Consider the following 71,669-nt stretch of genomic DNA (forward strand, 5'->3'; position numbering starts at 1 on the left):
CCAGTTTATATAATATACCTCACTAACCTTATTAAGATGAAGGACTGACTGACCGCTCTCTGTCCTTTTACCTTCCCTCAGCAATGCTTCTGTTTCACCACTACATTACTGACGTTAAGAAAATATTTTATTCAACTCCTTCCCTCTCAAACTTAGGGGTTTGACCCAATGCCCCCTATCTCTTAAGCATGATGCATCTCTCCCAATATTTTGGATGAAGTGTTTTGTATTTGATAAAATAACGGATTAGGTTTCATCGTTAATCTCGACTGTAATTTTAATTTTGATGTAATGTGTGAGGTCCAACCTAGCCAGTCCTGTTCGGGCACCACATTAGGAGATTGGAAACCACCGATGCCTGTTTGTTTTTAATTAAGAATTGATTCACCTATTCATTGGCTAGTAATTTGTCCTGAAATGTGAGACGCTACGAGCTTGTGGCCTTCCTGAACTCCTGTCACTGTTTATACTTTTAGCAAGATTAATTTCCTTCCCACGCTCAACTATTTTTTTTATAGCCAGGCATTCTGATCTGTTTTGTGCGGTCTTGCCAAACGTGACAATGACCCTTTTTTTTATACATACGGTCTACGCAATGACCATAGGAGCTGGCAGGACAGCGCAAACCGATGTGTGACCAGGCTAGACAAGGCAGTCTGTTGAGTTATGGCTGCGTGAGAGAAATGCAACCATTTCACACAATCGTCCTAAAATCTCATAAGAAGTTAGGGCGTTTGTCTTCCAGTAACGTTTTACTGTGCTATTGGGTTCTGTAGAATACTATCATTATGATCTTGCGGACATTGATTCAGCTTTGATCTAACGTTATTAAACGATTTATAAACCATTCATCAGAGTAGCCTGCTGAGACTGTGGACGTAGAGAACACCCACGCGTGCAGAATCTTCCGGAACCCCTTCAGCACCCGGGGAAGAAAGGTCCAGTGAAAGTCGGATCCGCAGCCACTGTTGTTTTTTAAGAATAATAATAATGGCCAATAATATACATCTTGAATGGCATTAACATGTTGTACACAGTCGAATGAACACTAGTCTGATGTTGAGTCATATTTTCAAACACTTCCCCCTTCATTTTCAACTGCGTTGCCTCTGAATCTGTGATCAGCCAATTAGGCCTTGTCATCATTCATCCTCACACAGGTGAGAGAATGTTACATGGGAACTGAAACTCTTTGTCCGTCAATAAAAACGATCTCTAAAATCTGCCTGTTTTTGGTAATGTCTTTATCAAGCAAAGGGTTTGTGTGAGGATTAAATAAGACTGTGTACGATACACAGGGGGTACTTGGGAAGACTCGAGACCATAGACTTCCTGGAGAATGCACTAGACAATCCCTGAGTTGTAACCTCTGCCTCTCTTACCAGCGCCCCACAGTGGCAGGTCATCTTTCCCCAGTCCCTTTAACACCCCTTAACCGCTTTATTGGTCCTAAGAGCCAGATGCTCCACCGATGCGCCATCTTTCTCTCAAGTATTACAACACACAAACAATTCACTTTTACATGTTTATAAAGGGGCAGGCATGTACCCTGCGTGTGTGAGGATACAATGCTCTGTGTTTCACTTCACATGGCCAATACATGGTTTGTGGAACTGACAATACACGGTGCTAAAAAGGTGGTTCCGAGTCTTGGAATAATGATCTGTATTATACAGAGGTGGATCTCACTAACAGAGAGGCAAGCGGTAGTGGGTCAGCTGGCCCATTTTCTCCAACCCAGAGATGTTTTTCAACCTATGTGGATGGCTGCATTGCACTTCAATTATACAGTTACACAATTATGTTTTAAACTCAAGGCAGTCAATGCCCTGCTTGCTTTGCCATCTGCAGGACAGGGTGTACATTTCATTTGACTGGACCAGCCCAAAGCACAGTTAAGGGAGGCCAGAAACAGGAGAGAGAAAAGCAGTAAGTTTTAAATATCTGTTCCGTTAGTCTTTATACACATTCAAACAACATTTCATTCACCACCACAGTTCTCTCCAAATGAATGGATAAACTGGCAGAATTTGTCTAATAAGAAACCTTGTTTTCTTTTTCCGTTGCAAAACGTTTTGCTACGGTTTTGCAGTAATGAATACAACCCTGACGCTGCTCAGTCTTTCTTCAGAGCCGTGGCGAACACGCCGAAGATGATAGCGACGACGGTGAAGCCTTGTGCGAAGATACGCCCTCTCATCAGGAGCTGGGACTGACGGGTCTTGCCTTGTTTGAAGGCTCGGAGACCGTACATCAACGCTCCAGCTGTACCGAGACAACCTGGGGAGAGACGCAGAATATCGATTTTATTTAAACCAAAACAATTAGGTTTTCCATAACCAGTCTGAAAACAGCGGGTGTGAAAAGAGGTGCATTCAGTAGCTTCCATTTGGTTTCACAGTGGTCCCAATGCTTCTCTGTTCTGTTTTGGAGGACGGAGGGTCTATGAAGGTGTACAATCAAAGTACTGTAAAAGGTCAAGCACCCTGACCACTGTAAATCTTAAGATATTTTAGGCCTGATTGTGTATGCAATTCATCCTGTAACCACAGGGGAAATTACAGCTACAGAGAGAGCATGCCCAATGTGGAGCAGTTCCCGATGTTATATTCACATAAATGTTCAATACCTAACTATGTTATACAGACAGTTTGTCCGCTGGTCTACCAGTGTAGCCTAGCACCCAGGGTATGACCCATTGATTGCACTAGTTTACCATTATAATACATGTTTATTATGAAACTCCTTGACAAGGGCATTATGCCCCCTGTAATGTTTCATAATGGGACTTGGAACACTAGTCTATGTTCCAATAAAAATAATCAATGCTGAGGCCTTTTAGTGTACCTTATTAGGTCCACAAGGTCACTGCGCATGACACATCTTATTAAAAACTGTAGCTGGCTGTACCAAATTAAAGTTGATGGTATGCTGTTCCCTGCTGTAGCTAGCAAACGAGTTAAACATAGTTAGCTAACTAGCTACAACACGGTTGTCTCTTGGTCGTAAGCCGCCACATGAATGACCAAATGACAGTCTATTCAACGAATGAATCATCTAACGTATTAATAGTATACATTGAAGCCGACTAGGTACAGCTGTGGACAATTTTAACTTGAGTTACTCATTACGCAACTCACCTATAGGGACGAAGGGGTTCTCCTTCGACTTCCTCATAAACTTCTCCTGGAACGTCTCTTCTCTGGGTCGCGACAGCGGTGTAAATCCTTCTATAACGGGGGGTTTGGATATGTCGAACATTGGTAAATGGGTCGTTGTTGTCGCCGACTGTTCAGGGACAACCGGGGTAGCGGCAGCAGCCATGCTTGCAGACGGTCTGTTCCCAAAGCTATGGTTGCTAGCTACAGAGGAAGGGTGAATGGTTTGGAACAAAGATGTTGAAAATATGAGAGATGACCTAATTAGAGGGCTTCCGTAAATATCACATGCTATAACGCAAAGGATTCCGTTGGGCCACCTTTGACCACAATTATCAATGCAAAGAAAGGTGTTTGAAACTTGATTGAAACGTGTTTGAAACTTGAAAAGCGTAGTAAAATAAAAATAAAACATGATCTTATTAATCATAAGTTATGACAAGGCCTCCCTTGGCCATTTTTCAGATAACAGAATGATACCTAAACTAAAGAAAACTTCACCACACTAAGTTACCGGTGTTTAGCCTGAATGACAGGTCGCCACTGATTCTGACTTACAATAATACCTTTCAGAGTTTTGGCAGTTTCATCTCACCATCAAAAAAAAAAACGTACACCAAACGGCCTGTGAGGAGTGCTACGAGAACAAGCACAACACAGTATAAAAACCGGAAGTCAGGGAAACCGGAAAGAGGTATCCTGCACGTTTTCAAGTTAAAAGTCTCCATTCTCTTTTACTCAGTTGAGTTTACTTCACATTTAGGTACAGTGCATTCGGAAAGTATTCAGACCCTACTATTCTAGATGACTGTTGGGAATATACTAGTAGACAAGGCAGTGGTTTTGGTTGGACAGTTGGAAAGCTTGCTGATGAGAGTGGTTTGAGGGAGTTGAAGGTTGGCCCTTCTGTGGTGATAGGGGATGTTCCTCCGTGGTTACTCCCAGATCCTGTTGTTGATCTAACCTTGGTAGAGAAAAGGAAAGATTGGTCAGAAGTCAGAGATACAGTGCCTTCGGAAAGAATTCAGACCCCTTGACTTTTTCCACGTTTTTTGTTACGTTACAGCCTTGTTCTAAAATTGATTAAATTGTTTTTCCCCCTCATCAATCCACACACAATACCCCATAATGACAAAGCAAAAACAGGTTTTTAGAATGTTTTGCTAATTTATAAAAAATAAAAAACGGAAATATTACATTTACATAAGTATTCAGACCCTTTACTCAGTACTTTGTTGAAGCACCTTTTGCAGCGATTACAGCCTCGAGTCTTCTTGGGTATGATGCTACAAGCTTGGCACGCCTGTATTTGGGGAGTTTCTCCCATTCTACTCTGCAGATCCTCTCAAGCTCTTTCAGGTTAGATGGGGAGCGTCGCTGCACAGCTATTTTCAGGTCTCTCCAGAGATGTTAGATCGGGTTCAAGTCCGGGCTCTGGCTGGGCGACTCAAGGACATTCCGAGACTTGTCCAGAAGCCACTGCTGCATTGTCTTGGCTGTGTGCTTAGGGTCGTTGTCCTGTTGGAAGGTGAACCTTCGCCCCAGTCTGAAGTCCTGAGCGCTCTGGAGCAGGGTTTCATCAAGGATCTCACTGTACTTTGCTCCATTCATCTTTGCCTCGATCCTGACTAGTCTCCCAGTCCCTGCCGCTGAAAAACATTCCCACAGCATGATGCTGCCACCGCCATGCTTCACCGTAGGGATGGTGCCAAGTTTCCTCCAGACGTGACACTTGGCATTCAGGCCAAAGAGTTCAATCTTGGTTTCATCAGACCAGAGAATCTTGTTTCTCATGGTCTGAGAGTCTTTAGGTGCCTTTTTGGTGAACTCCAAGCGGGCTGTCATGTGCCTTTTACTGAGGAGTGGCTTCCGTCTGGTCACTCTACCATAAAGGCCTGATTGGTGGAGTGCCGCAGAGATGGTTGTCCTTCTGGAAGGTTCTCCTGTCTCCACAGAGGAACTCTAGAGCTCTGTCAGAGTGACCATTGGGTTCTGGGTTCTTGGTCACCTCCCTGACCAAGGCCCTTCTCCCCGATTGCTCAGTTTGGCCGAGCGGCCAGCTCTAGGAAGAGTCTTGGTGGTTTCAAACTTCTTCCATTTAAGAAAGATGGAGGCCACTGAGCTTCAATGTTGCAGAAATGTTTTGGTACCGTTCCCCAGATCTGTGCCTCGACACAATCCTGTCTCAGAGCTCTACAGACAATTCCTTCGACATCATGACTTGGTTTTTGCTCTGACATGCACTGTCAACTTTGGGACCTTATGTAGACAGGTGTGTGCCTTTCCAAATCATGTCCAATCAATTGAATTTACCACAGGTGGAATCCAATGAAGTTGTAGAAACATCCCAAGGATGATCAATGGAAACAGGATGCGAAGACAGACATGGCAGCTCTGCTTCTAGCTCCTCAGCAACAGACATGGCAGCTCTGCTTCTAGCTCCTCAGCAACAGACATGGCAGCTCTGCTTCTAGCTCCTCAGCAACAGACATGGCAGCTCTGCTTCTAGCTCCTAAGCAACGTTGCAGTATTATTTGTTATTTTTTTGTGTGTGTTATTTCTTACATTATTAGCCCAGGAAATGTTTTGTGTTATTACATACAGCCGGAAATAACTTTTGGATATCAGAGCGGCGGTAACTCACCAGCAGGGCAATTGAACTGATTCCAGAGGCTGATGCAAAACACCGCCGGGGGAGAAGAGGAATTCGGAGTGGACTTGGAATGCACACCATCCACCGCTTTCCGAGTATATTACTCGCTAATGTTCAGTCTCTGGATAATAAAGTACACGAGCTCAGGGCGAGGATCTCCTTCCAGAGAGACATCAGGGACTGTAACATACTCTGTTTCACAGAAACATGGGTCTCTCGGGATATACTGTCCCCGTCCATGCAGCCAGCTGGTTTCTCAGTACAGACAGGACTAAAGAACTCTCTGGGAAGAAGAAAGGCGCGACATTGCTCATCCTAATATTTATAATATTTATATATTCCTTAAGTCCATTATTTTACTTTTTGGTTGTGTGTATTGTTGTGAATTGTTAGATATTACTGCACTGTTGGAGCTAGAAACACAAGCATTTCGCTACACCCACAATAACATCTGCTAAACATGTGTATGTGACAAATAAAATGTGATTTGATTTGATTTGACCTAAGCTCAATTTCGAGTCTCATAGCATGTACGTTTGCCCACTGACAAAGACATGATCAGTCTATAATTTTAATGGTAGGTTTATTTGAACAGTGAGAGACAGAATAACAACAAAAAAATCCAGAAAAACGCATGTCAAAAATGTTATGAATTGATTTGCATTTTAATGAGGGAAATAAGTATTTGACCCCTCTGCAAAACATGACTTAGTACTTGGTTGCAAAACCCTTGTTGGCAATAACAGAGGTCAGACGTTTCTTGTAGCTGGCCACCAGGTTTGCACACATCTCAGGAGGCATTTTGTCCCACTCCTCTTTGCAGATATTCTCCAAGTCATTAAGGTTTCGAGCCTGACGTTTGGCAACTCGAACCTTCAGCTCCCTCCACAGATTTTCTATGGGATTAAGGTCTGGAGACTGGCTAGGCCACTCCAGGACCTTAATGTGCTTCTTCTTGAACCACTCCTTTGTTGCCTTGGCCGTGTGTTTTGGGTCATTGTCATGCTGGAGTACCCAACCACGACCCATTTTCAATGCCCTGGCTGAGGGAAGGAGGTTCTCACCCAAGATTTGACGGTACAAATCGTCCCTTTGATGCAGTGAAGTTGTCCTGTCCCCTTAGCAGAAAAACACCCCCAAAGCATAATGTTTCCACCTCCATGTTTGAGGGTGGGGATGGTGTTCTTGGGGTCATAGGCAGCATTCCTCCTCCTCCAAACACGGCGAGTTGAGTTGATGCCAAAGAGCTCGATTTTGGTCTCATCTGACCACAACACCTCTGAATCATTCAGATGTTCATTGGCAAACTTCAGACGGCCCTGTATATGTGCTTTCATGAGCAGGGGGACCTTGCGGGCGCTGCAGGATTTCAGTCCTTCACGGCATGGTGTGTTACCAATTGTTTTCTTGGTGACTATGGTCCCAGCTGTCTTGAGATCATTGACAAGATCCTCCCGTGTAGTTCTGGGCTGATTCCTCACCGTTCTCATGATCATTGCAACTCCACGAGGTGAGATCTTGCATGGAGCCCCAGGCCGAGGGAGATTGACAGTACTTTTGTGTTTCTTCCATTTGCGAATAATCGCACCAACTGTTGTCACCTTCTCACCAAGCTGCTTGACGATGGTCTTGTAGCCCATTCCAGCCTTGTGTAGGTCTACAATCTTGTCCCTGACATCCTTGGAGAGCTCTTTGGTCTTGGCCATGGTGGAGAGTTTGGAATCTGATTGATTGATTGCTTCTGTGGACAGGTGTCTTTTATACAGGTAACAAACTGAGATTAGGAGCACTCCCTTTTAAGAGTGTGCTCCTAATCTCAGCTCGTTACCTGTATAAAAGACACCTGGGAGCCAGAAATCTTTCTGATTGAGAGGGGGTCAAATACTACTTATTTCCCTCATTAAAATGCAAATCAATTTATAACATTTTTGACATGCGTTTTTATGGAGTTTTGTTGTTGTTATTCTGTCTCTCACTGTTCAAATAAACCTACCATTAAAATTATAGACTGATCATTTCTTTGTCAGTGGGCAAACGTACAAAATCAAATACTTTTTTTCCCTCACTGTATGTACCAGTACAGAGGGATAGGCCAAGAAGTGATATTTATTTCAGTAAGATTGGATTTTTAGCGTTTATAGCAATGGTTATTCATTGTACTGCAGGGATGGAACGTACGTCGAAGAAAATTGAGGTTGTGGTGGCAGCTGGAGAGAGGTATTTGTGTGTGCTAGACTTCACATCAGAAGAGTTACAGGGAGTGTTAAGTGGCGATGTCCCATCATTTCAGGTTGAGGGCATGAGGTAGGAATTAATATATTTAAATAGTGGAGAAGGGTGGTGTTAATTATTAATAATAATTTTGAATTCGTGAGTGTTGTGTTAGATGGTAGGGTATTTCTTTATTTTATTATATATTTCAAGCAAAATATAAGGGAGTTGTACTCCAGTCTAGTAGGTGGCGGTAATGCAACAAATTGGATGCCGACCGCCGTTAAACCTCATTGAAGAAGAAGAAGAAGAATCGTTAGCGAGGTAAGATGGCGGCGCCAGAGGTGCAGGAATTATCTCAGGCGCAGACCGAAAAACTCCTTCAATTTCAGGTAGTCAGCCTTTCTTCAGCTTACAGTAATTTATATATAACTACATATTAATGTATGTTTAGATATATGAAGGAAATAGTTTAAAATAAAGCACGTTATGGTTATAAAAACGCTTTTTTACAAGATAATTTTGATACCCCTAGCGCCACTGTTAACGTTAGCTAACAAGCCAGGTAGCTACCGTTAACGTTATTTCTAGCAACACACCAATTATTTTCAATACAAACTATTGTCTTGAATTGCTTGTCCGTTCCCGACAATTCCCCCCAAAGAAACACATCAGCAAACTTCAATCAGTGTATGGTGAATTAGAAAATATATTTTGAACTTAAGTTATCTGCAGGACTTGGTTTACTTACGACAACTAGCTAGCTAGGCTAACGACAGTTGGCTAGCTAGCAGTTTGTTTGGTCAGCAACGCTAACGTTACTTAGTTTGTTAACTGTTAGTTGGAAGATGGTTTGAGAGTGATCATCAGACACAACTGTTACGGTGGTTAGTTCCTAGTAAGGCCCCCCTCTGTTTCATCCAGACCCAAGATGTGGAAATGGCTTGTAGGAATTATTGGAATAAATTCGTTTGTCCCGAACGACTGTAAGTCGCTTTGGATAAAAGCGTCTGCTAAATGGCATATTATTATTTTATCTTCACATCCTCGCCTATCAATTGGAGATGTGTCCAGTCTCGTGTACACCAGTGTTAGATCTGAGAATTATGATTTTTGCATTTGATTTCCAGGACTTGACAGGCTTGGAGTCTATGGACCAATGTCGTCACACATTAGAACAACACAATTGGAACATTGAGGTAAGAACTGTCACCCAAAAAAAAACCCAGAATGCAACTTTTTGAAGTGGGCCTTTGAAGACTACATAATCCACAAGTCATGATGCACCCAGTGAATACAATCATTTCTCAGTGGTTGCACTGTTATGAATGAATTACGTACCTCGTGACAAATGTTGCCTTCAATGTTCATGATCTCTGCTCTTTGAAATGGTCATGGTTGAGTCTTCCTGTGCTGTCCAGGGTGAGATCAAATGGATAATGTGATGTGTGCGTTCCCAGGCTGCGGTGCAGGACAGACTGAACGAGCAGGAAGGAGTTCCCAGTGTGTTTAACCCTCCGCCCTCCAGACCCTTACAGGTCAACACAGCAGACCACAGAGTGTATAGCTATATCGTCTCCAGGCCACAACCCAGAGTACGTACACAGATTCTCTCTCTCTCTCTTTCTCTCATATTCTTCTTTTTGATCATGTGTCACTGGGAAACTGCGGTAAATTGTTCTTGCATCTCAACTTAAAAGGTAGACTCTGCCATATGACATTAAAATACACAGTGGGGCAACATTCTGCTTACAGAAATCAACTCTGTAACTGAAATCATCCAGCTGTGGTATTCTCATTGAATCTTTCCCCTGTTCCCACCATCATGTCTCATCTGGTCTTTTTCTTACATTTTCAGGGATTAATAGGATGGAGTTACTACATGATAATGCTACCTTTCAGATTGACATATTACACACTTATGGACATATTCAGGTAATACAAAGAAACTGCATTTGTCCATCAGTTCCCGTTATTAACATGAGCTGCCTGACGTTTCTGTATGAAGGTGACTGATTGGTTCCTCCTCCTCTCCTAGGTTTGCCCTGCGGTGGGTCAGGCCAGACCCTCGTGGACGCGTCACAGACCCTGTGGGTGACGTTGTCTCTTTCATCCATAGTTTTGAAGAGAAGTACGGTCGATCGCATCCAGTGTTTTACCAGGGAACATATAGCCAGGTGTGTTACTCAGGTTCCCCAGTCCAGTTTCAATCTCAATTTGGGTTACTAGTATCTGACCATAAACAAGAAGTATATTGGAAGGCATAAGAACATTACCCAAAAAGTTGAGACACCAAGTTTTATTTTATTGAACAACCGACTAAATGGTTTTAAGGAAGCAGATGTTCCAGAATCCAGATTGATTCAATCCATTTAGAACCTACACTACATGACCAAAAGTATGTGGACACCTGCTCGTCGAACATCTCATTCCGAAATCATGGACATTAATATGGAGTTGGTCCCCCCCCCCCCCCCCTTTGCTGCTATAACAGCCTCCACTCTTCTGGGAAGGCTTTCCACTAGATGTTTGAACATTGCTGCTGGGACTGGCCTCCATTCAGCCACAAGAGCATTAGTGAGGTCGGGCGCTGATGTTGGGCGATTAGGCCTGGCTCGCAGTCGGCGTTCCAATTCATCCCAAAGGTGTTTGATGGGGTTGAGGTCAGGGCTCACCGATCTCGACAAACCATTTCTGTTTGGACCTCGCTTTGTGCACGGGGACATTGTCATACTGAAACAGGAAAGGACCATCCCCAAACTGTTGCCACAAAGTTGGAAGCACAGAATCGTCTAGAATGTCATTGTATGCTGTAGCGTTAAGATTTCCCTTCACTGGAACTAAGGGGCCTATCCCGAACCATGAAAAACAGCCCCAGACCATTATTCCTCCTCCACCAAACTTTACAGTTAGTACTATGCATTTGGGCAGGTAGCGTTCTCCTGGCATCCGCCAATCCCAGATGGTGAAGCTGGATTCATCACTTCAGAGAACGCGTTTCCACTGCTCCAGAGTCCAATGGCGGCGAGCTTTAAACCACTCCAGCTGACGCTTGGCATTGCACATGGTGATCGTAGGCTTGTGTGCGGCTGCTCGGCCATGGAAACCCACTTAATGAAGCTCCCGACGAACAGTTATTGTGCTGACGTTGCTTCCAGAGGCAGTTTGGAACTCGGTAGTGAGTGTTGCAACCGAGGACAGATGATTTTTACGCGCTTCAGCACTTGGCGGTCCCGTTCTGTGAGCTTGTGTGGCCTACCACTTCGCAGCTGAGCCATTGTTGATCTTAGACGTTTCCACTTCACAATAACAGCACTTGACCGGGGCAGCTCTAGCCGGGCAGAAATGTGATGAAATGACTTGTTGGAAAGGTGGCATCCTGTGACGGTGCCACGTTGAAAGTCACTGAACTCTTCAGTAAGGACATTCTACTGCCAATGTTTGTCTATGGAGATTGCATGGCTGTGTGCTCGATTTTATACACCTGTCAGCAACGGGGTGTGGCTGAAATAACCGAATCCACTCATTTGAAGGGGTGTCCACATACTTTTGTATATACATTACCAGTCAAAAGTTTGGACACCTACTCATTGCAGGGTTTTTCTTTATTTTTACTATTTTCTACACTGTATAATAATAGTGAAGACATCAAAACTATGAAAGAACACAGTAACCCAAAAAGTGTTAAACAAATCAAAATATATTTTATATTTTTCAAAGTAGCCACCCTTTGCCTTGATGACAGCTTTGGACACACTTGGCATTCTCTCAACCAGCTTCATGAGGTAGTCACCTGGAATGCATTTAAATTAATAGGTGTGCCTTGTTAAAAGTCCATTTGTGGAATTTCTTTCCTTCTTAATGCGTTTCAGCCAATCAGTTGTGTTGTGACAAGGTAGGGGGGGTATACAGAAGATAGCCCTATTTGGTAAAAGACCAAGTCCATATTATGGCAAGAACAGCTCAAATAAGCAAAGAGAAACGACAGTCCATCATTACTTTAAGACATGAAGGTCAGTCAATATGGAAAACTTCAAGAACTTTGAACGTTTCTTCAAGTGCAGTTGCAAAAACCATCAAGCGCTATGATGAAACTGGCTCTCATGAGGACCGCCACAGGAATGGAAGACCCAGAGTTACCTCTTCTGAAGAAGATACGTTTATTAGAGTTACCAGCCTCAGAAATTGCAGCCCAAATAAATGCTTCACAGAGTTCAAGTAACAGACACATCTCAACATCAACTGTTCAGAGGGGACTGTGTGAATCAGACCTTCATGGTCGAATTGCTGCAAAAAAACCACTACTAAAGGACACCAACAAGAAGAAGAGACTTGCTTGGGCCAAGAAACACGAGCAATGGACATTAGACCGGTGGAAATGTGTCCTTTGGTCTGGAGTCCAAATTTGAGATTTTTGGTTCCAACCGCCGTGTCTTTGTGAGACGCAGAGTAGGTGAACAGATGATCTCTGCATGTGTGGTTCCCACCGTGAAGCATGGAGAAGGGGGTGTGATGGTGTGGGGGTGCTTTGCTGGTGACACTGTCTGTGATTTATTTAGAATTCAAGGCACACTTAACCAGCATGGCTACCACAGCTTTCTGCAGCGATACGCCATCCCATCTGGTTTGGGCTTAGTGGGACTATCATTTGTTTTTCAACAGGACAATGACCCAACACACCTCCAGGCTGTGTAAGGGCTATTTGACCAAGGAGAGTGATGGAGTGCTGCATCAGATGACCTGGCCTCCACAATCACCCGACTTCAACTCAATTGAGATGGTTTGGACCTTAGAGTGAAGGAAAAGCAGCCAACAAGTGCTCAGCATATGTGGGAACTCTTTCAAGACTGTTGGAAAAACATTCCTCATGAAGCTGGTTGAGAGAATGCCAAGAGTGTGCAAAGCTGTCATCAAGGCAAATGGTGGCTATTTGAAGAATCTCTCATATAAAATATATTTTGATTTGTTTAACACTTTTTTGGTTACTACATGATTCCATATGTTTTATTTCATAGTTTTGATATCTTCACTATTATTCTACAATGTAGAAAATAGTAAAAATAAAGAAAAACCCTTGAATGAGTAGGTGTGTCCAAACTTTTGACTGGTACTGTATAGTGTGTGTAACTTGGGTGATTAGCTGGTAGTGTTATTCAGTGATCTGTGTTTGTTTTCCCCCTGAAGGCATTGAATGATGCCAAACGTGAGCTTCGCTACTTGTTAGTTTACCTCCATGGAGAGGACCACCAGGATACAGACCAGTTCTGCCGGTAGGTCCCATTTTATGATCACTTTATGATCCATTTACATGAGGTCTAGTTATAATTTAGGTTCTGGTGGTTTGGGATATTTAGTCAGTTGATTGAATGGAGGTATTCCTTGCATGTTTTCTTATTTGTGTCATGCTTGGTATTCTTCATAATTAGTATAAATGATTATAGACATTTTGTTGATTTGGACTTCTTTCCTCTCACAGTTGATATTAACGATGTGCCTCTTTCTGTTACCATCTTCCTTCCAGCTCCACGTTATGTACAGAAGAGGTCCAGACCTTCCTCAACACCAGAACGCTGTTCTGGGCCTGCTCCACCAGCAAGCCTGAGGGATACAGAGGTAATGGTCTACTCCTGCACGTGTCTTCACTACCTGGGTCTGCTGGAGCTGGACAGGAACAGGCCTCATCCTGTATACTCTTTTATTGTTGCTGTAAATTGAGGACGTGTTCTCAGTCAGTTTCATCTGGTCAAAAAGGGTTAAAGATAAAAGTCAATCATCTGTGCTGGAACTTTGGATGATTTTTGTCAGTGTCCTCTCTAAGATATGAGGAGGGGGGGGGGTCTCTTCATCCAGGATCTCTAAGATATGAGGAGGGGGGGATCTCTTCATCCAGGATCTCTAAGATATGAGGGGAGGGGGGGGGGATCTCTTCATCCAGGATCTCTAAGATATGAGGGGGGGGGGGGGATCTCTTCATCCAGGATCTCTAAGATATGAGGGGGGGATCTCTTCATCCAGGATCTCTAAGATATGAGGGGGGGATCTCTTCATCCAGGATCTCTAAGATATGAAGGGGGGGGGGGGGGGGGGTCTCTTCATCCAGGATCTCTAAGATATGAGGGGGGGGGGATCTCTTCATCCAGGATCTCTAAGATATGGGGGGGGGGGGGGATCTCTTCATCCAGGATCTCTAAGATATGGGGGGGGGGGGAATCTCTTCATCCAGGATCTCTAAGATATGAGGGGGGGGGGGATCTCTTCATCCAGGATCTCTAAGATATGAGGGGGGGGATCTCTTCATCCAGGATCTCTTCATCCATCACTTTATATCAGCGTTTTAATCTGTGTTTGGTGTGTTTTTGACTGGCTGGGTTTGTGTGTCTGTGTGTGTGTGTGTCTCTGTGTGTGTCTCTGTGTGTCTCTGTGTGTGTCTCTGTGTGTCTCTGTGTGTGTCTGTGCCTCAGTGTCCCAGGCGCTGCGTGAGAACACCTACCCGTTCCTGGCCGTGATCATGCTGAAGGACCGTAAGATGACCGTGGTGGGACGTCTGGAGGGGCTCATCCAATCAGAGGACCTCCTCAACCAGCTGACCTTCATCATGGAGGCCAATCAGACCCACCTGATGTCTGAACGCATGGAGCGGTAAGGAACGGAGCTGGGTTTATTCCAACCTGATGTCTGAACGCATGGAGCGGTAAGGAACGGAGCTGGGTTTATTCCAACCTGATGTCTGAACGCATGGAGCGGTAAGGAACGGAGCTGGGTTTATTCCAACCTGATGTCTGAACGCATGGAGCGGTAAGGAACGGAGCTGGGTTTATTCCAATAGCAAGTCCAGGCCATCTGGCACTCCAGACAAACTCAAACAAAAGTATGTGAATAGTTTTTTTAATGTATTTGAAACCCAGGTCTGAATTGATTGCTTATTTTACTATAATGAAAAATACAAATGTGGAGATGGTCTCTGGTCCTGGAGGGATGTGGTGTGCCTGGAATTTGAATTAGACCTCAGCAACTATGTTAATAGAACGTGTGTGTGCCTGCGTATCACTTTGTGTGTCCGTGTCCATTCGTGTGTTTATTTATTTATTTAACCTTTATGTAACTAGGCAAGTCAGTTAAGAACAAATTCTTATTTACAACAACGGCCTACACCGGCCAAACCCGGACGACGCTGGGCCAATTGTGCGCCGCCTTATGGGACGGCGTGTGTGTGTGTGTTCCAGGGAGGAGAGGAACCAGACGCAGGTGTTGCGGGCGCAGCAGGACGATGCCTACCTGGAGTCGCTGAGAGCCGACCAGGAGAAGGACCGGAGGAAGAGGGAGGAGCAGGAGAAGGTCCAGGCGGAGGAGGAGATGGTCCGGCAGACCGTTCTGGCCGAGGAGAGGAGGAGGAGGGTGAGGAGTCTTTTACACTATCTGCCTCCTCGCTCACTCTCTCTGTCTCCTCGCTCGCTCTCGGACGGACTCTCTCACGCTCTGACTCCTCTTTGCCTACAGTAAAACTGTTTCTTGTCTTGGTCCTATGTTTTTTAATACTTTGTTGTTGCCAGTTTGACACAAATTCTGTGTTTTTAGACGCTGGAGGAAGAGAAGGAGCGCAAGTCAGAATGTCTTCCCCCCGAGCCCACGGCAGACGACCCTGACAGCGTCAAGATAGTTTTCAAACTGCCTAACGACACCAGAGTAGAGAGGCGCTTCCTCTTCCAGCAGTCTCTGACGGTAAGAACACAGCTCTGCTCAAGTCAGCTTACAGGTGGTGGCATTTTAACTGTCCCGGTGCATACCAGTGGGGGGCTTGACTCCCAATTCTACACAGCAAACTCCTAGTCACTCTTACATGTGTTATTTTAACGTTTTGATTTAACTCCCCTGGCGTATACCAATGAAACTTATGGTTTTGACAAAAAAAATAAAAGCATGCATCTCACCCATTTCTCCCTCTGTGTTTCCAGGTAATATACGACTTCCTGTTCTCATTGAAGGAGACCCCGGAGAAATTCCAGATAGTAACAAACTTCCCTCGCCGGGTTCTGCCCTGCCTTCCCACGGAGGAGCAGCCCAATCCTCCCAGCCTGAAAGAGGCCGGCCTCAGCCGTTCTGAGGTCCTCTTTGTTCAGGATCTCACGGACGATTGACACCTAGCTAACCTTCTCCTCCACCTCCAACATGGGAAAACAACTGTTCTGTTTTTTGTTTTTTTTTGTTGTATCTTCACAATTTTATTTTTATGGCCGTTGTGCACAAGGGATCACTGTCTGAAAGAATGAAACAAAAACTCTAACCCAAAATAATTTACCCCTGGCAGAGCTGATACCACCACCTCTCTCCAGTTCAATTTGGTTCTGTTTAAAAGGAGAGCAATGTGAACGTTACATATACGTTACATATTTAAAGAACAAGGCTGAAAAAGCACGACTTTTTATTATTATTATTATTTTTTTTTTCAATCAAAGTTGACGCTATAATGTGATTGTCATGAGACGACCAAACAGGCGAGGTTTGAGTTCCGTACCACCAGAGTTCAGTTTAGAACTACAACACAGTTCAGTTTAGAACTACAACACAGTTCAGTTTAGAACTACAACACAGTTCAGTTTAGAACTACAACACAGTTCAACAACCAGAAGAAGCCACAGCTTTGACATGTGGCTTTACCCATCTATAGTAAAACAGTCAGCCCATAGTCTGGGCTGGTCATGTAAAGATGTCATTTTCCAACAACTATAAATTAAACATTTTTAAAATGTTGTGGTGGTTTTGATAATATTCCTGTCAGTCAGTCCTCTTTTCCTGTGCTCAGGTCTCTTGGTCTAATAAATCACAGGCTTCCTACCAGCCCACAGAAACTCTGCTAACCTTGAAGCCATGTCAGTTTTAATATTTTTGTTAGGTATGTAGAAAACAAACGTATTATGCTAACCCATGAGTAAAAACACATGACCAAAAGTATGTGGACACCCCTTCAAATTAGTGGATTCGGCTATTTCAGCCACACCCGTTGCTGACAGGTGTATAAAATCAAGCACACAGCCATGCAATCTCCATAGACAAACATTGGCTGTAGAATGGCCTTACTGAAGAGCTCAGTGACTTTCAACGTGGCACAGTCATAGGATGCCACCTTTCCAACAAGTCAGTTTGTCAAAATGTCTGTCCTGATAGAGCTGCCCCGGTCAACTGTTAGTGCTGTTATTGTGAAGTGGAAACGTCTAGGAGCAACAACAGCTCAGCAGCAAAGTGGTATGCCACGCAAGCTCACAGAACGGGACTGCCGAGTGCTGAAGCACGTAAATTGTCTGTCCTCGGTTGAAACACTTACTACCGAGTTCCAAACTGCCTCTGGAAGCAACGTCAGCATAAGAACTGTTCGTCGGGAGCTTTCTGAAATGGGTTCCCATGGCCGAGCAGCCGCACACAAGCCTAAGATCACCATGCACAATGCCAAGCATCGGCTGGAGTGGTGTAAAGCTCACCGCCATTGGACTCGCTTCACCATCTCACCGCGATTAATCACGCTTCACCATCTGGCAGTCCGACGGACAAATCTGAGTTTGGCGGATGCCAGGAGAACGCTACTTGCATGAATGCATAGTGCTAACCGTAAAGTTTGGTGGAGGAGGAATAATGGTCTGGGGCGGTTTTTCAAGTTCCAGTGAAGGGAAATCTTAACGCTACAGTATGCAATGACATTCTGGACGATTCTGTGCTTCAACTTTGTGGCAACAGTTTGGGAAAGGCCCTTTCCTGTTTCAGCATGACAATGCCCCCGTGCACAAAGCGAGGTCCAGACAGAAATGATTTGTAGAGGTCAGTGTGGAAGAACTTGACTGGCCTGCACAGAGCCCTGACCTCAACCCCATCAAACACTTTTGGGATGAATTGGAACGCCGACTGCGAGCCAGGCCTAATCACCCAACATCAGAGCCCCGACCTCACAAATGCTCTTGTGGCTGAATGGGAAGCAAGTCCCCGCAGCAATGTTCCAACATCTAGTGGAAAGCCTTCCCAGAAGAGTGGAGGCTGTTATAGCAGCAAAGGGGGGGACCAACTCCATAGTAATGCCCATGATTTCAGAATGAGAGGTTTAATGAGCAGATGTCCACATACTTTTGGTAATGTAGTGTATGAGTCATAAAATGCTACAGAGCTGAATGTGAAGAAAATATAGTTTATTTTGGCCGTCATCCTGATCTCACGAGATCACGTTCCTTTTCTCTGCACAGTATGAGAACCTAGGGCTTTGGTCAAATATAATGCACTTATAGGGTGCTATTTGGGACACAATCCTGGCATTCATGACAACTCTGGTGATTACAGTGAAAACAGGCAAAGAAGCGCTTGGTAATATTGGTATACATTTATTAGTGAACAACTCAAATCAGCCACAACTATTTAAAAAAAAAATAAGATCACACGACTCGGTAAAGCAGAACTAGCAACTTTCATTTAAAAAAAGTACAAATCTGAAAAATGTCAATCAGTATACAGATGTGTATATATAATACACTTTAACTAGTTAAATGCTACAAACAATGATTCCAATGGAATGAAAAAATTATAGCATTAAGAAACATTTTTATATATATATATATATTAGCTTTTTTATTTTTTCAAATCCAAACATGGAAAAAATGAGGTAACCGTAAATGTGCAAGTACCAAAACAAACATCCTGTTTCTATTGCCAAACATGCCCCTCGCGTGTTGGGTGGAGCCCCCTAGAGGCTGGAGGTGAGTAGTAGAATCAGTAAACAGACCACTATCCCGCCACAGCAACAGATAATTGGAAAAACAGTGGAAATCTACGGCGCAACAACAAAAAAATCTAATCCTAAAGAAATGATTTTAGCTGCTTATTATTGGAACTCCATTCTCTGTCTCTATTTGTTCCTTGTGCACCACAAGCTGTGAGATTAAATGGATCACAGAAAGACTACAAGATTTGTCATGTTTTGATTTGAAGTTACATGAGGTTTTCTGGTATTTGGGACAGAAGAAAATCACAATATGGTTAAAACCTGCCAATTATATGTTTACCCCCCCCCCCCCCCCAAACCAAACCATGGTGCTAATGTTTCAATAAGTGAATAAAAGGTATCTAGCGCAGGGTGGAGGACAGGCTCGTTGTAATGGCTGGAGCGGAGTCAGTGGAATGGTACCAAACATGGTTTCCATGTGTTTGATTCCATTCCATGTTTATTTTATTTTTATTTCACCTTTATTTAACCAGGTAAGCCAGTTGAGAACAAGTTCTCATTTACAACTGCGACCTGGCCAAGATAAAGCAAAGCAGTGCGATTAAAAACAACAACAACACAGAGTTACATATGGGGTAAAACAAAACATAAAGTCAAAAAATACAACAGAAAATATATATACAGTGTGTGCAAATGTAGTAAGTTATGGAGGTAAGGCAATAAATAGGCTATAGTGCAAAATAATTACAATTTAGTATTAACACTGGAGTGATAGATGTGCAGAAGATGATGTGCAAATAGAGATACTGGGGTGCAAATTAGCAAAAATAAATAACAATGTAAATAACAATATGGGGATGAGGTAGTTGGATGGGCTAATTACAGATGGGCTGTGTACAGGTGCAGTGATCGGTAAGCTGCTCTGACAACTGATGCTTAAAGTTAGTGAGGGAGATAAGAGTCTCCAGCTTCAGAGATTTTTGCAGTTCGTTCCAGTCATTGGCAGCAGAGAACTGGAAGGAATGGCGGCCAAAGGAGGTGTTGGCTTTGGGGATGACCAGTGAGATATACCTGCTGGAGCGCAGACTACGGGTGGGTGTTGCTATGGTGACCAATGAGCTAAGATAAGGCGGGGATTTGCCTAGAAGTGATTTATAGATGACCTGGAGCCAGTGGGTTTGGCGACGAACATGTAGTGAGGGCCAGCCAACGAGAGCGTACAGGTCACAATGGTGGGTAGTATATGGGGCTTTGGTGACAAAACGGATGGCACTGTGATACATCCAATTCGCTGAGTAGAGTGTTGGAAGCTATTTTGTAAATGACATCGCCGAAGTCAAGGATCGGTAGGATAGTCCGTTTTACGAGGGCATGTTTGGCAGCATGAGTGAAGGAGGCTTTGTTGCGAAATAGGAAGCCGATTCTAGATCTAACTTTTGATTGGAGATGCTTAATGTGAGTCTGGAAGGAGAGTTTACAGTCTAACCAGACACCTAGGTATTTGTAGTTGTCCACATACTCTAGGTCAGACCCGCCGAGAGTAGTGATTCTAGTCGGGCGGGCGGGTGCAAGCAGCGTTCGATTGAAGAGCATGCATTTAGTTTTACTAGTGTTTAAGAGCAGTTGGAGGCTACGGAAGGAGTGCTGTATGGCATTGAAGCTCGTTTGGAGGTTTGTTAACACAGTGTCCAATGAAGGGCCAGATGTATACAAAATGGTGTCGTCTGCGTAGAGGTGGATCTGAGAGTCACCAGCAGCAAGAGCGACATCATTGATATACACAGAGAATAGAGTCGGCCTGAGAATTGAACCCTGTGGCACCCCCATAGAGACTGCCAGAGGTCCAGACAACAGGCCCTCCGATTTGACACATTGAACTCTATCTGAGAAGTAGTCGGTGAACCAGGCGAGGCAGTCATTTTGAGAAACCAAGGCTATTTAGTCTGCCAATAAGAATGCGGTGATTGACAAGAGTCGAAAGCCTTGGCCAGGTCGATGAAGACGACTGTGCAGTACTATCTATTATCGATCACGGTTATATTATCGTCTAGGACCTTGAGCGTGGCTGAGGTGCACCCATGACCAGCTCGGAAAACCGGATTGCACCCATTCACTCCATTCCAGACATTATGATGAGCCGTTACACGTCTTCTTTAAAATGTCCTTCAACTGGGTTGAACGTAACTGACCATTGTAGGGCTATTAGTATAGCAACATGCTCTAGGAATCCATCCGATCCCCATTCCCACAAGTGACAGCATCACACCTAAAGCAGATCTTATGGCTTTTCAGTGAACCGGGTTTAGTTCATTATCTGAGGCAATAAACATAGCACACATTTTATAACCAGGCAACTTATTATTATTATTATTTTTTTTTTAATAAAAGCGCAATAAAATCTTGTATTCATTCAGTTGTGTTACAAATGTGTGCAGTACAATGCATGGCAGTTATCAGCTGAGCAGTAACGGAGCCCCCACCACCTGAAGAACGGACCCAAAGCCAACTAAAAGCGGTAACGGAGCCCCCACCACCTGAAGAACGGACCCAAAGCCAACTAAAAGCGGTAACGGAGCCCCCACCACCTGAAGAACGGACCCAAAGCCAACTAAAAGCGGTAACGGAGCCCCCACCACCTGAAGAACGGACCCAAAGCCAACTAAAAGCGGTAACGGAGCCCCCACCACCTGAAGAACGGACCCAAAGCCAACTAAAAGCGGTAACGGAGCCCCCACCACCTGAAGAACGGACCCAAAGCCAACTAAAAGCGGTAACGGAGCCCCCACCACCTGAAGAACGGACCCAAAGCCAACTAAAAGCGGTAACGGAGCCCCCACCACCTGAAGAACGGACCCAAAGCCAACTAAAAGCGGTAACGGAGCCCCCACCACCTGAAGAACGGACCCAAAGCCAACTAAAAGCGGTAACGGAGCCCCCACCACCTGAAGAACGGACCCAAAGCCAACTAAAAGCGGTAACGGAGCCCCCACCACCTGAAGAACGGACCCAAAGCCAACTAAAAGCGGTAACGGAGCCCCCACCACCTGAAGAACGGACCCAAAGCCAACTAAAAGCGGTAACGGAGCCCCCACCACCTGAAGAACGGACCCAAAGCCAACTAAAAGCGGTAACGGAGCCCCCACCACCTGAAGAACGGACCCAAAGCCAACTAAAAGCGGTAACGGAGCCCCCACCACCTGAAGAACGGACCCAAAGCCAACTAAAAGCGGTAACGGAGCCCCCACCACCTGAAGAACGGACCCAAAGCCAACTAAAAGCGGTAACGGAGCCCCCACCACCTGAAGAACGGACCCAAAGCCAACTAGAGCTAGCTAAAAAAAAAAAAACAGTTGGGACCTGGCAGGACGTGCATGCATATTGTGCACCGTTAAATAGTCCACCGTCCCCATGTCTAGATATCTTTCACTGAAAATACACACTTGGTATTATTTTTGAGTATTATTATATGTTTTTTTTTTATTTAAATCATGCAAACACCTTGAGTAGTTTTGAAAGTGGTTTTTAGGTAGGATAGTGTGCACCAACGGCACGTTTTTAAAAATGGGATCACAACCCGTTATGCAAGTATGTCGTGTGGTTGTTCCAAGAACACAAACTACATTTGTAATTATATGATGTAATATCCACTACTCTGGCACAAATCAACAAGTATTATTATTTTAATTGAGTGGCCTGAGGGAAAACAACCAAGAAAATTCAAATCCACCACCAATCTTTTCATGGCATCTGTCCCATTAAAACAGACTGTTTTCCTTTATTCTTAAATACCGAGAGGCCCTGAGGGATTTTTTTTTGTCTGTTTCAAACTCACAATATACGCCAGTGAACAGATATGTACACAGATTAACTCTCAAAGCTGTGGGTTTACTTTAAAAACTCATCAAGATGGCTTTTTTTTTTCTCTTCTCTTTAAAGGTGGTACACGCATCACAGAGAGACGCTATAGAACACATGGCAAGGTCCCTTTACACAAGAAAGCAAGTGTCCATCCTAAAAGTTACATCTGCCTAGCAGTGCTTATTGTAGTGGGAATAGAAAGGAATCCCCCCCCTACAACACACAACACTTACAAAAAGACACCCGGAGTAACATTGATTTATTTTCTAACACCCCAACGACGTTCCGTTTTGGAAGTCTGAACGAAGGTGAGTATCGAGTCCCAAATGGCACCCTATTCCCTATACAGTGCACTAGCCCTATGGGCCCTGGTCGAAAGTAGTGCACTACATAGGGTACCATTTGGGACACACACCCTATAGATGTCCAGAAGCGTATCATTCTACCAACACCACTCCTCCCTCCATCTTTGTCTCAAACCCCTTCCTGTCCTGATCATCACTGTGAAAGTACGGTCAGCTCAGCTGGGACAACGCCAGAGCGTCTGTCTGTCACGTCACCAGAGATGTTTGAAACAGGGAGTTAACATTCTTTTGTCTTCGAAAACAAGACGATTATCGAGAAGCTTTCACACTGAAGCTATGCAGCATACAACACTTCATCTTTTACAACACCATTAGTTAGCACGGCCTAAAAAGAAGACCTGACCAAGTTAAGTTACCATTAGAATAGAACACATACCGTTGACCACACACTTCCATGTTAGTGCTCTGACCTTGTCCTTCAACACGTTTTCTCCAAAATAGCTAAAACCAATAAATAAAACCATTTAAAAACTAAAAACTCTTAAAACAAGTGGAAATGACAAAGGGATTTTTTTTTTCTTTTTAAAGATTAGTAATAATAGTAGGTTTGTGCTTGTCAAGGTCTTGAGAAGGCAGATCTGAAATCTTGATAGAGTATATATAATATTGAATATTTGGCTCACAAACAGATAAAAGCCTGGTTCTTCCAAAAAAAAGGAAGACAAATGTCCACTTTAAAACAATCAGTCATTGCACATATTGCTTTCTGCAGCAGGCTCCACAGCAGCAGTCAGTCAGTGTGGGTGATGCTGGGGTAGTGAAGGCCCCCTCCTGTCCCCCTCACCGATGCAGCAGACACACCTCACCTCCCTCTCTGGGTGAGACAAGGCTCCCCCCTCTCTCTCTCTCTCTCTGGGTGAGACAAGGCTCTCCCCCCCCCCCCTCTCTCTCTCTCTCTGGGTGAGACAACATTCCTTGTTTTTGTTGGTTTGCGTGTTGTTACTTCCTTTAAAATGTCGAAGCTTGATTAAAATATTGCTAGTCTGAATCAACAGTCTATGCAAACCCCTCAGCACTGCCTGGGATCCAGCCGGCACTGGTTTTCCAGAGGGCCAAGGCTGGCGAGGAGGATGGATGTGGTCATTTGCAGAAAGGGCAGATGGCTTCACAGAGAGGCAGTGCTTTGTCCCCTCCCCTCCTCTCCTCTCCTCTCTCCGAGGACCCTCCCCTTCACCAGAACAACAAGGTAAACTCCACAGCTCTCCTCCTCTTCCTCCATCCAGTCAGTTGTGTATCACAGTGTGGAGTAACAGGGCAGGGAGGAGGAGGGAATATATACCCGACAGGTCGGTGACGGTGCATCACTTCCATCATTCTCAGTGCCAGATGAGTCCATAACCTCAGGCTTATTTTAACCACAGCAAGTCTTACTTTCACAATAGCAGATTGAACAAGAAAACGACCAAAAAGAGATAGAACTATTGAAATCATCAACACATTATTGCGAAACATACATTATTAACAGGTCACTTTGCCCATCAGTCGCCTACACAAACATGCATCTATGATGGTCAGTCAGCCAGGCTTCTCCTCCAAGCCAGCGGAATGATCTAGTCTCCTACAGTTTTAACCGTGTTGAAGTATTCCTATTATTGGTCTGCTGATTGAACAACGTGTGACGCCTCTCTCCCTCTCTCCGCTCCACCAGGCCCCCCCGTCCCCCCCACCCACCGTCATCACCATCTCCCATGCAGGCAGCTCCAACTCCCATCTGTCACAAAGAACTAACCAAAACCACAAGATAACAAAAAGTAAAAACCTTGTAAACGTAAAAGCCCAACGACAACAACAACAACAACAACATATGGTAGGTCACATCTTTGGAATCTGCCACACTGGGGCAGGCAGAGGAGCAGAACGAGGAGGTGGATCATTGGATATCCCAGACAGACAGACAGACAGACAGACAGGCAGACAGACAGACAGACGGGACTATGAGGTTGTAGTAGGCTGTAGCTTTTCATCAGACACAGCAGTAGAAGAACAGCAGAGGTACGACCGAGGGAGGGGCTCCAAACATACAATATTAGATTGCTTATTGTTGTTGAGGTGGAGCAGGAATGGTGGGGGGGGGACGCAAGCAGGGTAGGTGGTAGGAGTGGGGGTGGGGGGGCCGTAGGACGCAAGCAGGGTAGGTGGTAGGAGTGGTGGTGGGGGGGCCGCAGGACGCAAGCAGGGTAGGTGGTAGGAGTGGTGGTGGGGGGGCCGCAGGACGCAAGCAGGGTAGGTGGTAGGAGTGGTGGTGGGGGGGCCGCAGGACGCAAGCAGGGTAGGTGGTAGGAGTGGTGGTGGGGGGGCCGCAGGACGCAAGCAGGGTAGGAGTGGTGGGGGGGGGGGGGGGGGGGGGGGCGAAGGACACAGGCAGGCTGAGGCTGGCGCTAAGACAGACAGACTGTGGGTTTAGTTTTGTGCTGCTTTCCAATCAAAGACCTCAAAAGCCTGGGTGTCACTCACTCCACCTCGCGGTGCACCTCTGACGCGTCCGCCCGGCAGATTGGACAAGTGCGATTGGTCTGGGAGAAAGACAAAACGGAACAAAAAGAGGTGTTAACCTGTCCATCGCATTAAGGTGAAGTCAGCGTCCCAAATGGCACCCTACGCCCTATATAGAACACTACTTAGGGCCATAGGGCTCTGGTCTAAAGTAGTGCACTATATAAGGAATAGGGTGCCATTTGGGACGTACTCTAAGAGTTAACGACGGATGACATCAGCTTACCTTTAACCATTTGTCGACACACTTAGCGTGGAACTCGTGGTTGCAGGGTAATACTCTCAGTAGCTGCCTACACTCAAAGTCACTAAAGCACACGACACACCTGGAAGACAGACCTGAGCATTACACAGAAGTATGACATTATTTGATGTTTTTGAATAATACAAGTTGTAAATACGCTTCATGAGTAGTTCATGACCCTGGGGTGGCAACACATAAGGGTTTCCTATTGTTTTATACCGTTCAATACAACTTCAGCATTTTCACAAAATGTCTGCATTTCCTGCACTTTTGTTATCATGTCCACACTGTGCCACGCAGCATGGTAGCAAAAACTCTAGGCCTAGTTAACTGGTGAACGGTTGGAATCATGGATTATAGTGGGCTGCACCTTGAATACGTTGTTGTTTGACATGACAACGAATGAATAAGCCAGGGAGGAATGATTGACAGGGTAGGAACCAAAGTGTTGGTTAGTCTTTTCCAGGGGACCCTCATTAGATGTTACATTACATGTTGTTTTCTTACTTTCATGTAGCTAGCGAACATATTTCCGCTTCGCCCATTCCTCTGGGATTTAGAAGATACCGTTGCACCAACAACACGCTGACCTAGTCCTACACCATCACTGGCATTAGGCTGTATTAGCTAGCTAGTCCTACACCATCACTGGCATTAGGCTGTATTAGCTAGCTAGTCCTACACCATCACTGGCATTAGGCTGTATTAGCTAGCTAGTCCTACACCATCACTGGCATTAGGCTGTATTAGCTAGCTAGTCCTACACCATCACTGGCATTAGGCTGTATTAGCTAGCTAGTCCTACACCATCACTGGCATTAGGCTGTATTAGCTAGCTAGTCCTACACCATCACTGGCATTAGGCTGTATTAGCTAGCTACGTGTGCTCTGACTAGCCAGGACAAACTCATTTTCACAATTTCACTAATATCAAAATCAATAAAATCATAGAATGTTTTTGGGTTCATTTAGTCATTTACCTGATTATGTAGAAAAATTGCTACAACTACCATTTATATTCCTAAAACTGTTGCTGCTATCCTGTTGTCATGTATTATTTATATATAACTGAGTGTCAAAACACCAGTTTTAAAATGTCCAAATTCATAATCAATATGCTGAAATAACAGGTTAAGACATTTTAACTAATTTAGAAAAAATTAAACACGGAAATATTACATTTACATAAGTATTCAGACCCTTTAATCAGTACTTTGTTGAAGCACCTTTGGCAGCGATTACAGCCTCGAGTCTTCTTGGGTATGATGCTACAAGCTTGGCACGCCTGTATTTGGGGAGTTTCTCCCATTCTTCTCTGCAGATCCTGTCCGGGCTCTGGCTGAGCCACTCAAGGACATTCAGTGACTTGTCCCGAAGCCACTCCTGCGTTGTCTTGGCTGTGTGCTTAGGTTCGTTGTCCTGTTGGAAGGTTAACCTTCACCCCAGTCTGAGGTCCTGAGTGCTCTGGAGCAGGTTTTCATCAAGGATCTCTCTGTACTTTGCTCCGTTCATCTTTCCCTCGATCCTGACTAGTCTCCCAGTACCCAGAGCATGATGCTGCCACCACCATGCTTCACCGTAGGGATGGTGCCTTGTTTCCTCCAGTTGTGACGCTTGGCATTCAGGCCAAAGAGTTCAATCTTGGTTTCATCAGACCAGAGAATCTTGTTTCTCATGGTCTGAGAATCCTTTAAGTGCCTTTTGGCAAACTCCAAGCCGGCTGTCATGTGCCTTTTTACTGAGGAGTGGCTTCCATCTGGCCACTCTAACATAAAGGCCTGATTGGTGGAGTGCTGCAGAGATGGTTGTTCTTCTGGAAAGTTCTCCCATCTCCACAGAGGAACTCTGGAGCTCTGTCACAGTGACCATCGGGTTCTTGGTTACCTCCCTGACCAAGGCCCTTCTCCCCAGATTGCTCAGTTTGGCCGGGCGGCCAGCTCAAGGAAGAGTTTTGGTGGTTCTAAACTTCTTCCATTTAAGAATGATGGAGGCCACTGTGTTCTTGGGGACCTTCAATGCTGCAGACATTTTTTGGTACCCTTCCCCAGATCTGTGCCTCGACACAATCCTGTCTTGAAGCTCTACGGACAATTCCTTCGACCTCATGGCTTGGTTTTTGCTCTGACATGCACTGTCAACTGTGGGACTTTATATAGACAGGTGTGTGCCTTTCCAAATCATGTCCAATCAATTGAATTTACCACAGGTGGACTCCAATCAAGGATGATCAATGGAAACAGGATGCACCTGAGCTCAATTTCGAGTCTCATATTAAAGGGTCTGAATACTTAAATAAGGTATCTGTTTATTTATGATACATTTGCAAAAATTATTAAAAACCTGTTTTCGCTGTGTCATTATGGGGTACTGTGTTTAGATTAATGAGGATTTATTTATTTATTTAATCTATTTTAGAATAAAGCTGTAACGTAACAAAATTTGGAAAAAAGGAAGGGGTCTGAATACTTTCCGAATACACTGTATATAGAAAAGTATGTGGACACCCCTTCAAATTAGTGGATTCTGCTATTTCAGCCACACGCGTTGCTCGAGCACGCAGCCACGCAATCCCCATAGACAAAACATTGGCCTTACTGAAGAGCTCAGTGACTTTCAACGTGGTACCGTCATAGGATGCCGACAGTCAGTTCATCAAATTTCTGCCCTGCTAGAGCTGCCCCGATCAACTGTAAGTTCTGTTATTGTCAATTTTAGAATAAGGCTGTAATAGAACAAAAAGTCAAGGGGTCTGAATACTTTCCGAATTCACTGTAGTAGCCATTTATCAACTAATCTCCTTGTGGTACAATGTTTACGGTAGATGGCCCAATACGAAATAGGAAACAATACACTTTTTTGTCAGGATAATTTCAACGAATCATCTCTCCACAGGTTGTTCTAAAAAGTGACAGGGGGTTGGCTTTCGTTTGAGTGATAGCTTGACTGTCAAATCTGTGTATTAGTTTGTGGCCAGCGACTTTTATACAGAGTGCGCCGCTAATTGTCTTTTGACTTTGAAAAACGACAACAGCGTTATAAATCCTGCGACGGACAGGCGCGTATGACAAAATCAACGGTATCAAATTAATAATATTAATCTGATTCAAGCAATCGATTTAGAGTCAGCTTGATGACTTTACACTTTTATAATAACCAGTGGTGTGTATTCATGGATGCCAAGGGAAGCCAGGCTTCCCCAAAAAATTTTACCAAGAAAAAAATGTATATACATTTTCTTCAAGTCAAGGGAAAATATGTCAAGGGAAGCAAGTTTTGATTTGTCTTCAGACCAATTACATCAGAAGCCAAACGTAATTATTGACAGGAAAAAACTTGAATTGTTGCATCTCGTTGTGTTGTCCTCCGGTGGCTAGCTAGTTAAAATCATCCCTTTCCTAAATTAGCCATGGAGGGAGATAGGGATTTTGGACTTAACTTTTAATTATCCGTACTGGCCAATGATTATAAAGTCGATTCTGATCCAAGCGTAAATTCTGTGGTTTGCTGTTGTTAGCAGCAGTGTGACAGGGGGTGGGGCTTGGTGTGACAGGGGGCGGGGCTTGGTGTGTAAGGGGGTGGGGCTTGGTGTGACAGGGGGTGGGGCTTGGTTGACCGGGGGCGGGGCTTGGTGTGACAGGGGGCGGGGCTTGGTGTGACAGGGGGTGGGGCCTGGTGTGACAGGGGGCGGGGCTTTGGTGTGACAGGGGGCGGGGCTTTGGTGTGACAGGGGGCGGGGCTTTGGTGTGACAGGGGGTGGGCTTGGTGTGACAGGGGGTGGGGCTTGGTTGACAGGGGGCGGGGCTTGGTGTGACATGGGGCGGGGCTTGGTGTGACATGGGGCGGGGCTTGCTGTGGTTAGCAGCATGCACCAGAAGGAGAGGGAGAAAGACGACTCCAGTAGCAAACAGAGTAAACTAAAAAAACAGACATTACACGCGCTGGAGATGCAGATCACATTTAACAAACCAAATATTGAAATACCGTTATAGAAATTAAAGTAAAAACCCAAACCGGTCAGTGCATAAATACCGGTATATAGTAAAATACTGTACAGCCAGCCAGCCAGCCAGCCAGCCAGCCAGCCAGATAGATAGAGAGATAGAGGAAGCTTATCTTACAGCGTTTGTTCAGATTGATGGTTGTCGAGGTTGAACCTGTAGGATGGAAGCTGCTCAATGTCTGCCTTGGTGATTCCTCGTGGTTTAGCCTCTCCTAGCCTCTCAGCCAGGTTCAGTAATGCCTGAGGGACGAGAGGGTGAGAGAGACCAATATATTTAGGGCCAGTTGTTTTGGTTTATTTACATTTTTATTGACCGGTAAATTTCCAGCATTATCCACTAGGTTTGCTGCAGGTAGAAAATCCAAGGAAATTGTATTTAATTGACACAAGCTGTCTCCAAATCAATCAATCAATCAATGCCTGATTGATTTTTTAACTACAACTTCCGAGTCTGCTGGAGAGGATCAGCTTGAGCAAAGTGAGGTGTAGAATCACTGATCTACAAATAGTATTCCGTGCCAATTAATAGTATTCCCTGCCAATTAATAGTATTCCGTGCCAATTAATAGTATTCTGTGCCAATTAATAGAATTTTCCCCATTAAGATTCATAGAGCTCCGCCTCCCCTGGCCTAGGGGATCCCCCCCCCTCCCCACCAAACACTCGCGCACAACCACACATTGATTGGATTGTGTTCTAGCTAAAGTCAATTTCCTAGTATTTTCTACCTGCAGCAAACCTAGTGGATAATGCTGGAAATACAGGTTTAAAAAAAAACAACAAAAAAAAACATCCAAAACAACTGGCCCCAATATATAATACATGTGCAGGTACAAAACACAGAAACACACAGACACAGAAAGAAACACACAGAGAAACACACAGAAAGAAACACACAGAAAGAAACACACAGAAAGAAACACACAGAGAAACACACAGAGAAACACACAGAAAGAAACACACAGAAAGAAACACACAGAGAAACACACAGAGAAACACACAGAAAGAAACACACAGAGAAACACACAGAGAAACACACAGAAAGAAACACACAGAGAAACACACAGAGAAACGCACAGAGAAACGCACAGAGAAACACACAGAGAAACACACAGAGAAACGCACAGAGAAACGCACAGAGAAACGCACAGAGAAACACACAGAGAAACACACAGAGAAACACACAGAGAAACACACAGAGAAACACACAGAAAGAAACACACAGAAAGAAACACACAGAGAAACACACAGAAAGAAACACACAGAGAAACACACAGAGAAACACACAGAGAAACGCACAGAGAAACACACAGAAACGCACAGAGAAACGCACAGAGAAACACACAGAGAAACACACAGAGAAACACACAGAAAGAAACACACAGAGAAACACACAGAGAAACACACAGAGAAACACACAGTGTGTTTGGTAAGTGTATTGATGACCTGGTCCTCTCACCTCATAGTTCTCCATCTCCACATCATCTACGTCCAGGTCCAGACTGATGGCTGGTCCCACTGCTGTAGGAGGCACAGGAAGCATCGACCTGCACAGAGACACAACGGTCACACATCACCCAGACTAAAATAAGGATGTGGAAAAAGGCAATGTATTGAGGGTATGTTCAGTTACGTTAGCACCTCACCTTGTACGATTTTAGGTCCTGAACGACTTCGGGTCATTGAAAAGCACTTTGTAAAGTACCTGTATCATTTCGTTCTTTATTTCATTTCATACTCACAGGAAGTACGGCAGGAAGCCTGGGTAGTAGGGTGGTGGGGGCGGAGGTGGGGGCTGCTGTAACCGGTACCTGTGGCCGTTGACACGCCGCGGCAGCATGTGGGGGTATGGCTGAACAGGAGACAGAGAGAGACGTAGCTGTTAACATGGTGGGGGTGAAATATCCTATGGAAGTGACTGGTTATTTAAATGGGAATTACGCTAGTTCTGTAGCTTTAGCTAGTTCTACAATCTGAACCCTTCCCAGTGGTAAGGCTTTAGTTAGCATCACTTCACACAGCAAGCATAGCATAGAGCTAGCTAAAGCCTTACCACTGGGAAGGCTTTAGCTAGCATCACTTCACACAGCAAGCATAGCATAGAGCTAGCTAAAGCCTTACCACTGGGAAGGCTTTAGCTAGCATCACTTCACACAGCAAGCATAGCATAGAGCTAGCTAAAGCCTTACCACTGGGAAGGGTTGGCTAGCTCTATGCTATGCTTGCTGTGTGAAGTGATGCTAGTTAAAGTTTTACCAAAAAAAAACAGTGAACATTCAATTGCAAAAACATTGAAAATATTCCATTGGCTCTGTCAGGTCCATATTGGGTAGACATCAATAGGAACATAGGAAATTACTATGAAATAATACAATATTTCAGTTGTGTACATTACCTCGTTTTTATTTGACGAATGTATTATTTTCCATTCCTTAAAGTCGTCATCTCATCTCTGCTCAGGCAATAGCAGTCAGCCAGCCAGACCATCTAAATGTCATCTCTGTGCTCCCCGTACTGTCCCGTCTTTAGTCATCCTATTTAGCTACCCTCCCTAAGTATGCTGCAGAAATGCCTGACTAAATCATTTGACTAGTTCTTTAAAGTAGATAAGGCATATACTTTCAGGAACTGTCTCTGTCCCTCTCACCATCGTGTTGTGCACATTTCCTCTCTCATGCGGTCCTTGCGGTCTGTGTGTATCTAACCTAACGTAGCAGGCGTAAAAGTGTATCCGGACTGAGATCTGTATACCAACGAGGAGATGCTCATGTCTATGCCCTAATAATGGGAGCGGGAAGGCTGGTGTCCAAAATAAGTCAGTAGAAACGCATTGGGCTTATTTTGGATCGATTTGAGGCGAGTGAAACCTCTCGCTTCGCCTCTTCCTGGCGCACTGGCGCACTGATTATGGTCATTGTAGTTCATTACCACGTTTCTGATTATGGTCATTGTAGTTCATTACCACGTTTCTGATTATGGTCATTGTAGTTCATTACCACGTTTCTGATTATGGTCATTGTAGTTCATTACCACGTTTCTGATTATGGTCATTGTAGTTCATTACCACGTTTCTGATTATGGTCATTGTAGTTCATTACCACGTTTCTGATTATGGTCATTGTAGTTAATTACCACGTTTCTGATTATGGTCATTGTAGTTCATTACCACGTTTCTGATTATGGTCATTGTAGTTAATTACCACGTTTCTGATTATGGTCATTGTAGTTCATTACCACGTTTCTGATTATGGTCATTGTAGTTCATTACCACGTTTCTGATTATGGTCATTGTAGTTCATTACCACGTTTCTGATTATGGTCATTGTAGTTCATTACCACGTTTCTGATTATGGTCATTGTAGTTCATTACCACGTTTCTGCAGGTAGGTTGAATATTTGTTTAAATGAAAACTACAACTCCCATAGTTCGACTTGATTTCTCTCGTGAATGATTTGATTTCCTCTCTAGAGAAACGGCGCGTTGGGCTCACAAAAAAAACAAAAAAAACAAAATGGAATTCAAGTAATTGAACCGACGTCCGTCAATTAGTTGTTTAATAACCCCCCCCCCCCCAAAAAAAAAAAAAACTAAAAGTAGGTTAATCGCTCAGCACTAATATCTACCTCTAACTTCCTTCATACTGGATGGAGACATAAAAATGGTGTCCACAAGTTCATCTGACTCTGGTGAAGTAGACAAAAGGCCTAATGGCCAAAATCCTGAACTATCCCTTTAATAAGGTAAAAATACACTATCGTAATTAACTGCAGTCACGGCCGGCATGTACTTCCAAAAAAGGTCTCAATAAAAATGTCCAAGCGGCTGAAAAAATTTCCTATTCGGCACCTCCAATGTACTGTACAAAAATATAAAACACAACATGCAATAATTTCAAAGATTTTGCTGAGTTACAGTTCATTTAAGGATATCAGTCAATTTAAATAAATTCATTAGGCCCTAATCTATGAATTTCACATGACTGGCCAGGGGCGCAGCTATGGGCGGGCCTTAGCGGGCATAGGCCCACCCACTTGGGAGCCAGGCCCAGCCAATCAGAATGAGTTTTCCCCTACAAAAGGGCTTTATTACAGACAGAAATACTCATGAGCACCCCTCCTGGTCATGCTATTTAATCAGCTTCTTGATATGCCACACCTGTCAGGTGGATGGATTATCTTGGCAAAGGAGAAATGTTCACTAACAGGGATGTAAACAAATTTGTGCACAACATTTGAGATAAGCTTTTTGTGCATATGGAACATTTCTGGGATCTTTTATTTCAGCTCATGAAAGATGGGACCAGCACTTATATTTTTGTTCAGTATAAATCCCTCACGTCCCAAGGATCCCGGATAGCACTAACCTTACTGCCATGCACAGGTCGGAAGTCTACAACAGCTCAACACATTGGAGATGCTGAATGAAGAGGCCTTTTTTCGGTTGCATGTAACTTTTATTTAGACCTTTTTTTGGAAGTACATACCGGCCGTAACGGGAGTAATGACGATAGTTGCTGGTGAATGGGAGTTTCAATCAGACACTGGTTCAGCTAGCTAGCTCTATGATGTAAAGTCTTACCCCTGGGGATCGGCAGGTGTCAGGTAAAGTCTTACCCCTGGGGATCGGCAGGTGTCAGGTAAAGCCTTACCCCTGGGGATCGGCAGGTGTCAGGTAAGGTCTTACCCCTGGGGATCGGCAGGTGTCAGGTAAGGTCTTACCACTGGGGATCGGCAGGTGTCAGGTAAAGTCTTACCACTGAGAAGGGCATCTCCTGGTGCAGAGGATCCTGAGGGAGGTACTGGAGGGGGACAGAGGGAGGCATCGCTGGTGGGTGGTGGTGGCTCGAGGGAGGGTAAGAGAACGTTCCTAATGGGTGCTGGTCCCCCCTGAGATCCACCTCATTCTCTACCCTCTGGAGAGGCTGGCCGACCGACGGGAGAGGGAGAGGGAGAGGGAGGGAGAGAGAGGGAGGGAGAGGGAGGGAGAGAGAGGGAGAGGGAGGGAGAGAGAGAGAGAGAACTAAACAGTCAGTGGATCAACTCCTATACAGACTGTGCATTCAGAAAGTACCACTGAAAACAATACAAGTATTTGGTTCATACATTCTAACTTAAATCCTAGGCGACTCATCACTTTTTTTTTTATTTTATTCATGTGGATCAACTACTGTGTATGTGTCTTAGAAGACGAGGCGTACGTCTAAATGTTATTCGTAACGGACAGGGCTCCGTCCCAAATGACACCCTGTTCCCTACATAAGGCAAACTACGGCCCGCACGAGTACAATTAATAAAGACTGGGGGTTGAAAAACACTCTTGATAGAAAGTAAGTCGCTTTGGATAAAAGCGTCTGCTAAATGGCATATTATTTATTTATTAAAGTAGAAATTGTAATGGACCTACACTGCCTTCAGAAAGTATTCACACCCCTTGACTTTTTCCCAGATGTTGTGTTACAGCCTGAATTTAAAATAGATTAAACAAATGGTTTAAACAAATCTTGATGTTGCCTTTTAGCCAAAACGTTTGCCCCCCCCCCCCCCCCGCCTTCAATAGTGCAATACGTTACTTTATGTTGGTAGTAGTGAAGGAGTAGCTAGCTAGATACCTACTACAGAGTCCATGGTCTGCAGTGGCTGGGCTCCTACTATGGAAAAGCCAGAGACGGCGAGACACCTTGATGAGACCGCGCTGCCTGCCTGCCTCCAGACTTTCTCTCCCTGCTTGACCACCTCCCTCAGGATGACCACTCCAAGCCATGAACTTTCTAATGACTGTCCATCATGATGTTGGTTTTTCTAAATTGCATGTATTTTTTTTATTACTTTAAAGCGCTTTGAGATTATTTATTTTTAATGTAATGAATAGCGCTATAAAAAAAAAAAAATTCATAAATTATTATTACCTTTGACCAGAACCTTATGGGCCCTGGTCAAGGTAGTTGATAGATTAATTTGTATTTTAAGCTTAATGACTAAAGGATTTCACCCCAAATACAGTATAAATGTGTGAACGGTGTTAGAGTTATAATGTAGTGGCAACCCACTAACAGAGGGGGGCGGGACTAAACATTCCAGGGTGAAGGAGAAAGGTGGAAACTGTTTAAGAAAGCCTCCTAAAGGTGGGCGGAGCAAAGGGCCTTTGTGTGTCAAGGGCTATAAAACAGGAGTGTATGGGTTTTGGCGCCAGAGCTCTCCATGAATAAAAATACAGATCATTCTTGCTGGTTGTGGACCTTGAATCATTTATGATTAAAACCAGAGCCTTACAACCTCTGGTAATGATTCAAGCTTAGGTTGAATTAGAGATAGACATTCTCATGACAGTAGTGCACTGTGTAGGGTTCCATTTGGGACTCAAGAGGGCACTCACCATGCGTGTGTGCTGCCTCTGGAGAGGGAGGAACTGGCTGAGAGGAGTAAGGTGAGGAGGCTGGTGGGGGGGCCCCGGGGGGTTGGGGTGCAGTATAAAATGCTCCCTGGAGATCAGCGGTGGGAAGGCTTGGTAAGACACCGGCAAATGCTGCATTGTACAGGCTTGGATGAGCTAGAAGAGAGAGACAGAGAGAGAGACAGAGAGACAGAGAGACAGAGACAGAGAGAGAGAGACAGAGAGAGAGACAGAGAGACAGAGAGAGAGAGAGAGAGAGAGAGAGAGAGAGAGAGAGAGAGAGAGAGAGAGGGGGAGAGAGACACACTATTAATAACAAATGACAATAATAAACTGTGGTTAACCATACGGAACAAGACTGGCAGGACCGTCCTCAAGAAACCAATTCAACATAAGTCAAAGCAGTAAGAAATAATCTTCTATGGATTATAAGCGATCTATGGGTATTACTAGCCAAACACGGCCAATCCTTACTCTACACAAACACATGAGCAGGAGGGAATATGTCCAAAGCACAGATGCAATGACGTCAAAAGTATTAGCAAAGATCGTGCTGCTAAACAGCTTAAGAAAGAAGAAGTGTTGGTGGTGGTATGGTGTATTGGTGGTGGTATGGTGTATTGGTGGTGGTATGGTGTGGTGGTAGTGGTATGGTGTGTTGGTGGTGGTATGGTGTGTTGGTGGTGGTATGGTGTGTTGGTAGTGGTATGGTGTGTTGGTAGTGGTATGGTGTGTTGGTGGTGGTATGGTGTGTTGGTGGTGGTATGGTGTATTGGTAGTGGTATGGTGTGTTGGTATGGTGTGTTGGTGGTGGAATGGTGTGTTGGTGGTGGTATGGTGTGTTGGTAGTGGTATGGTGTGTTGGTGGTGGTATGGTGTGTTGGTAGTGGTATGGTGTGTTGGTAGTGGTATGGTGTGTTGGTGGTGGGATGGTGTGTTGGTGGTGGTATGGTGTGTTGGTAGTGGTATGGTGTGTTGGTAGTGGTATGGTGTGTTGGTGGTGGTATGGTGTGTTGGTGGTGGTATGGTGTGTTGGTGGTGGTATGGTGTGTTGGTAGTGGTATGGTGTGTTGGTGGTGGTATGGTGTATTGGTAGTGGTATGGTGTGGTGGTAGTGGTATGGTGTGGTGGTATGGTGTGTTGGTGGTGGTATGGTGTGTTGGTGGTGGTATGGTGTGTTGGTGGTGGTATGGTGTGTTGGTGGTGGTATGGTGTGTTGGTAGTGGTATGGTGTGTTGGTAGTGGTATGGTGTGTTGGTGGTGGTATGGTGTGTTGGTAGTGGTATGGTGTGTTGGTAGTGGTATGGTGTGTTGGTAGTGGTATGGTGTGTTGGTGGTGGTATGGTGTGGTGGTATGGTGTGTTGGTGGTGGTATGGTGTGTTGGTAGTGGTATGGTCTGTTGGTAGTGGTATGGTGTGGTGGTATGGTGTGGTGGTATGGTGTGTTGGTGGTGGTATGGTGTGTTGGTGGTGGTATGGTGTGTTGGTAGTGGTATGGTGTGGTGGTAGTGGTATGGTGTGGTGGTATGGTGTGTTGGTGGTGGTATGGTGTGTTGGTGGTGGTATGGCGTGTTGGTAGTGGTATGGTGTGTTGGTGGTGGTATGGTGTGTTGGTGGTGGTATGGTGTGTTGGTGGTGGTATGGTGTGTTGGTAGTGGTATGGTGTGTTGGTAGTGGTATGGTGTGTTGGTAGTGGTATGGTGTGTTGGTGGTGGTATGGTGTGTTGGTGGTGGTATGGTGTGTTGGTAGTGGTATGGTGTGGTGGTATGGTTTGTTGGTAGTGGTATGGTGTGTTGGTATGGTGTGTTGGTGGTGGTATGGTGTGTTGGTGGTGGTATGGTGTGTTGGTGGTGGTATGGTGTGTTGGTAGTGGTATGGTGTGTTGGTGGTGGTATGGTGTGTTGGTAGTGTTATGGTGTGTTGGTAGTGGTATGGTGTGTTGGTGGTGGGATGGTGTGTTGGTGGTGGTATGGTGTGTTGGTAGTGGTATGGTGTGTTGGTAGTGGTATGGTGTGTTTGTAGCAGGGGTTGGAACCGAAATTATTTTCCAATCGTTTCGTTCTGAAAATAACCTTTTTTTTTTTTTGTTCGGTTCCACTGTTCCAACCAGCAAAATAAAGTTCTGAACCGGTTCGAACCCAAATAAAAGTACTGGTTTAGATCGTTTCTTTCTGTTCTTTTTGAAACCTCTGAAATATAAAATGTATCTCAACATTAAATGACGTCACCAGTCAGTGAAGATAGAGCAGCTTGCTGTGGAGCGGGTCAGCTGTATAGGAAAGTCGTTAAGAGCTAATTGTATTTTGCCGTAAAAGCATGGTTTAACCATAATGAAAAGACACATACACACTGTGCTGTCAGTCACAGTCTAGGGTGAGATATGCAACTGGAGGAGAGAGCGACAGAGGAGGAAGCTTGCCTTGAAGCGCTGGGCATCTTGTTATCACATGCATCATCTGAATTAGGTCCACAGAATTATACCTACGGTGGACCACCGGCTTCCATGAAGGACCTTTGAACTTCCGAGTTGGTTTAACGTTGGACCAGAGCAAACGTTCGCTAGCTAGCTAACAAGCTTGTGTGTGCAGAGCAGCACTACAATTTAAAACACGTCTTACCTTCTTGTAGTTAATAAGTGCGATGTGAAACGTGATAACTATACTATCCTTAACTAGCATTGAAAAAGTAAATCCATTCTTCTCTAATTATACATCTCTCCCCAATTTCTGAATTACACTTGTAACGTCGTCAGTAGGCTACAGTAACCTAGGCTACAGTAACCTAGGTTACAGTAACCTAGGCTTAAGAGGGGAGGGGCAGGTGGCCTACACACACCCACTGGCAAAGATGTCCAGCTGGCAGGCAGACGCTGGAATAAGTGACAGTGAGGGCTTTGCATTGGCCATTTGTTGTGATTTTTGTGGAACCCCCCCCCCAAAAAAAAAAATATGCCTGGAACGTAAAATAACGTTATTAACCGGTTCCCATGCTTTTAAAATAACGGTTCTGTTCCGGAACAGTGTAGATCACTTTCGTTTTGGGTTCTGTTCCTCAAATAATGTTGTTATTTTCCGTTTATTTGGTTCTGTTCCCCCTGAACCGGTTCCAACCCTTGGGTGGTAGTGGTATGGTGTGCTGCAGAAGTGTACTAGCTAGTGTGGCTGGAGTGGTATGATGTGTTGGTACCAGTGTATTAACAGTGGTATGATGTGTTGGTACCAGTGTATTAACAGTGGTATGGTGTGTTGGTACCAGTGTATTGACAGTGGTATGATGTGTTGGTAGCAGTGTATTGACAGTGGTATGATGTGTTGGTAGCAGTGTATTAACAGAGGTATGGTGTGTTGGTAGCAATGTATTAACAGTGGTATGATGTGTTGGTAGCAGTGTATTAACAGTGGTATGGTGTGTTGGTAGCAGTGTATTAACAGAGGTATGGTGTGTTGGTAGCAATGTATTAACAGTGGTATGATGTGTTGGTAGCAGTGTATTGACAGTGGTATGATGTGTTGGTAGCAGTGTACTAACAGTGGTATGATGTGTTGGTGGCAGTGTATTAACAGTGGTATGATGTGTTGGTAGCAGTGTATTGACAGTGGTATGATGTGTTGGTAGCAGTGTATTGACAGTGGTATGGTGTGTTGGTAGCAGTGTATTGACAGTGGTATGATGTGTTGGTAGCAGTGTATTGACAGTGGTATGATGTGTTGGTAGCAGTGTATTAACAGTGGTATGATGTGTTGGTAGCAGTGTATTAACAGTGGTATGGTGTGTTGGTAGCAGTGTACTAACAGTGGTATGATGTGTTGGTAGCAGTGTATTAACAGTGGTATGATGTGTTGGTAGCAGTGTATTGACAGTGGTATGGTGTGTTGGTAGCAGTGTATTAACAGTGGTATGGTGTGTTGGTACCAGTGTATTAACAGTGGTATGATGTGTTGGTAGCAGTGTATTAACAGTGGTATGGTGTGTTGGTACCAGTGTACTAACAGTGGTATGGTGTGTTGGTACCAGTGTACTAACAGTGGTATGGTGTGTTGGTACCAGTGTACTAACAGTGGTATGGTGTGTTGGTACCAGTGTACTAACAGTGGTATGGTGTGTTGGTACCAGTGTACTAACAGTGGTATGATGTGTTGGTAGCAGTGTATTAACAGTGGTATGATGTGTTGGTAGCAGTGTATTAACAGTGGTATGGTGTGTTGGTAGCAGTGTACTAACAGTGGTATGATGTGTTGGTAGCAGTGTATTGACAGTGGTATGATGTGTTGGTAGCAGTGTATTGACAGTGGTATGGTGTGTTGGTAGCAGTGTATTGACAGTGGTATGATGTGTTGGTAGCAGTGTATTGACAGTGGTATGATGTGTTGGTACCAGTGTACTAACAGTGGTATGGTGTGTTGGTAGCAGTGTACTAACAGTGGTATGATGTGTTGGTAGCAGTGTACTAACAGTGGTATGATGTGTTGGTGGCAGTGTATTACAGTGGTATGATGTGTTGGTAGCAGTGTATTAACAGTGGTATGATGTGTTGGTAGCAGTGTATTAACAGTGGTATGGTGTGTTGGTAGCAGTGTATTGACAGTGGTATGATGTGTTGGTAGCATTGTATTAACAGTGGTATGATGTGTTGGTAGCAGTGTATTAACAGTGGTATGGTGTGTTGGTAGCAGTGTATTAACAGTGGTATGATGTGTTGGTAGCAGTGTATTGACAGTGGTATGGTGTGTTGGTAGCAGTGTATTAACAGTGGTATGATGTGTTGGTAGCAGTGTATTAACAGTGGTATGGTGTGTTGGTAGCAGTGTACTAACAGTGGTATGATGTGTTGGTGGCAGTGTATTAACAGTGGTATGATGTGTTGGTAGCAGTGTATTAACAGTGGTATGATGTGTTGGTAGCAGTGTATTGACAGTGGTATGGTGTGTTGGTAGCAGTGTATTGACAGTGGTATGATGTGTTGGTAGCAGTGTATTGACAGTGGTATGATGTGTTGGTAACATGGACGTCACTGACATTCCAGCTCTTCCTTTTCAAACTCACAGGAGGAGGAAGGCAGCAGAGCAGAGAGAGCTGTCCGCTGAACATTACCGAACATGCTGGGAGCTGCTGACTGTTGCACCCTGGGAGAGGTTGCCCGGTGTGGATGGGGAAACCGTGTGTCGTCACCGTGGTAACAGTGTAAGAGATTGGAACGGATCCCTGATGCATCTTGGTACAAGAGAGAAAACAGTGATTTAGTCAATTTCCAAACAACTTCAAAAGACAAAATGCAACATATAGTCAATGTCTCATTTTGAAGACTGTTCTATGTATCATATACACAAAGGTTCTATTTTTCTTTCTCCAAAGCTCACGGTATCATAGAGCTCACGGTACATTAGAGCTCACAGTATCATAGAGCTCACAGTACATTAGAGCTCACAGTCCCATAGAGCTCACAGTACATTAGAGCTCACAGTATCATAGAGCTCACGGTAGATTAGAGCTCACGGTACATTAGAGCTCACAGTACCATAGAGCTCACGGTACATTAGAGCTCACAGTATCATAGAGCTCACAGTACATTAGAGCTCACATTATCATAGAGCTCACGGTACATTAGAGCTCACGGTACATTAGAGCTCACTATACAATAGAGCTCACAGTACATTAGAGCTCACGGTACATTAGAGCTCACAGTATCATAGAGCTCACAGTACCATAGAGCTCACAGTATCATAGAGCTCACGGTACATTAGAGCTCACAGTATCATAGAGCTCACTGTACATTAGAGCTCACAATATCATAGAGCTCACAATATCATAGAGCTCACGGTAGATTAGAGCTCACTGTACATTAGAGCTCACTGTACATTAGAGCTCACGGTACATTAGAGCTCACAGTACATTAGAGCTCACGGTACATTAGAGCTCATGGTACATTAGAGCTCATGGTACATTAGAGCTCACGGTACATTAGAGCTCACAGTACATTAGAGCTCACGGTACATTAGAGCTCACAGTACATTAGAGCTCACGGTACATTAGAGCTCACGGTCCCATAGAGCCTAACAGACATAAATAACACCCAACTGGCCCAGATCTTAAAACAGTGTGAATTTCAATTTGCTAGACTACAACATCCACTGTGAAAGTAATGGAAGGACCAGGTCCCAAAGGGAATAGGGTACCCATTATTTTGTGTGTCCCCACTACTACAGCGGTGTACCTGGTCGTGTAGATCCACCATGATGGGGGTCTGTTGATGCTGAGGTGGGGGGTGTGCGGCAGGGTGCAGCATGCGTGGCGGTGCACTGGAGTGGCTGTACTGTCTGGCCTCATCTAAAGGAACCTGCTGACGTTGCTGGGAGAAGAGAGGGCGGTGGAAGTTCTCATCCTGGAGCAGGGCGTTCTGCCGTGCTACCGGTCGGTCTCGGCTCCCCCACTGTCGTCTCACTGGCGGGCTGCGGGAACATCACGTAAGCACACCATGAAACATCAGGCATACCATGAAACATCAGGCATACCATGAAACATCAGGCATACCATGAAACATCAGGCATACCATGAAACATCAGGCACGCCATGCATTAAAAAATAAGTGTATGAAATGATCTGTTTAGGGTATACTTAGATTACATTAAACATGTTTATGAACATCACAGGTTAGAGAAGGTCAGTGGGAAAAAAGGCCCCCCAAACGACAGCTAGAATCCAAAAGACATGATGGTCGCCTTTTTGTATTTTTGGGGCTGGAACATCAAGCACACCATGAAACATCAAGGATACCACGCATAGACAATTAACATGAGCTGTTTAGGATATACTTAGACAATTGTCATAATTTTTTTTATACAACCGTTTTCTTTTTTACAAATGTTAATTCTGCTATTCTTCAGTTCATGTAAACTGGGACAATAGTGTATCAAATCCATTGAAAGAAGTGCTGTCTGGCCAGTTAATCCTTGAATACTAAACCCTATGTAGTAGACCAGACCATACTATTCAGGAAACCACAGGATGGATGGCCCATCATCCCACGATGACAGTTGATTCAAAACAAAGGGCTCTGCGTCCCAAATGGCATCCTCTTTCCTTTATAGTGCATTACTTTTGACCAGGGCCTATAGTAGTGTGCTGAATAGGGTGCCATTTGGAACACATCCGTGTACTAAGGCAGTAGTATTCACCTTCTCCTGAGGTGCACTGGGGTGTCACAGGGCTCTCCTGGGAACCTCCTCTGGTTCAAGGGGGCTGTTGGTGGCCGCCTAGTCACTGCTATTTCCCATGGTCGCATTGGTGACGTCGTGGGGACCGACGAGTCACACTCTGGAAGAGGAGGCCTTCACTTGTGCCTTCTAACCTCTGTCTTTACCCTGAAAATAAAAACACCATTAGCTACCTAACCACGCTCACAAACTAGCCTGGATATTCAAAACTGAGGTTGATTTGAAATGTATGAATATAAACTATTCAGACGCCTTGACTTTTTCCACTTTGTTACGTTACAGCCTTATTCTAAAATTGATTGATTTTATTTTTTTCTCAATCTACACACAATACCCCATGATGACAAAGCAAAAACTGTTTAAAACTCAAATATCACATTTACATAAGTATTCAGACCCTTTACTCAGCACTTTGTTGAAGCACATTTGGCAGCAATTACAGCCTTGAGTCTTCTTGTGTATGACGCTACAAGCTTGGCACACCTGTATTTGGGGAGTTTCTCCCATTCTTCTTTGGAGATCCTCTTAAGCTCTGTCAGGTTGGATGGGGAGCGTTGCTGCACAGCTATTTTCAGGTCTCTCCATAAAAGGCCTAATTGGTAGAGTGCTGCAGAGATGGTTGTCCTTCTGGAAGGTTCTCCCATCTCCACAGAGGAACTCTGGAGCTCTGTCAAAGTGCCCATCGGGTTCTTGGTTACCTCCCTGACCAAGGCCCTTCTCCCCAGATTGCTCAGTTTGGCCGGGCGGCCAGCTCTAGGAAGAGTCTTGGTGGTTCCAAACTTCTTCCATTTAAGAATGATGGAGACCACTGTGTTCTTGGGGACCTTCAATGCTGCAGACATTTTTTGGTACCCTTCCCCAGATCTGTGCCTCGACACAATCCTGTCTCGGAGCTCTACGGACAATTCCTTCAACCTCATGGCTTGGTTTTTGCTCTGACATGCACTGTCAACTGTGGGACCTTATTTAGACAGGTGTGTGCCTTTCCAAATAATGTCCAATCAATTGAATTTACCACAGGTTGACTCCAATCAAGTTGTAGAAACATCTCAAGGATGATCAATGGAAACTGGATGCACCCGAGCTCAATTTCGAGTCTCATAGCAAAGGGTCTGAATACTTATGTAAATAAGGCATCCGTTTTTTTTTTTTTATATATTTGCTAAAAATGTCTAAAAACCTGTTTTCGCTGTGTCATTATGGGGTATTGTTTGTAGATTGATGAGGACTTAATTTATTTAATCTATTTTAGAATAAAGCTGTAACATAACAAAATGTGGAAAAGGGGAAGGGGTCTGAATACTTTCCCGAATACACTGTATATACACAAAAGTATGTGGACACCCCTTCAAATTAGTGGATTCGGCTATTTCAGCCACACCCGACAGGTGTATAAAATCAGTGTCAGCACAAGAACTGTTCGTCGGGAGCTTCATTAAATGGGTTTCCATGGCTGAGCAGCCGCACACAAGCCTAAGATCACCATGCGCAATGCCAAGCATTGTAACGCTTGCCACCATTGGACTCTGGAGCAACGGAAATGTGTTCTCTGCCTGGCAGTCTGACGGACGAATCTGGGTTTGGCCGATGCCAGGAGAACGCGACCTGCCCCAATGCAGTGCCAACTGTAAAGTTTGGTGGAGGAGGAATAATGGTCTGGGGCTGTTTTTCATGGTTCGGGCTAGGCCCCTTAGTTCCAGTGAAGGGAAATCTTAACGCTACAGCAGACAACGACATTCTAGACGATTCTGTGCTTCCAACTTTGTGGCAACAGTTTGGGGAAGGCCCTTTCCTGTTTCAGCATGACAATGCCCCCATGCACAAAGCAAGGTCCATACAGAAATAGTTTGTCGGGATCGGTGTGGAAGAACTTGACTGGCCTGCACAGAGCCCTGACCTCAACCCCATCAAATACCTTTGGGATGAATTGGAATGCTGACTGCGAGCCAGGCCTAATCTCCCAACATCAGTGCCCAACCTCATTATTGCTCTTGTGGCTGAATAGAAGCAAGTCCCCGCAGCAATGTTCCAACATCTAGTGGAAAGCCTTCCCAGAAGAGTGGAGGCTGTTATAGCAGCAAAGGGGGGGACCAACTCCATATTAATGCCCATGATTTTGGAATGAGATGTTCGATGAGCAGGTGTCCACATACTTTTCGTCATGTAGTGTATATATATATATATATATATATATCGAATCATTTCTGGGTAACAATTAAGTACCTTACTGTTATATAATATATATATATATATATATATATATATATATATATATATATATATATATATATATCTTACTGTAATAAACTCAGCAAAAAAAGGACCCGGTCTTTCAAAGATAATTCGTAAAAATCAGATTAACTTCACAGATCTTCATTGTACAGGGTTTAAACACTGTTTCCCATGCTTGTTCAATGAACCATAAACAATTAATGAACATGCAACTGTGGAACGGTCGTTAAGACACTAACAGCTTACAGACGGTAGGCAATTAAGGTCACAGTTATGAAAACTTAGGACACTAAAGAGGCCTTTCTACTGACTCTGAAAAACACCAAAAGAAAGATGCCAAGGGTCCCTGCTCATCTGCGTGAACGTGCCTTAGGCATGCTGCAAGGAGGCATGAGGACTGCAGATGTGGCCAGGGCAATAAATTGCAATGTCCGTACTGTGAGACGCCTAAGACAGCGCTACAGGGAGACAGGACAGACAGCTGATCGTCCTCACAGTGGCAGACCACGTGTAACAACACCTGCACAGGATCGGTACATCCGAACATCACACCTGCGGGACAGGTACAGGATGGCAACAACAACTGCCCGAGTTACACCAGGAACAATCCCTCCATGAGTGCTCAGACTGTCCGCAATAGGCTGAGAGAGGCTGGACTGAGGGCTTGTAGGCCTATTGTAAGGCAGGTCCTCACCAGACATCACCGGCAACAACGTCGCCTATGGGCACAAACCCACCGTCGCTGGACCAGACAGGACTGGCGATTTGGAGGTGGAGGGTCCGTCATGGTCTGGGGCGGTGTGTCACAGCATCATCGGACTGAGCTTGTTGTCATTGCAGGCAATCTCAACGCTATGCGTTACAGGGAAGACATCCTCCTCCCTCATGTGGTACCCTTCCTGCAGGCTCATCCTGACATGACCCTCCAGCATGACAATGCCACCAGCCATACTGCTCGTTCTGTGCATGATTTCCTGCAAGACAGGAATGTCAGTGTTCTGCCATGGCCAGCAAAGAGCCTGTATCTCAATCCTATTGAGCACGTCTGGGACCTGTTGGATCGGAGGGTGAGGGCTAGGGCCATTCCCCCCAGAAATGTCTGGGAACTTGCGGGTGCCTTGGTGGAATAGTGGAGTAACATCTCACAGCAAGAACTAGCAAATCTGGTGCAGTCCATGAGGAGGAGATGCACTGCAGTACTTAATGCAGCTGGTGGCCACACCAGATACTGACTGTTACTTTTGATTTTGACCCCCCCTTTGTTCAGAGACACAATATTCAATTTCTGTTAGTCACATGTCTGTGGAACTTGTTCAGTTTATATGTCTCTGTTGTTGAATCTTATGTTCATACAAATATTTACACAAGTTAAGTTTGCTGAAAATAAACGCTGTTGACAGTGAGAGGACGTTTCTTTTTTTGCTGAGTTTATATCAACTCATTTCTGGGTAACAATTTAGTACCTTACTGTAATAGATTGCTAAAAAACTATTTGCCCAAGCAAGAATTTTGCTATTCTTTGTTATTGATCTATTAACCAATTTACCACATGGTGATGTCACCATGGAAAGCAGAAACTCACGCCCATGCAAACCTGCTGATTAGAAGGTCCTGTGCAGATTAGATTTTCAACCAGCAACTATCAGGAAATTACACAGATCAAAATTTGGCACACTTGTACAGTGTTAGTTTCATCAGCTGTTGTACAATATGAGATTAAAAACACAGGAAAAACTGAATTTGGCTGCACTGGGCCTTTAAGATGTAATTAATTTTCTATCAGACTGAAAAAGAATACTGTACTAACTGTAAGTCGCTCTAGATAAAGGCATCTGCTAAATGACTTAAATATAAACATATAGCTATCTAACGAAATGTGCAAGGTGCAATGCGTTTACACAGACAGCCCATTCTGATATTTTTTCCACTAATTGGTCCTTTTTTGATCAAGTCCAATTTTTTCACACCAGATCTTTTTCAGAGCTGATGTGATTTGTCAAAAGACCAATTAGTAACAAAAAATAAAACATTAAATTGGGCTGCCTGTATAAAACGCAGCCAAAGAACTGTTGGACGTCATCAGTTTGTTAGTAGGGGGCGCTGTAGCTAACTGAAACAAAAACAAGGAAAGCCAAGTGCTCAGACAGAAACAAAGCAACAACAAAGGACGAGGAGTTAGCTAGCTAAATAAGTAGCAATAATAGATTTGTTTAACGTTTCAATAAGACAACCATGCAACGATAAAGCATCTAACGTTACACTTCTATTTTAATTGCAAGTTGCATGGCTGATATGCAATGATGCTAAAGCATTTAGCCTCAAAAAGCACAAAGGCATTGCTTGCAATGGACACAGGCGCTAGCCAGCCGTTATATAAGCCAAGGTAGCCGTATACCGTCAACCACATTTTTGCAGTGTGCATCACATGCACAAAATAATCTCAAGCTTTTCAATCATATTTCGCAAATATGCTAGCTATCATCAATAGCTAAATGCATAAAATTAGCGCGCTAGGTAACTGTAGGCAGGTTAGCTACAGTTAACTAGCTAGCTAATCATATTTTCCTTTCAGCTAACTGTGCATGCAGAACTAGCTAGCCATCTTCAGCTTACTTGCTTTTAGTCTCAACTCAGAAGAAGAGGGATGCATGGACTGAGGTTATTTTAGCTATGAGGTGGGGAGTGCAAATGCTGTCGTTTTCAAGTTTGACAGGTGCCCTTGGTGTCTGAAGTTTCAGTTGCAACGACAAGGCAGATATCGTTGTTCGCTAGCTAGCAGGCAGATATCGTTAGCTGGCTGTGTTGTTATGCTAGTAGATAGCCTATTTGGCTAGCTAACGTTATTGCATAGTCCATCCATCAGTCTTAAAAAAAAAAAAAAAATCTAGAAACGGGTATATTGTTTTTCTATAACTGGCGTATAATAACGACTTCGTTTAGAATGATTAATTCCGATAAATGTAATTGCCAGCATTCCTTCGCGTGTTGTCACCGAGGAATAATAACAACGGTTGTAGTAGCTTGTTGTGATGAAGCCACACCTCTCTCCTGCGTTACTGTTAGAAACACCAATCACAAACAGGAGGCGTGCCCGCAACCACACCTCTCTCCTGCGTTACTGTTAGAAACACCAATCACAAACAGGAGGCGTGCCCGAAACCACACCTCTCTCCTGCGTTACTGTTAGAAACACCAATCACAAACAGGAGGCGTGCCCGCAACCACACCTCTCTCCTGCGTTACTGTTAGAAACACCAATCACAAACAGGAGGCGTGCCCGAAGCCACACCTCTCTCCTGCGTTACTGTTAGAAACACCAATCACAAATAGGAGGCGTGCCCGAAACCACACCTCTCTCCTGCGTTACTGTTAGAAACACCAATCACAAACAGGAGGCGTGCCCGAAACCACACCTCTCTCCTGCGCTACTGTTAGAAACACATTTTACATTACATTTTAGTCATTTAGCAGACGCTCTTATCCAGAGCGACTTACAGGAGCAATTAGGGTTAAGTGCCTTGCTTAAGGGCACATCGACAGATTTTTCACCTAGTCGGCTCGGGGATTAGAACCAGCGACCTTTCGGTTCCTGGCACATCGCTCTTAACCACTAAGCTACCTGCACCAATCACAAACAGGAGGCGTGCCCGACACCAATTACGCTTTACAGCTACATTTTATCCCAAATAAACTATCCACATCCTGAGGGGATGTGAATCCTTGATCACAAATACCTACAAATCAAGAAACCACACAGGCCTGGCAGATTTACAGCTTTGATGCTCAACAGATCAAATAACTTAACCAAGTACAGCTTGTCAGAAGGATTAGACCAGGGGTGTCGAACTCATTTTGCCCCGGGGGCCGCATTCGGTCTTCATAGAGGTCTGGATGGCTGCACTGAAAATTGGTTATATTGCTGTCAAAATGTGGAAAAAAATAGTCCTATATCCATTGTTTTTGTAATTTTCGATGCTCCCTGACTGTCTAGCTTTCATTTCAGTGATTATTAGCAAGCTGGTCACAGTCAACAAACAATGAATGTAGGTCGATTCTCATTTCTACAGTTTCTATTTGATTTTAGTGATTACAAAGTATATTGATTTCATTGGTTCACCAAAACAAATATAAAATATACTTAACAAAAATATAAAATGCAACATGCAAAAATGTCATTGATTAAACTGAGTTACAGTTCATATGAGGAAATCAGTCAATTGAAATAAATAAATTAGACCCTAATCTATGGATTTAACATGACTGGGAATACTGATATGCATCTGTTGGTCACAGATACCTCTAAAAAAAATGGGCCTCAGGATCTCGTCACAGTATTTTTGTGCATTCAAATTGCCATCGATAAAATGCAATTGTGTTCGTTGTCTGTAGCTTATGCCTGCCCATACCATAACCCCACCGCCACTATGGGGCACTCTGTTCACAACATTGACATCAGCAAACCGCTCGCCCACACAACGCCATACACATGGTCTGCGGTTGTGAGGCAGGTTGGACGTACTGCCAAATTCTCTAAAACGATGTTGGAGGCGGCTTAAGGTAGAGAAATTAACATTAAATTATCTGGCAACAGCTCTGGTGGACATTCTTGCAGTCAGCATGCCAATTGCACTCGCCCTCAAAACTTGAGACATCTGTGGCATTGTGTTGTGTGACAAAACTGCACATTTTAGAGTGGCCTTTTATTGTCCCCAGCACAAGGTACACCTGTGTAATGATCACGCTGTTTAATCAGATTCTTGATATACCAAACCTGTCAGGTGTATGGATTATCTTGGCAAAGGAGAAATGCTCACTTAACAGGGATGTAAACAAATTTGTGCACAACATTTGAGAGAAATCCGCTTTTTGTGCGTATGGAAACATTTCTGGGATCTTTTATTTCAGCTCATGAAACGTGGGACCAACAGTCAGTTTTATTCCATTTGGTGCCTAATGAATACCACTCAATAGTCTTGAGGTAACATGTTCCCATAGCAGCGGGAAGTAGGTACTGCAACACCCCCTGAAAAATCACAATTAAAATATGTATATTTTTGAAAAAGTAGTGCTGTGGGCATTTAATAGTCGGACCAATATAGCCGTCTGCAGCGCGGGCAAACCCCCCCTTCCCATGTTAGTCATTTTAGCACACCCTACAAGTTAGTCATGTTAGCACCGCCTACTAGTCATGGTATCACGCCCCGCTAATTAGTCATGGTATCACACCCGCTAATTAGTCATGTTATCACACCCCGCTAATTAGTCATGTTATCACACCCCGCTAATTAGTCATGGTATCACACCCCGCTAATTAGTCATGTTATCACACCCCGCTAATTAGTCATGTTATCACACCCCGCTAATTAGTCATGGTATCACACCCCGCTAATTAGTCATGGTATCACACCCCGCTAATTAGTCATGGTATCACAACCCGCTAATTAGTCATGTTATCACACCCCGCTAATTAGTCATGGTATCACACCCCGCTAATTAGTCATGTTATCACACCCCGCTAATTAGTCATGGTATCACACCCCGCTAATTAGTCATAGTATCACACACCGCTAATTAGTCATGTTATCACACCCCGCTAATTAGTCATGGTATCACACCCCGCTAATTAGTCATGGTATCACAACCTGCTAATTAGTCATGTTATCACACCCCGCTAATTAGTCATGGTATCACACCCCGCTAATTAGTCATGTTATCACACCCCGCTAATTAGTCATGGTATCACACCCCGCTAATTAGTCATGGTATCACACCCCGCTAATTAGTCATGGTATCACACCCCGCTAATTAGTCATGTTATCGCACCCCGCTAATTAGTCATGTTATCACACCCCGCTAATTAGCCATGGTATCACACCCCGCTAATTAGTCATGGTATCGCACCCCGCTAATTAGTCTTGGTATCACAACCCGCTAATTAGTCATGTTATCACACCCCGCTAATTAGTCATGGTATCACACCCCGCTAATTAGTCATGTTATCACACCCCGCTAATTAGTCATGTTATCACACACGCTAATTAGTCATGGTATCACGCCCCGCTAATTAGTCATGGTATCACGCCCCGCTAATTAGTCATGGTATCACACCCGCTAATTAGTCATGGTATCACGCCCCGCTAATTAGTCATGGTATCACACCCCGCTAATTAGTCATGGTATCACACCCCGCTAATTAGTTATGGTATCACACCCCGCTAATTAGTCATGGTATCACACCCCACTAATTAGTCATGGTATCACACCCCGCTAATTAGTCATGGTATCACACCCCGCTAATTAGTCATGGTATCACACCCGCTAATTAGTCATGGTATCACACCCGCTAATTAGTCATGGTATCACGCCCCGCTAATTAGTCATGGTATCACACCCGCTAATTAGTCATGTTATCACACCCCGCTAATTAGTCATGTTATCACACCCCGCTAATTAGTCATGGTATCACACCCCGCTAATTAGCCATGGTATCACACCCCGCTAATTAGTCATGGTATCACACACCCCTAATTAGTCATGGTATCACACCCCGTTAATTAGTCATGGTATCACACCCCGCTAATTAGTCATGGTATCACACCCCGCTAATTAGTCATGGTATCACACCCCGCTAATTAGTCATGGTATCACGCCCCGCTAATTAGTCATGGTATCACACCCCGCTAATTAGTCATGTTATCACGCCCCGCTAATTAGTCATGGTATCACGCCCCGCTAATTAGTCATGTTATCACACCCCGCTAATTAGTCATGGTATCACGTCCCGCTAATTAGTCATGGTATCACACCCCGCTAATTAGTCATGGTATCACACCCCGCTAATTAGTCATGGTATCACACCCCGCTAATTAGTCATGGTATCACACCCCGCTAATTAGTCATGGTATCACACCCCGCTAATTAGTCATGGTATCACACCCCGCTAATTAGTCATGTTATCACACCCCGCTAATTAGTCATATTATCACACCCCACAAATTAGTCATATTATCACACCTCGCTGATTAGTCATGGTATCACACCCCGCTAATTAGTCATGGTATCACACCCCGCTAATTAGTCATGGTATCACACCCCGCTAATTAGTCATGTTATCACACCCCGCTAATTAGTCATGTTATCACACCCCGCTAATTAGTCATATTATCACACCCCGCTAATTAGTCATGGTATCACACCCGCTAATTAGTCATGTTAGCACACCCCGCTAATTAGTCATGGTATCACACCCCGCTAATTAGTCATGGTATCACACCCCGCTAATTAGTCATGGTATCACACCCCGCTAATTAGTCATGTTATCACACCCCGCTAATTAGTCATGGTATCACACCCCGCTAATTAGTCATGTTATCACACCCCGCTAATTAGTCATGGTATCACACCCCGCTAATTAGTCATGTTATCACACCCCGTTAATTAGTCATGGTATCACACCCCGCTAATTAGTCATGGTATCACACCCCGCTAATTAGTCATGGTATCACACCCCGCTAATTAGTCATGTTATCACACCCCGCTAATTAGTCATATTATCACACCCCACAAATTAGTCATATTATCACACCTCGCTAATTAGTCATGGTATCACACCCCGCTAATTAGTCATGGTATCACACCCCGCTAATTAGTCATGGTATCACACCCCGCTAATTAGTCATGCTATCACACCCCGCTAATTAGTCATGTTATCACACCCCACAAATTAGTCATATTATCACACCCCGCTAATTAGTCATATTATCACACCACGCTAATTAGTCATATTATCACACCCTGCTAATTAGTCATGGTATCACGCCCCGCTAATTAGTCATGGTATCACACCCCGCTAATTAGTCATATTATCACACCCCGCTAATTAGTCATATTATCACACCCCACAAATTAGTCATGTTATCACACCCCGCTAATTAGTCATATTATCACACCCCACAAATTAGTCATGTTATCACACCCCGTTAATTAGTCATATTATAACACCCCACAAATTAGTCATGTTATCACACCCCGCTAATTAGTCATATTATCACACCCCACAAATTAGTCATATTATCACACCCCGTTAATTAGTCATATTATCACACCCCGTTAATTAGTCATATTATCACACCCCACAAATTAGTCATGTTATCACACCCCACAAATTAGTCATATTATCACACCCCACAAATTAGTCATATTATCACACCCCGTTAATTAGTCATATTATCACACCCCACAAATTAGTCATGTTATCACACCCCGCTAATTAGTCATATTATCACACCCCACAAATTAGTCATATTATCACACCCCGTTAATTAGTCATATTATCACACCCCACAAATTAGTCATATTATCACACCCCGTTAATTAGTCATATTATCACACCCCACAAATTAGTCATATTATCACACCCCGTTAATTAGTCATATTATCACACCCCACAAATTAGTCATATTATCACACCCCGTTAATTAGTCATATTATCACACCCCACAAATTAGTCATATTATCACACCCCGCTAATTAGTCATATTATCACACCCCGCTAATTAGTCATATTGTCACACCCTGCTAGTTAGTCATGTTGTCACACCCTACTAGTTACATTTACATTTTAGTCATTTAGCAGACGCTCTTATCCAGAGTGACTTACAGTTAGTGAGTGCATATATTTTTTTTTTCATACTGGTCCCCCGTGGGAAACGAACCCACAACCCTGGCTAGGTTAGTCATGTTAGCACACCCCGCTAGGTTAGTCATGTTAGCAACCCCGCTAGGTTAGTCATGTTAGCAACCCCGCTAGGTTAGTCATGTTAGCACACCCCGCTAGGTTAGTCATGTTAGCAACCCCGCTAGGTTAGTCATGTTAGCAACCCCGCTAGGTTAGTCATGTTAGCACACCCCGCTAGGTTAGTCATGTTAGCAACCCCGCTAGGTTAGTCATGTTAGCACACCCCGCTAGGTTAGTCATGTTAGCACACCCCGCTAGGTTAGTCATGTTAGCACACCCCGCTAGGTTAGTCATTTTAGCAACCCCGCTAGGATAGTCATGTGAGCACACCCCGCTAGGTTAGTCATGTTAGCAACCCCGCTAGGTTAGTCATGTTAGCACACCCCGCTAGGTTAGTCATGTTAGCACACCCCGCTAGGTTAGTCATGTTAGCACACCCCTGCTAGTTAGTAACATCAGGCTATGATGCTGCACATAACTAATCAACCACAGATAGATCTAGACTTGAGAGAAGACTTGAAATAGACAAGATTGTGGCGTACACATTGTTGAATTACTTCATGGAGCAAAAAAAAACAATTATTTTAATAATGGAGCATTTTAAAAATTCAAACGTACCCCCTGTAACTGGACACAGACATTATAAGAGATTCCTGTTTCCACGAATCGAGGACGAAGACAGTATCGCCGACGCCAAGCAAAGGTTGGTCAAACATTTTACACCAAACAGTACCTATCCTGTAACTCCCAGTAATGGATACCAAAAATCTTTGGTTAAATCCCATGATCTGGTGTAACAATCTGTAGCTAAGAGAGATCAGACATCCCTACAAGGCCTATAGCTCCAGTCTATCACCTCTGCCCAGACAGAAGCCAACCAAGATAAAAACGGGCAACTGCCGGCTGCTCTGCCGGCTGCTCTGCCTGCTGTTTCATGTCCCACATTTTATAGTCTCACGTGTAAACAACTAGTAGTCACTAAAAGGCAGATGGAGCCTAAACCTTATGGGGGGGGGGAATTAAATACACATACAGTCTGCTTCTGACAACAATTCTACTGACAGATGACAACTTTCACCACATTTGTTAAAGGGGCAATCCGGGATTAGTATATCAATTTTTTTACTTTAAAGTTAGTGATATGGATGTTCAGTCCTTGTCTATAAATATGAGAGTAGTTCAATTTCTCCAGTCTCATCCATTTTTACATTTTAGTCATTTAGCAGACGCTCTTATCCAGAGTGACTTACAGTTAAGTGAGTGCATACGTTTTCACACTGGCTCCCCGTGGGAATCGAACCCACAACCCTGGCATTGCAAAACGCCATGCTCTACCAACTGAGCTACACAAAGGGGGGGCTACAGCCCTCAGCTGTTAACCAAATCAAGAGGCGGGGTGACCGTTTTGTTGTTTGAATCTCAGATTGCCCCTCAGTCATTCCATGTTCCTTCTGCTACTAACTCTCTCTATGGGATCTCAGCCAGTTACATCAATCCCTCAAAACCAGGCAGCCTTAGAGAACCAGTCTGTCATTTCCCATCATGAACAGTAGAGAAACTGTTAGTAGGGACCTTAAAATGGTCAAAGACTCCAGCCACCCGTCATAGACTGTTCTCTCTGCTACCGTTACAGTTTATTGTCTATCCTGTTGCCTAGTCACTTTATCCCTACCTATATGTACATATCTACCTCAATTACCTCGTACCCCTGCACATCAACTCGATACTGGTACCCCGTGTATACAGCCAAGTTATCATGGACTCAGTACTGGTACCCCGTGTATACAGCCAAGTTATCATGGACTCAGTACTGGTACCCCGTGTATACAGCCAAGTTATCATGGACTCAGTACTGGTACCCCGTGTATATAGCCAAGTTATCATGGACTCAGTACTGGTACCCCGTGTATATAGCCTAGTTATCATGGACTCAGTACTGGTACCCCGTGTATACAGCCAAGTTATCATGGACTCAGTACTGGTACCCCGTGTATACAGCCAAGTTATCATGGACTCAGTACTGGTACCCCGTGTATACAGCCAAGTTATCATGGACTCAGTACTGGTACCCCGTGTATATAGCCAAGTTATCATGGACTCAGTACTGGTACCCCGTGTATATAGCCAAGGGGGAGGGTAGAAGGATTACTTTTATCCTATCCCAGGTATTCCTTAAAGAAGTGGGGTTTCAAGTGTCTCCGGAAGGTGGTGAGTGAAGGGTTAGCTAAAAGGGTTAAGGTTAGGGTTAGTGAAGGGTTAGCTAAAAGGGTTAGGGTTAGTGAAGGGTTAAGGTTAGTGAAGGGTTAGCTAAAAGGGTTAGGGTTAGTGAAGGGTTAGCTAAAAGGGTTAAGGTTAGGGTTAGTGAAGGGTTAGCTAAAAGGGTTAGGGTTAGTGAAGGGTTAAGGTTAGTGAAGGGTTAGCTAAAAGGGTTAAGGTTAGGGTTAGTGAAAGGTTAGCTAAAAGGGTTAAGGTTAGGGGAAGGGTTAGCTAACATAAGTAGTTGCAAAGTTGCTAATTAGCTAAAATGATCAAGTTGTCCGTGATGAGATTCGAACACGCAACCTTTGGGTTGCTAGACGTTTGCGTTATACACCCGCCCATTCACCCTTCTTTTATTTTATCCTTAAGTAACCGTCTATCTTATGTAATCATACCAAACATAACATATCATACTAATTCGAGAGTCACGTGATTTACGTTAACCAAGTTAGGTCTATGAGACAACACTAAACCCTGTTTATCCTATCCAGCAGATAACACTGTAGGCTATGTGTAGCCTAGTCTGTGGTTTCCTCATAGGTGATAGTAATCTACATGTGGCCAAACAGAGGACTCCGGCCTCTTAGCCAATTACGTAACACATACTCCACAGTTGCAACTCTGAAAGGCCAAATTAGTGCCTAATTGTCAGGCGAGGGGCAACGATTTGTTATAACACGATTTGTTGTTATGGATGCGGGTATGTAAAAAGTGTGTAAAAAAGTCAGTGAGTACGGTTACATGCACACAATAATGAGATCTTTGTGGATAGTCAGATTAATATAATAATTCAATTAAAACGTTTACATGCTTTGCAAGAACGATTTCCCTAATAATCCTGTTTACATGGACACATCTGCGGTCCTCTACCCCCCCCCAAAATTGTAAAGTGGTTATCCCACTGGCTATAGGGTGAACGCACCAATTGGTGAGTCGCTCTGGATAAGAGCGTCTGCTAAATGACGTAAATGTGCCCTTGAGCAAGGCACTTAACCCTAATTGCTCCTGTAAGTCGCTCTGGATAAGAGCGTCTGCTAAATGACTAAAATGTAAATGTAAATGTAATTGGTAGAGCACTTTACTCGGACTGCAGAGAGCCACACAGTGGAGGTGTCATAACACCCATAAAACTTGGGGTCAAATTGGGAAATGGTTCCAATCGTTTTTCCACCATTCATTTTTCCCCATAGGGAATTTTAGAAACACTTAAAATAAGGGCTGAGTTTCGTGTAGGTTTACAATTTAGGGTGTTCACGTGTCCTAATAATTCGAAAGATTGCTCAGAAAATCTGGTGTTTTAATCGGGATATGTTTTACTTCGATTAAGATTAATATAAACAGAGTAAGGTGTTTACATGATTATTACACAATCTGCCTACTGCCATAATCACTTCGAAGTCGAATCATTACTGTGCATGTAAAGGTACTCACGATGGAAGTCCTTGCACAGGATCGTTATCTGTGGAATAAAGTGAAGTGGCCCTGTTACGGGAGCGACAGTGCGAATTGCCTAGACCAAAGAAAGAAATAGTGTCTTTAAAAGTCTATTGATCCAGCATACATATATTTTTTCCCAGAAACATTACATAATGTCTTATGTCTGAGCATCTGCACGTCAGGCCTGGCTGTCCGATTGCTTCACTGCAGAGAAAAACACTGCAATGTTGCAGACGGGAATATTACTATAAGGGGGAAGGAGACCAATGCATTCTTATTGGGATGTTCTGAATCATTTTTCACTAGACATAACACCGGTTCGTAAAATGGGAGATAGCGCAAGGCTTGAGAGCGTTTCCTATGCACCCTGTGCGGAATGTCAAGATGACTCTCTCCTAGCGAGACACAAAACAAGGAGGGGTTCAAGGCAGGATGGGGGGGAAAGACACACAGCGAAGCCCAACACAGCCTCTGGAAAACATGCAACCCAACTAGCTAGCACGCAAACAGGCACAGAAAACCCATGCAAACTGTCGAGACAACTTGATAAATATAGTCCCACATCGTTACCTGATTGTTAATTAGTAAGCATTTGATTTAATTATATTTCTCCTTGTAATCCTTCACATCTCGTTGATATATTCGGTGCGGCATTGTCGTCAGCGGTTCCAATGTGGAACATTCCGTGGATTTCACCACTACCGTAAAGAAAGGTACAAACATTACACCTTGTATTCCAAAACGCCTGAAACCAACATCCTACGCGGGATTTCTGACTAAACGCCGCCACACTGTAATCGTTATATACCCCAGCTGATTGTAAATGGCTGGTAGAGCACCTTGACACTTGTTTTGGGTTCGGCACTAATCGTTTTACCCCCATTTGGACGCGTTTGAGAGAGCGCACTCCCATGCTGACTGCTTTACCGTAATGACAGTATTATCCCCAATGTCATGTGTTGGCTCTCAAGATCACTTGTCTGTAAATAGGTCAATGGCCTTTTATATTCTAAGGGATTATTGACTTTATATGCTCCTTTGTTTTAGTTTGTATCAATGCAACATCATGTACGCACTAAAGTCATTATTATCCGTCCGAGAATGTTGTAGAAAACCTCTATAATATTCCACTACACCCAACGGAGGTGGTTGGGATTAGGAACCACACTTAGCCTTCTCTGAGACATTTACATTTACATTTTAGTCATTTAGCAGACGCTCTTATCCAGAGCGACTTACAGTTAGTGAATATTTTCTTTTATTTTTTATTTTTTTATACTGGCCCCCCCTGGGAATCGAACCCACAACCCTGGCGTTGCAAACGCCATGCTCTATCAGCTGAGCTACATCCCTGCCGGCCATTCCCTCCCCTACCCTGGACGACGCTGGGCCAATTGTGCGCCGCCCATGAGTCTCCCGGTCGCGGCCTGCTGCGACAGAGCCTGGATTCGAACCAGGATCTCTAGTGGCACAGTTAGCACTGCGATGCAGTGCCTTAGACCACTGCGCCACTCAGGAGTCACATTTACATTTGAGTCATTTAGCAGACGCTCTTATCCAGAGATGGATAAGAGCATAATATATATTTTTTTTACTGGAATCGAACCCAACTGAGCTACATCCCTGCCGGCCATTCCCTCCCCTACCCTGGACGACGCTGGACCGATTGTGCGCCACCCCATGGGTCTCCCGGTCGCGGCCGGCTACGGCAGAGCCTGGATTCGAACCAGGATCTCTAGTGTCACAGCTAGCACTGCGATGCAGTGTCTTAGACCACTGCGCCACTCGGGAGACATGAAGATTTATGTTGGCTTCCCAAACTAATGCCCAGGCTTTAGCTCATGGGGCAAACACAGTCAGGTGGCACACAGGAGATTCAGGGTTCGTCCCCTGGTTTGCAACACAGCGTGTGCTTTTGACTTCTGCCTCCCTCTAGTGGAAAAGCAGGTATTAACTTTGTCTTTCATACGCTTCTCTCAATAAGGACGTGTGTGAGATGAGGTGAAATATGTCTTATTCGTAAAAGTCTTATTATTTTATTATTTATTTGATATATATTTATCCAGGAAGTCCCATTGAGTTCAGAATACCTATTTTACAAGAGAGACTTGGCCAAGACGAGAGGGCACATGACCATGAAAAGATAGGCCCATGATCTAAAGCCTTTTATTCCATAGTTATAACTGAAGGCTATATATAGAATGAATAGGTTAGTCAACAATGCTTTTTACAACCCAAATAGTTGGTTACATTTACATGTATATTGTCTTTAGGTAAATACAAATACAGTATATGGATCATATTGTAGCCATGACAATAGTTATTCCCTGGAAATGTTTAAAGTCAGCTAAATATGATGTTTAGTTCAGTCTACATGTAACGCCACAATGCTGACTCTTATTAAACAAACTGGGAATTGGCTATGGATCTGTCATGTACAGCAGCTAACTACAGAAGTGATACACCCTCAGTTGTTCCCTTTCCTACGCCCATCTAAGATCCCACCCTGTGAGACACATTCCTTATTTTATTTTACCTTTAATTAACTAGGCAAGTCAGTTAAGAACAAATTATTATTTACAATGACGGCCTACACCGGCCGAACCCGGACGACGCTGGGCCAATTGTGCGCCGCCCTATGGGACTCCAAATCACAGCCAGTTGTGATACAGCCGGTCTGTAGTGACGCCTCAAGCACTGAGATGCAGTGCCTTAGACCACTGCGCCACTCGGTAGCCCAATAGCTCAGCACTGATGTCATATCAGCATTTCTCTCTCAATTTCAATTTCCAATTTAAGGGCTTTATTGGCATGGGAAACGTATGTTAACATTGCCAAAGCAAGTGAAGTAGATAGTAAACAAAAGTGATATAAACAATACATATTAACAGTAAATATTACACTCAGAAGTTCCAAAAGAATAAAGACATTTCAAATGTAATATTATGTCTATACACAGTGTTGTAACAATGTGCAAATAGTTAAAGTACCATCTCCGTCTACTGTCTAACCTGAACCGCACCTGGGTCACACCTCACACCAACCCTTACAGAAAACTGAGCCAATAGGTCCCGTGTAGCTCAGTTGGTAGAGCATGGCATTTGCAACGCCAGAGTTGTGGGTTCAATTCCCACGGGGGGCCAGTATGAAAAAGTATGAAAATGTATGCACTCACTAACAGTAAGTCGCTCTGGATAAGAGCGTCTGCTAAATGACTAAAATGTAAATATGGACCCAGCGGAGGCAGCACAGTATCGGAGCGCATTGGCAACACAGGGAGCCATGCTGAACCAACACACCGACAATGTCGTATGGACTGACCACAAGAACTTAGCCTACAGGATGGGGTCGCAGTTCCGGAGCGACCCACTAGGTGTCATCCTCCGACAACCTTAGACACCTCCTCGCTCACAGTCGGGACTAATCATCTTCCTATTGGTGTCACCTGTGTCTATCTGATTCACCTGTGTATTTATGCCCTCACTTCCCTGTGTTCCCTTGCTCAGTTTTCTCTGCTAGTTTCACTATGCCATGCAGTACTAATCAGTGTCTGATCGCGTGACGTGTGGACAGGTACGTGAGAAGTGTTCTCCCTGTTTATTTATTATTTCAGTCATAGTTAGTATTTTCGTATTTTGCCTGTTTTTTGAAGTCGTATTTTGCTCCGCCTTTCTTTTTCATGTAAAGTCCATTATTTTGTATCCTGGCTTCGGGCCCATCAGTAATGTTCCTTGTTTCACCATCTCTGCCTACTGTCTAACCTGCACCGCACCTGGGTGACACCTCGCACCAACCCTTACAGAAAACAGAGCCATTATGGACCCAGCGGAGGCAGCACAGTATCGGAGCGCCTTGGGAACACAGGGAGCCATGCTGAACCAACACGACCGCAGCCTGCAGCGGATCACAGACAATCTGTCATCAAGGGTGGCTATTTGAAGAATCTCAAATATAACATATATTTTGATTTGTTTAAAATTATTATTAAATATTATTTAAAAATAATGTTTTTTTAAATCGATGAGTATATTTGAGTTTAACCACAATATTTGTTGTATTATTTGTTGTGTTTTTTTTCTGGTGGATTAAACTGAAATTGCAACCAACTTTCTATGGCTTTTTTTCAAAATAGCGATATTTTGGAGCTGATTTCATTTTCAAATAACTGAAAGTGAACGGTTGTAATCTAAATAAAGGGAGAAAGGCCATTCTTGAACATGGGGTGAGACATTCTTACTAATTTGCTAGAGAACCAGTTCGGATTTAAGTATAACTTTTGTATGACTGACGCCTTTAGTGAGAGGTCTAATGCTTTAATATTTAATAATTTCTGCCCTCCGAATTCATATTCATTATATAAATAGGCCCTTTTAATGTAGTCTGGCTTGCCATTCCAAATAAAATGGAATATTTTTTGCTCATATAATTTAAAAAACAAGTCGCTAGGTGTTGGCAAGACCATAAGCAAATAGGTAAACTGGAATATGACTAAAGAGTTAATCAGGGTGATTTTTCCACAAATAGACAGGTATTTTCCTTTCCATGGTAGCAAGATCTTACCAATTTTTTGCTAACTTTCTATTAAAATGTATTGGAGTTAGCTAGCTATGCTAACTGAGGCAGCATGCGCTTTCTCATCCTACAGTTACACACAACAACTCCATTCAGAATATCAAGTAGCAGCCTACCTGTTGGCTCATAGTCATTGTAGCCTACCCTTCTCCTTTAACTTTTAATTCTGTCATTTTAATTCCATCTTCCATTGATTAGATATCGCCTACATTTTGTCACACACGGAGGCTCTATGACTGTAGCCTATTGCCGCTTCGATGACTTATGATTGGCCAACAACAAGCTACACGCGCCACAATCCAAAATAAGAGCAGCAGCATAAATTATCAAATCTCTCTCTCTCTGTCTCTGTCTCTGTCTCTGTCTCTGTCTCTCTCTCTGTCTCTGTCTCTGTCTCTGTCTCTCTCTCTCTCTCTCTCTCTCTCTACTGCAGCGTTCGGATCTGTACGGGCCCTTCCGGACAAGTCGGTTAAAATTACACATATCCGAGACCCATTAAATACATAACAGATCCGACCAAGACCAGTGACATTATTTAGAATTCTGGATCCGTACCTGGGGACTCGGGTATATTCGGGTACAGGTGGATCCGTGAAGACCTCTACTCCTGACGGTTTTTAAGAAACAAATACAGGCGTATGGGGTGGCAGGTAGCTTAGTGGTTAAGAGCGTTGTGCCAGTAACCGAAAGGCCGCTGGTTCTAATCCCAGAGCCGACTAGGTGAAAAATCTGTTGATGTGCCCTTGAGCAAGGCACTTAACCCTAATTGCTCCTGTAAATCGCGCTGGATAAGAGTGTCTGCTAAAATGTAAAAATGGACAGTTGTACTCTACTGAGATTACGTCACTGTGAATAGGTAATAGTCTTCCATTTAGGACACAGCCTGAGTGAAAAAATACAGTTGATGGTGTGAGTGTCGTCTAGATTTACAGATCAACCCTAAATCTGTCCAACTTTCAGACTTCATTTTTCCCCTAATTCTGAACTGCAGGGCCGGAAGACATCTTTGGCATTGTCGCTTTGTTGTTTTCTGTTGCAGTGGGAGCGCACTAGAATACAGCCCTGCTTCTGTTTTGAGGCAGATCTGGTGTAATGAAGCAAGGGGACAGTGGGGCGACGGTAATCCTTTGTGTGTCCACTCCAGCTCATGGTGATGGAGCAGAGCAGCCGGTGGGGGGGGGGGGTGCTTATTGAAACGTGCTCATTAGTACCCTACAGTAGGATGGGTCTCTCGCTGGCCCAGAGGCTAGTTGCGTCCCAAATGGCACCCTTTTCCATATATAGTGCACTACTTTTGACCAAGACCCGTAGGGAATAGGGTGCCATTTGGGATGCAGACAGAGTCACTAGTCACTGCCAATTACAGTGCCACACCGGAATTACGGTACAGTGGAATGTCTCTCCACCTCCGCCCCGACCCAGTCTTGGTAGCATCACGGTCATGTGGATGTTCAGCCGGTCGAGGTGATCATTCCATGACAATGGGAGGGAGAAAGGAAGGACCCACTGGGCACAGACGTCAGTTCAACGTCCAGTTTTGATTAACATTTTGTTGAGTTGTCAACTAACGTGAATTCAACGTGAAATCAGCAACAAAAAAATCACAATGTCATTGAATTTAAGTTCAAAGTTGGGTGAAAAAAATTATGAAATTCCTTGATGACTTTTTTCCAAATCCAAATCAGTATTCCTCATTGATTGAATGTCATCACATTACATGTTTTTGTTGAAATGACGTGGAAACAACGTTCATCCAACCAGTTTTTGCCCAGTGGGGAGGCTCCTCACAGGACAACAGAGGGTTTCAGTGGATCCTGCTGGGAGGGAGAACAGAGGGGAGGGAGGGAGGAAGGAGGCTCCTCATGGGACAACAGAGGGTTTCAGTAGGTCCTGCTTCGCTGTTATTTGATATGTCATCGCTCGTACACCGGTGAGTGACCCAGTACATGTAAGGGGGGAGGGAGGGAGGAGGGAGGGGGGAGGGAGGGAGGAGGGGGGAGGATAGACGCTTTCCCTGTTTAGAAAAAGAGACGGAGAGAAAGAGTGGAGTTCTTCATGCCTGCTGTGGATTGGGTGTTGTCTGAACTTGCTGCTGTTGATTTTTTCACTAGGATAATATTCAAAACATTTAAAACTCTTTTGAGAGAAACAAGGTTTGTTTGTAGTTCATCTGATGCTGATAGTATGGTCTTCTGGTTAACTAGACTCCTCACCTCTTGGCTGTCCGTACGCTATAGGCAACACCTAGTTGTTTTAGGAACTTTGATCTACAGTACCTGTCAAAAGTTTGGACACACCTACTCATTCCAGGGTTTTTCTTTATTTTTTAAAACTATTATCTACATTGTGGAATAATAGTGAAGACATCAAAACTAAGAAATAACACAAATGGAGTCATGTAGTAACCAAAAAAATTGTTAAACAAATCAAAATATATTTTACCTCATGATGCTGGTTGAGCGAATGCCAAGAGTGTGCAAAGCTGTCATCAAGGCAAAGGGTGGCTACTTTGAAGAATCTCAAATCTCAAATATATTTTGATTTGTTTAACACTTTTTTGGTTACTACATAATGGCATCGGAGAAGATGGCTGCCGTTTTACAGGCTCCTAACCAATTGTGCTATTGTGTGTGTTTTTGTGTGTTATTTGTAACTTATTTTGTACATAATGTTTCTGCCACTGTCTCTTATGACCGAAAAGAGCCTCTGGATATCAGAACAGCGATCAGGACTGGACGAAGATTTTTTCTTTAATGAGACGGGTACGAAGGATTTACTTCAGAGAACCGACAAGGCCCAAATACCCGTCATTCGCAGGAGAAAGAGACTGAGATATTAGGGACGTAGGTCGGGGTGCCTTGTAAGGATCCGACGGCGAACGGGTAAACTGCCTCTACCATCAGTCCTATTAACCAACGTACAATCATTGGATAACAAAATAGACGACCTACGATCACGGATATCCGACCAACGGGACATGAAAAACTGTAATATCTTATGTTTCACCGAGTCGTGGCTGAACGACGACATGGATAACATACAGCTGGCGGGAAATATACGCTACATCGGCAGGATAGAACGGCTGACTCCGGTAAGACAAGGAGTGGCGGTCTGTGTATATTTGTAAACAACAGCTGGTGCACGAAATCTAATACTAAGGAAGTCTCGAGGTTTTGCTCGCCTGAGGTAGAGTATCTCATGATAAGCTGTAGACCACACTATTTACCAAGAGAGTTTTCATCTATATTTTTCATAGCTGTCTATTTACCACCACAAACCAATACTGGCACTAAGACCGCACTCAATGAGCTGTATAAGGCCATAAGCAAACAGGAAAACGCTCATCCAGAGGGGGCGCTCCTAGTGGCCGGGGACTTTAATGCAGGGAATCTTAAATCCGTTTGACCTCATTTCTACCAGCATGTTAAATGTGTAACTAGAGGGAAACAAACTCTAGACCACCTTCACGCCACACACAGAGACACGTACAAAGCTCTTCCTCGCCCTCCATTTAGCAAATCTGACCATAATTCTATCCTCCTGATTCCTGCTTACAAGCAAAAACTAAAGCAGGAAGCACCAGTGACTCGGTCAATAAAAAAGTGGTCAGATGACGTAGATGCTAAGCTACAGGACTGTTTTGCTAGCACAGACTGGAATATGTTCTGGAGATTCTCCCAATGGCATTGAAGAGTAGCGGGCTGTCGTGTGCCTTCTACCATAAAGGCCTGATTGGTGGAGTGCTGCAGAGATGGTTGTCCTTCTGGAAGTTTCTCCCATCTCCACAGAGGAACTCTAGAGCTCTGTCAGAGTGACCTTCTGGTTCTTGGTCACCTCCCTGACCAAGACCCTTCTCCCCAGATTGCTCAGTTTGGCCGGGCGGCCAGCTCTAGGAAGAGTCTTGGTGGTTCCAAACTTCTTCCATTTAAGAATGATGGAGGCCACTGTTTTCTTGGGGACCTTCAATGCTGCAGACATTTTTTGGTAGCCTTCCCCAGATCTGTGCCTCGACACAATCCTGTCTCAGAGCTCTACGGACAATTCCTTCGACGTGTGCCTTTCCAAATCATGACCATTCAATTGAATTTACCACAGGTGGACTCCAATCAAGTTGTAGAAACATCTCACCAATGGAAACCGGATGCACCTGAGCTCAATTTCGAGTCTCATAGCAAATGGTCTGAAATGTCTTCTTTTTTTTCTTTTCTTTTTTTATATACATTTGCAAAAATGTAACGTAACAAAATGTGGAAAAAGGGAAGGGGTCTGAATATTTTCCGAATGCACCGTACCTATCTGATTGACTGAGAAGGTGTTTTCAGTTCTAAAATGTAATTCTATGGGGTTTTGAGTTCTTATAATGACAAGAAAAATAATTGTTCAACTTGAAAAAGTTTTGTCACATACACCAGATAAGTGCAGTGAAATATGTTGTTTAACAGGCCATTGTAGTACAGCTCCCCTTGAGTTCTAACATGTCATTCTATGGTGTTTAGAGTTACAATATGTAGTTCTATGTTGTTTTGAGTTGTAATATACTGTATTATTCTATGGTGTTTTGATATATAATATGTCATTCTATGGTGTTTTGGGTTCGAATATATAATTCTATGGTGATTTGTGTTCTAATATATAATTATATGGTGATTTGTGTTCTGATGTGTCATTCTATGGTGATTTGTGTTCTGATATGTCATTCTATGGTGATTTGTGTTCTGATATGTCATTCTATGGTGTTTTGTGTTCTGATATGTCATTCTATGGTGTTTTGTGTTCTGATATGTCATTCTATGGTGATTTGTGTTCTGATATGTCATTCTATGGTGATTTGTGTTCTGATATGTCATTCTATGGTGATTTGTGTTCTGATATGTCATTCTATGGTGTTTTGTGTTCTGATATGTCATTCTATGGTGATTTGTGTTCTGATATGTCATTCTATGGTGTTTTGTGTTCTGATATGTCATTCTATGGTGATTTGTGTTCTGATATGTCATTCTATGGTGTTTTGTGTTCTGATATGTCATTCTATGGTGTTTTGTGTGTAGTCTGTAGTTAGCAGGCCTGCGGAGGATGGAGGGCTGTCTGGTGCTGCTGTGTCTTGTGAGCCTCTTCGCTGGAGGTGAGTACCTACCTGGGTCTCTAAACACATCCTCTTCGCTGGAGGTGAGTACCTACCTGGGTCTCTAAACACATCCTCTTCGCTGGAGGTTAGTACCTACCTGGGTCTCTAAACACATCCTCTTCGCTGGAGGTGAGTACCTACCTGGGTCTCTAAACACATCCTCTCGCTGGAGGTGAGTACCTACCTGGGTCTCTAAACACATCCTCTCGCTGGAGGTGAGTACCTACCTGGGTCTCTAAACACATCCTCTCGCTGGAGGTGAGTACCTACCTGGGTCTCTAAACACATCCTCTCGCTGGAGGTGAGTACCTACCTGGGTCTCTAAACACATCCTCTTCGCTGGAGGTTAGTACCTACCTGGGTCTCTAAACACATCCTCTTCGCTGGAGGTGAGTACCTACCTGGGTCTCTAAACACATCCTCTCGCTGGAGGTGAGTACCTACCTGGGTCTCTAAACACATCCTCTCGCTGGAGGTGAGTACCTACCTGGGTCTCTAAACACATCCTCTCGCTGGAGGTGAGTACCTACCTGGGTCTCTAAACACATCCTCTCGCTGGAGGTGAGTACCTACCTGGGTCTCTAAACACATCCTCTCGCTGGAGGTGAGTACCTACCTGGGTCTCTAAACACATCCTCTCGCTGGAGGTGAGTACCTACCTGGGTCTCTAAACACATCCTCTCTGCATCCCAAATGGCACCTTATTCCCTAAGTAGAGCATTTATTTTGACCCACAGGGAATACGAGCCCTGGTCAAAAGTAGTACACTATATAGGGGATAGGGTGCCATTCGCGACGCAACCCAGGAATCCTGTTGCACTGGCTATTGAACCGCATTAACTTTTCGTCTAATAATGTGATTTCTATTCATACATTGATACTGCATGTTTAAGGGCAATTTCACAGATACAGTGAGGAAGTTTAAACTCAATGTAAAATGTTATCAATATTATTGTAAAGTAGGACCCATTTTGCTTGGACTTACACGTTAAATATGATTACTCCTCATTTTAAACTACCTCTGCTTTTTCTCCAGCTCAAAGCCGAAACCAAACCCCGAGCATTACAACAGATTATGCCCAAGTAAAGGAAGACACTCCGACAAGTATGTGTTTATTGTACTCCTTAGTAAAGAAATGCATTTATCATTGAACTGGGCATGAATTAAAGTGAAATATGAAAGGTTTCTATAACAAAATAATATGTCAATTCATGCATGCTCTTTGCCACATACTGGTTTTTGACTCACATTTTGTCAACCCAACACCCTCTGCCTTCAGACGAGTTTGCCTTTCAAATAGAAACGTATGATCCTGATCCGGTTCCTAATCCACTTACGTACATGATTACCGGGCCGAAAGCAAGCTACTTTAGAGTCGACCCAAACACAGGGACGGTAACCGTCCGGAACCCCTTGGAGAGAGATGATGAGGTAGGTCCCGGACTCCCATTTCAGTATTTTCCGTATTGTTTCATCCATTTTATCATTTCAGTATTGGTTTAAGCCATTTTAGTATTTCAGTATTATTTCAGCCATTTTAGTATTGTCAGCCATTTTAGTATTTCTGTATTATTTCAGCCATTTTAGTATTATCAGCCATTTTAGTATTTCAGTATTATTTCAGCCATTTTAGTATTTCAGAATTTTTTCAGCCATTTTAGTATTTCAGTATTGTTTCAAGCATTTCAGTGTTTAAGTATTATTTCAGCCATTTAAGTATTTTTAGCCTTTATATTGCCTGACCTGAATCTCTAATTGATTAGCTTATATTTGTTTAGGACAAGGGTGTATTCTCTATCGGCGTTGTGGTTTCTGACGCTGATTATACAGTAAGTTCACAATAAAGCCTCTAACTTAAAAAAAGGTTTTACTATATTTCTCTTCATATATTTTATTGTTTTTAAACAGATTGATACATGTCTTGTAACAATGTCTTGCACAATATATCATGTCATCCTTTTTAGGTTAACAAAGACATTCAGATAATCATAACAGATGCGAATGATAACCGACCCATATTTGAAAATGCACCTTACAACGAAAATGTCCAAGAAGTAAGTACAATTACTAATTTTACATTCCTTTATTAAGAGTTACATTTATATGGCAAGTTCAATTAATTTCCAGCCGTAACTAAGAAATTGTGGGCAACTTTATGAGCCTGTGAAATCATCTCAATTGACTAGGGTTTCAAAATTCCCGGTAATTTACCAAAGTTACCTGAATTATCTGAAATGTTGGTATCAGGTAATTTGGGAAATATATGGAAACTTTTATACTTGAATAACGTTTGAATAACGTTTTTGAAATATATTTATTATTTACAGCGCCTTCAGAAACTATTCATATCCCTTGACTTGTTCCATATTTTGTTGTGTTACAGCCTGAATTTAAAATGGATTCAATAGATTTTATTCTCACACCCATCTACACACAATAAACCATAATGACAAAGTGAAAACATGTTTTTAGACATTTTTGCAAATGTATTGAAAATTAAATACAGAAATATCTCATTTACACAAGTATTCACACGCCTGAGTTAATACATGTTAGAATCCCCTTTGGCAGCGATTACAGCTGTGAGTCTTTCTGGTTAAGTCTCTAAGAGCTTTGCACACCTGGATTGTACAATATTTGCACATTGTTCTTTTAAATATTCTTCAAGCTCTGTCAAGAAAGTTGTTGATCATTGCTAGACAGACATTTTCAAGTCTTGCCATAGATTTTCAAGCCAATTTAAGTCAAACCTATAACTCAGGAACATTCAATGTCGCCGTGGTAAGCAATTCCAGTGTATATTTGGCCTTGTGTTTTAGGTTATTGTCCTGTTGAAAGGTAAATGTGTCTCCCAGTGTCTGTTGGAAAGCAGACTGAACGAGGTTTTCCTCCAGGATTTTGCCTGTGCTTAGCTCTATTCCGTTTAGTTTTATCCTAAAAAACTCTCTAGTCCTTGCCGATGACAAGCATACCCATAACATGATGCAGCCACCACCATGCTTGAAAAAATGTGAAGAGTGGTACTCAGTGATGTCTTCTGTTGGATTTTCCCCAAACATAACGCTTTGTATTCAGGGCACAAATTTAATTTCTTTGCCATATTCTTTGCAGTATTACTTTAGTGCCAATATTGCAAACAGGAATTCATGTATATATGTTTATTCTGTACAGGCTTCCTTCTTTACACTCTGTCATTTAGGTTAGTATTGTGGAGTAACTGGGTGTATTATTGCAACATCCGAAGTGTAATTAATAACTTCACCATGCTCAAAGGGTATTCAATGTCAGCTTTTTTTTCTTTTTTTTCTCCCCCATCTACCAGTAGTTTTTTGTTTTTGTTTTTGTTTTTTGTTTTCTTTTTATTTCACCTTTATTTAACCAGGTAAGCCAGTTGAGAACAAGTTCTCATTTACAACTGCGACCTGGCCAAGATAAAGCAAAGCAGTGCGATAAAAACAACAACACAGAGTTACATATGGGGTAAAAAAAACATAAAGTCAAAAAATACAACAGAAAATATATATACAGTGTGTGCAAATGTAGCAAGTTATGGAGGTAAGGCAATAAATAGGCCATAGTGCAAAATAATTACAATTAGTATTAACACTGGAATGCTAGATGTGCAAGAGATTATGTGCAAATAGAGATACTGGGGTGCAAAAGAGCAAAATAATAAATAACAATATAGGGATGATGTAGTTGGGTGGGCTAATTTCAGATGGGCTGTGTACAGGTGCAGTGATCGGTAAGGTGCTCTGACAACTGATGCTTAAAGTTAGTGAGGGAGATAAGAGTCTCCAGCTTCAGAGATTTTTGCAATTCGTTCCAGTCATTGGCAGCAGAGAACTGGACGGAATGGCGGCCAAAGGAGGTGTTGGCTTTGGGGATGACCAGTGAGATATACCTGCTGGAGCGCAGACTACGGGTGGGTGCTGCTATGGTGACCAATGAGCTAAGATAAGGCGGGGATTTGCCTAGCAGTGATTAATAGATGGCCTGGAGCCAGTGGGTTTGACGACGAACAT

General features: G+C 43.7%; 5 protein-coding genes across 6 annotated transcripts in view; 3 read left to right on the plus strand and 2 right to left on the minus strand.

Annotated features, from left to right (window-relative positions):
* Positions 1-1,225, plus strand: part of LOC311105230 (clathrin light chain B-like) — a 13,143-nt gene extending 11,918 nt beyond the window's left edge. The window contains exon 5 of the mRNA XM_084147306.1: positions 1-1,225. This exon is cut by the window's left edge and continues 427 nt beyond it. The gene's annotated coding sequence lies outside the window, so the exon portion shown is untranslated.
* Positions 1,226-1,511: 286 nt separating this feature from the next.
* Positions 1,512-3,821, minus strand: LOC311105231 (HIG1 domain family member 2A-like). Of its 2 annotated transcripts, none has more exons than XM_084147307.1 (3): positions 3,725-3,821; positions 3,141-3,362; positions 1,512-2,280 (listed from the first exon to the last, which is right to left on the minus strand). In XM_084147307.1, the coding sequence occupies exons 2-3, from the start codon at positions 3,322-3,324 to the stop codon at positions 2,117-2,119; spliced, it is 348 nt and encodes a 115-aa protein (XP_084003433.1). In that variant the 5' UTR covers positions 3,325-3,362; positions 3,725-3,821; the 3' UTR covers positions 1,512-2,116. The 2 variants fall into 2 exon arrangements, with proteins under 2 accessions (XP_084003433.1, XP_084003434.1); XM_084147308.1 differs by having other exon boundaries at positions 3,717-3,788.
* Positions 3,822-8,343: 4,522 nt separating this feature from the next.
* On the plus strand, positions 8,344-16,770 carry LOC311104829 (FAS-associated factor 2-like). The gene is made up of 11 exons (XM_084146755.1): positions 8,344-8,414; positions 9,153-9,221; positions 9,483-9,617; positions 9,881-9,957; positions 10,061-10,199; positions 13,207-13,292; positions 13,544-13,635; positions 14,484-14,661; positions 15,246-15,417; positions 15,598-15,741; positions 15,975-16,770. The coding sequence occupies exons 1-11, from the start codon at positions 8,352-8,354 to the stop codon at positions 16,155-16,157; spliced, it is 1,338 nt and encodes a 445-aa protein (XP_084002881.1). The 5' UTR covers positions 8,344-8,351; the 3' UTR covers positions 16,158-16,770.
* Positions 16,771-25,296: 8,526 nt separating this feature from the next.
* Positions 25,297-48,501, minus strand: LOC311104797 (RING finger protein 44-like). Its single transcript, XM_084146720.1, has 11 exons — positions 48,127-48,501; positions 43,243-43,428; positions 42,282-42,516; positions 41,162-41,281; positions 36,052-36,225; positions 34,433-34,600; positions 31,421-31,530; positions 31,138-31,225; positions 29,797-29,918; positions 25,661-25,760; positions 25,297-25,454 (listed from the first exon to the last, which is right to left on the minus strand). The coding sequence occupies exons 2-11, from the start codon at positions 43,347-43,349 to the stop codon at positions 25,392-25,394; spliced, it is 1,287 nt and encodes a 428-aa protein (XP_084002846.1). The 5' UTR covers positions 43,350-43,428; positions 48,127-48,501; the 3' UTR covers positions 25,297-25,391.
* A 19,090-nt stretch (positions 48,502-67,591) lies between these two features.
* LOC311104812 (cadherin-related family member 2-like) overlaps positions 67,592-71,669 on the plus strand; it is a gene marked incomplete at both ends in the record, with an annotated part of 52,913 nt that continues 48,835 nt past the window's right edge. Inside the window, 5 exons of the mRNA XM_084146736.1 lie at positions 67,592-67,640; positions 68,680-68,748; positions 68,924-69,075; positions 69,423-69,473; positions 69,609-69,698. Coding sequence (XP_084002862.1) covers positions 67,592-67,640; positions 68,680-68,748; positions 68,924-69,075; positions 69,423-69,473; positions 69,609-69,698 — 411 coding nt within the window. The remainder of the gene's footprint in view (positions 67,641-68,679; positions 68,749-68,923; positions 69,076-69,422; positions 69,474-69,608; positions 69,699-71,669) is intronic.

The sequence above is a fragment of the Coregonus lavaretus genome, assembly GCF_964263955.1.
Source record: "Coregonus lavaretus genome assembly, chromosome: 29".
In the NCBI taxonomy this organism is placed as follows: Eukaryota; Metazoa; Chordata; class Actinopteri; order Salmoniformes; family Salmonidae; genus Coregonus; species Coregonus lavaretus.

What these genes read in the sequence shown, in the direction of transcription:
- LOC311105231 (XM_084147307.1), bottom strand. Translation starts at nt 3,324, where the DNA reads ATGGCTGCTGCCGCTACCCCGGTTGTCCCTGAACAGTCGGCGACAACA. An exon ending in GAACCCCTTCGTCCCTATAG is followed by an intron (nt 2,281 to 3,140) that starts GTGAGTTGCGTA and finishes GTCTCTCCCCAG; the next exon opens with GTTGTCTCGGTACAGCTGGA.
- LOC311104829 (XM_084146755.1), top strand. Translation starts at nt 8,352, where the DNA reads ATGGCGGCGCCAGAGGTGCAGGAATTATCTCAGGCGCAGACCGAAAAA. An exon ending in ACCAGGGAACATATAGCCAG is followed by an intron (nt 10,200 to 13,206) that starts GTGTGTTACTCA and finishes TTCCCCCTGAAG; the next exon opens with GCATTGAATGATGCCAAACG. An exon ending in ATGTCTGAACGCATGGAGCG is followed by an intron (nt 14,662 to 15,245) that starts GTAAGGAACGGA and finishes TGTGTGTTCCAG; the next exon opens with GGAGGAGAGGAACCAGACGC.
- LOC311104797 (XM_084146720.1), bottom strand. Translation starts at nt 43,349, where the DNA reads ATGCGACCATGGGAAATAGCAGTGACTAGGCGGCCACCAACAGCCCCC. An exon ending in AGAGGCAGCACACACGCATG is followed by an intron (nt 34,601 to 36,051) that starts GTGAGTGCCCTC and finishes TCGGTCGGCCAG; the next exon opens with CCTCTCCAGAGGGTAGAGAA. An exon ending in AGGAGATGCCCTTCTCAGTG is followed by an intron (nt 31,531 to 34,432) that starts GTAAGACTTTAC and finishes TCTCCTGTTCAG; the next exon opens with CCATACCCCCACATGCTGCC.